The sequence below is a fragment of the Tetrao urogallus genome (assembly GCF_951394365.1).
Source record: "Tetrao urogallus genome assembly, chromosome: 2".
NCBI lineage: Eukaryota > Metazoa > Chordata > Aves > Galliformes > Phasianidae > Tetrao > Tetrao urogallus.
This window is the reverse complement of record NC_136814.1, coordinates 7,833,796-7,900,241: the sequence shown is the minus strand read 5'-3', so window position 1 is coordinate 7,900,241 and position 66,446 is coordinate 7,833,796. Positions and strand designations below refer to the sequence as shown.

General features: G+C 43.9%; 1 protein-coding gene across 1 annotated transcript; it reads right to left on the bottom strand.

Annotated features, from left to right (window-relative positions):
• Positions 1-13,299: 13,299 nt before the first annotated feature.
• Positions 13,300-43,939, bottom strand: PELI1 (pellino E3 ubiquitin protein ligase 1; the record flags this gene model as incomplete). Its single annotated transcript, XM_079550585.1, has 7 exons — positions 13,300-13,866; positions 14,815-15,003; positions 15,113-15,310; positions 17,256-17,357; positions 19,785-19,914; positions 20,362-20,506; positions 43,885-43,939. The coding sequence occupies 7 exons, from the start codon at positions 43,937-43,939 to the stop codon at positions 13,300-13,302; spliced, it is 1,386 nt and encodes a 461-aa protein (XP_079406711.1).
• Positions 43,940-66,446: the final 22,507 nt, after the last annotated feature.

The following is a 66,446-nucleotide window of genomic DNA, read 5'->3' as shown; positions in this document are numbered from 1 at the left end:
ATATCATCAGCATGAGTTCAAATGGGGCTTTGCTTCTGAATTAAATAGCAACATGGAAGTTACTGAAAAATACAACAGGAGATTCTCATGTTTGGGAACAAGGCATCATGGTGTAAAGGCCATGCATGCCTGATATATGGAATTCATGGAAATTAAGGTGCCTTATCAGTGCCCTCCAGCTTTGCTAGGTGTAAATAAGACTTCTGTAGGCAGAAGACTCTTTTTCAGTTCTCCTGCTCTTTGAGATGCTCCTACAGAATCATACATACAATACTCTGACTTGGAAGGAGCCCACAGGGATCACTGAGTCCACACTGCACTTATTCTCATGCTATCTTGCTTATTTGGTACAATTCCTTCTGGCCTCATAGTCTTTCTTTGCCCAAGCAAACTAAAGCTGTTTGTTTGTGAGAACACCCGTGAGCCAAAGCATGCGGTTTTGAAGAAGCAAGCAAGGTGGTACCAAGCAAGCAGGGCTGGAATGGTTCAGAGATACGCATTTTATTTTAGTTTTATCACAGGTTTCAGCACAGAAGTTTGTTTGTTTGTTTTAATAAGAACAAAGATAAGGACCCTGAGTTGTAGATGCCTTTAGACTTCGGTCCTTTCCAAGCTGCAAGGTCCACAGGTAGATGGTACAACCACAATTCCTAACAGAGTCATGCAAAAGTGGCTATCCTAGTGATCACACACAGCACTGCAAGGAGAAACACATGCTGTTATGCATTTTAGGAGCTGGGAAGCTGTGCAAGCCCCATTGGCACCTAGATTAAACTGAGGACAGCTAGGGAAGCAGCACACTGCCTGTCTCCCAGCAGCAGCTTCATGAGAAGTGCTATAGGCTTTGATGCCTCAAGACTCCTCTACTTATCTCCAAACTCAACTGGAAATATCATGGGCTAGAGCAGGTAGGAGCAACAAGGATAACCCTTGCACTGAGGGCATGATTTTGTAGGAACAGGTAATAGCTGTTATTAGGAGAGTGATTTGTTTGGAAAACACCAAGGCATCTTTAAATGTGCATTTTACCTTTGGCTATCATACCTTGCCTGAGCTCTGCGCAGCTTCAACAAGACTTACGATTTGATTTAGGTCAGTTTTATTTCTAGCAACCACTTTCTATTACAGCAGATGGCAGCCTTTCCCCACTTATCAAAAAAAAAAAAAAAAAAAAAAAAAAAAAAAGTAGCAGGATTCCAGACAATAATTGTCTTTTGTTGTTTCCTGGTGCTTGCTTGCTACCAGCAGAAGCCTCCACAGCAATGGGATCAAGAAGCTAGAGATAGAAACGAGACAGAAACAATCTCCTTGCATTTGCAGGGCCTGCATCCTCACCTGATGTCCCAATCAGCCACTGTACCACCCCGATTTGTCTAGGGTGACACTTTCCTTCCAATTGACATCACAGTTCAAGATCAAAGGAAAAAATCCACCAATTCATTTTTTCACCTTGACAACACCACCAAAGGGAAAACATTGTATTTTATGGGTAGTATGTCAAAACCAAAGCGACACTTTTCACTGCTTGATTTAATAAGGTGCTAGTGCCATATTAAAAAGCACCTCTGCTAAAAGACCTACGGCAGCTGGCTCAATCAACTGCTGTATGGGCAAGGCCTCAAATCACTTCATCTGTTGGTGACTGTTCAAAAGAGCCTCAGATATGCTCTGTAGATTTTCCCAGCCCTGAAAAGCAGTGAAAGAACTGATCTGCACTTTTGTCTCCGGCCTGCTTTTGATCCTTGCTCTAAGAGCCTGAGAAGGAATGCTTATTGGGACAGGTGCGTTTTCCAGACAAGACCGCCAGCAGTTTTCCACCACAAGCTCTTTCTGATACACCTGATATCCTGTGGAAGCATTTCTTGTTACTGAGTGGAAACTCCCTCATCCCCACTGTTTCACAAGGAGAAGAAAGAGGTGCAGAGAGGTCTTGTTCTGAGATAGCTCCTAACTCAAACATGAGAGAACATTAGGTTCACTTCTACTTACACTCTGCCTTCAGTTTCTACCATTATTCTACTTCTGTCCTCACAAAATATGTTAATGGTATCCAGATGCTTATTAACACATTTCATGCTAACAACCAGAGACAGGAAATACAGGCCAGATGAGGAAAAGAACTGCTCAAACAATAGTTAAGAGAGATTAGAGGAATTCCGAGTCAGCAGGGCCAAGTAAAATGTATTCTGGAGCCTTCAAGAAACTACTCCAATGGCAGCTTTATATAAATGTAAATGACTTTATAAACACAGAGGGATAGGAGAGGTCCCACAGGATCAGAGAACCTACTATCAAAATCTAGGGGGACATCCAGACACAGCATACTGCAGCAGCCACCTTGGGCTTACAAAAACCAGCTGTGTCTAACCGACCCCATTTGTCTTTTTGATAAGACAACTGGCCTGGCAGCTAGGAAAGTGAAGTCACACGTGTGCCATATCTTCACTTGAATAATGCTGGCTCATGCAGCCACCAAAGGAAATGGTCTAGACATCATCACTACAAGGCAAATGGATGGGTGAGTTGCTTATGCTTAAGGTGTAGCATCACGTCATCCTGTCCTGGCTCTGTATTCCCCTGACGGCCACCACGGTGGGAGCACTGGAGCCCAAAGAGGCAGAAGGCTGTGCTACTGCACGTGTGCTGTGAGAGCTGGGAGATGCAGGGGGAAAGAGTTAATTTCACACAGGAAATCTCTGTCAGTGAGGAAATGACCCCAATTCCTTGTTGTACTCAAGGTCTCTGTGTTCACAATCATTTTTTCCTCAGAAGACCTGCATGCTAACCCCCTCAGCTCAGCTTTCAATGAAAGAAACACTTAAAATACTCTTCCACCAACCTACCCAGGCTGCAGAGACTGTTTCAGGCTGCTTCTAATACCTGTCCCTCAGAGGAGTCTTTTCATCCCTTTGAAAGCTGCCCTCTTCTTTTGTAGCTCTGTAGAGAAATCTGACTAAATAGAAATCTTGAGGCCATTATACTGCAGTTCTCCCATCTTCCGGCCAGCATTCATTATTAATGGCTTATCATTAATTTTTAATAAATTGAGTACCAGAAGTTTAAGGCTGGTTTGGTACCTTTCCTTCCCTCCTTCTTCCAGGTGCATTTGCGGATGAGTTCATCCAGCATCATGTAGGGGAAGCTGTCCATTAATGACAGGCATACATCACGCAGAAAGCTGTAACGTCCTTGTTTTCAGACTCTTCACAAGTGCTTACAGTACAAAAGGCATTGCTTTGGGTTGCTTTTCTTCTAATAACAAAATACAAGAAAAACCCCAAACAGCAAGTAATTTTTGGTCTCAACTTGCTCTTCACTCTACCTTATTAGAGCAGGAGCTGTCCTGACAAGTCCTAGCTTCCTTCTGTAATGGATTGGTTTCACAGGAAACAGAAAGACTGAAGCAGCCTGGCTATGTAAGACTGCTGATCTGCAGATCCTAATGCAGGACCACCCCCTGAAACATGGTGAATTGTGCATGCTCCAGGAGGAGCACAGGCAACAAATACAGTAGAAGCCCACATCGGGAGAAAGCTTCTCCAGTGTTCTTCAGGATAGAAGCTGTTCTGCCCCCATCCTTAGCACTGCCTTAGTTTCACGTGCAGCACAAACGTGGAAGAAAATGGCACTGATATTTGTTACACAGAGTTGTTTTGGCACGCGTAATCCTGTCACCTTGTCATAAAAACCCAGAAGGAGGATGCTGTAACAGATTCAAATTGCTCAGCATTTGGGGCTCAGGCAAGCAAAACCAAAATGCTTCTCAGTGGTCAGAAACATACTGAAACAGAATCGGGATCTTCTTCCCCACAGGAGAAGGCGGGTAAGTTTTTGGAAGGACGTGCAGTATGCAGGACATGGGGAGGGCCCTTCTCATTACACTCAGCACATCAAGGGCCTCAGGGAGGACGTGATGAAGCTGAAGACAGAGATCAGGAAACAGAAATGAGAACCAGGGCAGTTTGGCAAGCATAACCTACTAGTGAAGATCAAAAGGACTCCTTTAGTAGAGAAGAAAAGGCTGAGAAGAGACATGCTAACAGCTTTCAACTGCGTAAAAGGCTGCCAGAAGCAGGGAGAACAGAATGATTGCTTCCGCATCCTCTGGGGAGGGAACAAGCATAATGTGCTAAATCTTTCCTTCTGGGGAGATTTAGGTTCAAGATGAGGAGCAATTTCTCTCTGCAAGGATAGCTGAACTGAGGAACAGACTGCCTGCAGAGGTCACTGAGACTGAATGCTGGTGAGCAGCATGTGAGCAGAGCTGACCCTGCCCCAGGGCTGACTAATACAGAGAGGATTTCCACAGATCCATGATTACACTGTGAACAAAACTTTAAAATCAGCTGATACAAAGAAGCTTGCATCTGAAATTCTAGAAAGTGGTGGTTGATGCAATTTGGGAACCTGTGCTGGTTTTCTTTTTTTTTTTCCTTCCCCTTTCTGCTTGAAGTCTTAGGGAAATTCCAGAGACTGTAAGAGCTAGCACCCAGGAGAGAGGCAGAACCATCACTGCTCATCTGACATCCATACCGAGCAAAATGAAGCCGATAAGAGCTTCATGTCCTGTAAAGGACATCATCTGAGTAACTGAATGTCAGTCAGCTTTTTGTTTTCCTTTTTTTCTTTACCAAAAACACACGTTTATCAAACCTGCTTCCCTTCTTTGAATTTGGCAGCTGTGGTGGAATTTTGTAAGACGTTTGACTCAGTACAGGCGACGTTACGATTAAAAGATTAGCACTCTCCCTTCTCAGCAAAGCCCACATTAAATGGATCAGCTGGCTGCTCCTCGCCAGGGCTCTGCCAGGATCAGGATGGAATCACCTCGGAGGCACTGGGGCCTGACACAGCTTTGTGCTGCCATGCAGGACCTGGGAGCAAACACAGTGATTGCTAACAGTGTCTGTACAGGACGTAAGGTAGCAAGCTGAACTGAGGGCAAAAAAATCATTTAGAAGCCACCACCACACAGCATGTACTGTGCGTGTTGCCATTTATTAGGCTATCAAAAGCTAAAGTGAGTTAAATACCCCCAGCATGGGGACTCCCACAGTTACTCACCTCTTCACACAGGCTTGCCCTGCTCCACCTGCATCCTGGGGAAGCCAATTTCTGACATCCCATATGTATATGTCTGCAATCTGAATCAGATTACAGTCTGAAAGATCGTTGAGGGTCAGCAAAACCAAAGCCTATTGCGTGATACTGTTGAACACACTTTCAGCGTAGAAACATACATACAGCCTGGCTTTATTAACCATGAGCTTAATAAGATGAAAATATAGCAAAATACAAATATATTTATGGGCTGTATGTGCCTGTAAGACTTTTGTCACAAGCCCTGTGGTATGAAAAACACTACTGTCTAAAGAAGGTGCATTTGGCAATATAGTTTTAGGGACAGAGAGGTGGTGGTTTGCTGCCTGATGCTGGCATAGTCTCTTGTCAAGCCTTTTTACAGAGGGCTTTGCCCCAGCGATGGCTTTCCCAGGCAGGCAGATGCCAGGAGCTGTACAGGAGCACTGAGTCAGAGGTGCCTGAAGGCACTGTGCACACCTTCTGCTCCTCCTGCTTGAGAACAGGCGGAGTGAGATTTCCAAGTGATAAAGAGTGACGCTGGCAGAAGTGCTGAGTAACACTGAAAGCACGAGGAGTGATGGTGGAGCTGAGGACTTCGGTCACCCTGCTTCTCTCAGGAAAGCTGCTCTGAATCCACTTTTAACACCAATAAGTCAAAAAGCATTATATACACGTACTTGGTGCTGTTATTCAGCATTTAGGTGATCTGCTTGATTTTGCTCCTCCTTAGAAACAAAACTTCATTAAAAGAATGTGGGGCCTGGGCAGCTTTGCTCTGCAGAACCCACAGCTACACCGTGGTGGGGTCCCCAGACACAGCTCCCTGCAGAAAGGCTGGACAGGTGAGACCCTCAGCTGTCCACCCCTTTAAAACCTGTTTGAAGTGATTGCCCAGGCATGATGGAAGGAGGCATGTCTTCATCTCCATCCTACGAAGGCTTTTGAAAATGTCAGCCACCATGCCAAATGGAAGTGTGGACCAGGAAAAAAAGAAGCCAATTAAAAGCCAGGTTGTGTCTGTGTTGCTCAGGGCTAACAGAACAGATGATGGCATCACTGGAAGCTGCGTTTGCTTTTAATTGTCCTTGTTCCACTGAATAACTAATTCTCTCCTCCTCCCACACAACAGAAAAAAAAAAAAGCCTGTTTTTTGGAAAAGATGAGTTGACTCGATTCCTCCTCTACCACACATGACAGCAAGCTGCAGTTTTTAGCTTTGCATCTAGGCAAGTTTATAATATTGCTGCATGCATTTGTTTTGTTTCAAATCTTCTGGGATCAGCTAAAAATATTATTCTGGAGAGATGAGAGAACGCAAGAACTACATGCTTCGTGTGCATTCAGCTCCTCAGTTGCAGCCAAACAAATGGAGTAGCACAGGTGGATCCCAGTTGTGAGGTAGTCATACAAAGAGCTATTTTTGCAAGTGTCAGAAGACTGCGATGTGGGAGGTGCTGGGACAGACTTGGTGAGATCTGAGCATTACCCAGGGAAAGCAGCAAACCCCTCAGCCCTGAGATGAAGCAGGGGCTACCAACAAGATGTCCCTCAGATGGCTGTGTCCCAGCAGCACAGGGAAGCAACTGCACTTACCTCATTCTTTGCCAGCTCATATTTTCAGCATTAATCCAGGAGAGACTGAAGGGAAACCCTATCTAGACTGAAGAATAGATAGAAAAAGTAAACAAACAAACAAAAAAAACAAAAAAACAAAAACATTTTGCAGAACCCAAGCCTGGGCATCATGGTTTGGTGCATAAAGAAAAATAATCACATATTTCAATAGAAACACTTAAAACAGAAGTCATTATCATAGTAACTGAGAAACCATCTGAAAAAACAGCCACAGAAAAATGTGGAACATTTTTGCTGTTGAAGCAGAAACAAATGAAAGGATAAGGACAATGAGCTGTAAATAAAAGCAGAGAAGATGATCCTGAGAATGATTAGTAAAGAATATAAGGAAGCTTTTCCCAAGTGATTTAACTTGGTTCTCTACTTTCATCTACTGTCTGAATAAGTGAATTATCATTTCCTATCTACCCTCCCCATGCTGCTCATGCTTAATGCAAGCATTCTCACAGGGAATCCCTAGGAGCGAGCTGTGTGCTAGGAGAGCGATTTGCAGAGGAAGTCTTTTAATGAGACTTTTCCATGAGGAAGAGGGAAAACAGAAAGCTTGGTGTGCGTACCAGCTATAACTCCAAAGGATTCTACTCTTCTACTCTACATTTCAGAAGGCAGCAGCTTTCCAGGTGTGATCTCAGTGAAGAACTGTTATATACATAGACATGGCAGAGGAAGGGAATCAGAGCAGATTAATAATTTACTCCCTCCTCAGAGCTGTTTAGTTTCCACAGAAGTGACACTATATCAGCAAAAGCATTCAAAATAAAAACACTGCAATCTTGCAGGTGTTGCCACATACAAAGGAGCTGCCTCTCCCAGCAGCAAAGTGCCTCACTGCTCTATCTGTAAGGTCTTTCACACCCACACAGAGGCTGTGAGATGCCTCACCTCCGCCTTCCCCTCTGTGTGGCTGCACGGGCCCCTCAGCAGCAATGGCAGGAGGCTCTACGGGTGCTTCTGCTCACAGCTCAGCATCTTGCCAGCAGTCAGGCAAATAGGCCAGGCCAGAAATGTGGGTGACTGCAGTGCTGGTATTCATTCATTCACTGTAGGACAGGCAAGGATAGGTGGGCACGCTTGCAGCAAAATTAAGAGTGGCATATAAAAGGTAAAGAAGAAATGGTTATTCGCTGCCTCCTGTGCTACAATAAATTGGATTTTCAGCAAAGTCATCAGGTGACAAGGCTCAAAGCAAATAGAAGGAACTTCATGATGTGCAGCTGAGCCGTGGGACTCATTGCCAAATGTTTTTTTGGGCACTGGAAGCCTCTTTGAACTGAAATGCATTTGTGTTAAAGGAAGAAGAATCCAAGGATGCCACCTTTTATTCTAAAAACCTCTGAGCCAAAGTTTGTACAAGACTCAGGCAGCTCTGCATCTCTTTGCCCTGCTCATATTCCTCCCATACACACACATACACTTGCCCCTGGAAACCAAATTGCGGGCTGGCTGGAGCTTGCTCCACCGAGTGGTTATTTTGGATCCAGATGGCGCTCATTCAGGAGACTCAGAGAACAACTGACAGGTACTGAGGCCTCCTGAGGCAAAGGATCACTGCCTATGTTTCCAAGCACTGAAGCCCTTCTCTGACTGCTCGCTTGTGGATATTTCTGCCCTGTTATTCCTTCCCCTACATGCTGCTACCGTTCCCCTGTTGTGGCCAAGATGCACTGTGCTCACAGGTGCGGCTTGGAGCCAGGGAGTGGGCAGGGAGCTCCTGGCTGCCAGAGCTGGCACTTTGCCTCCGGTTACTCATCTTCCCCACAGCTCAGCTTCAGGTGATGCAGCCTGAGCTGGTGCCTATGCTGATCCCACACAAGCCAGCATGAACAGGGCCAGCTGCAGGCTTTGCAGTCACCTGCTTGCTGAGGCCACAAAAGGACTGCATCTACCGAGGCTGAAAGGGGAAAGGAGAGTGGGCAGCTGCTCCTGAGAGACCAAGGGAGGGCCACAAAGATTCACACACAGGGACTTCTGGTACCAATGCTGCACTAATGCATGGCCCCAGCCACCCCTCATGTGGCAGCTTTGCAGGCACAGTGCTGAGGCACCTCTGTCAGAGGTAGCCTAGACTTGAGGAACAAAACCATGGGTCTCTGCTCCCTGCAGCTGCCATCTCATTGCTTTCAGAAAGCAGAGACTTGCAACCTGCAGCACCCAGCTCAGCTGAAACTCCAGGTTGTTTCATGCGCAACAGCACAGGCAGTATTTCTCTGATTTAAGGCACATTTCCATGCGATACCACATCAGAAGTATGACACGCTGCCACTATTCATGGCCAGTCAATAAGGTCCTGAGCTGTTGCTGCTCCATGGGAGCAGCACCTGGGAAGGGACAGGTGCAGTGCTGCCTGGCTTCAGCAGCAGCAGCTTGGCAAAGGGCCCCAGCACAAGTTACAGGAGCCCAAGCAGCTCCTGTTTTGCCATATCTCTTTCATAGGATGCAGGACAGCATGTATAAGTGATCTCCTACAGCCATAAGAAGAGCCTTAGAAGTTGCATTTCTAGGATGATCACAGCCCTTACGTTGAAGCCAAACACTACACTTAAAAGCAGAGCAGCTTTGTCAGTGTTTTCAGAGAATGAAGCAAGTCTGGCACAAGCTGAGACAAAGAGCAAAAAATCTCCACTAATTCAACAGCAGCCAGGCTTAATCCATTTTGAAATACGGTGTGCAGGCAGGTAATTGTAGCCGTCCCAGTAACTTTACATTGCAGAACTATTCCTAGAATCAGAGCTAGAAGTTGCCTCTGTTCAGACAGGGGTAACAGTGCTACAGCAGGGTTGTTATGCGATTCCACACAGTGCAGAGCAGGAAGACACCAGGGCCATGCCATCACAATCATGTCATTAAACCCTTCTGGAGACAGGCCTCATTTTTGCAGGTGTAACAAAGCCTAGCACAGATGGGATTAGAAAACCTCATCCCCAGCCCACATCTCAGATACACACCATGCGCCCGGTGTGCTGCTTGAAACCAATGGCTGAGTCAGCCCAGGGAATGGTGCTCTGTTGGTGCCAGCTACCCACTGCCTCCCCAGGGAAAGTCCCAGCAACATCCTAGCCTCCAATTCTTCTACTGTGAGTCAATGCACCAAGAGCTGCCCTGCTTCTGCTCTGGAAACAAAAGGGCTTCATTAGCCAGCTGCTGTATCAAACTGCTCCCTTTTACTGGTATTAAATCCTTGCAATTTCCTACAGTTGAAAAGTAAATTAGCTCATTAGATAACCTGCATTACACAGCACACAAAGAACTGCACAGAGCACAGCCGTGATGCACAAACCAACTGCAAAAAGCTACATGCTGATTTCCAGTTGCATTTTTGCAGATGATCACAAAAAGGCTAGAAAAAGGCCTATGTTTACTTTACATCCATGAGCATTCCTCCATCAGTTCCACACACCTGTGGTGATCTCCCCACAGGGAATAGTCACATCTCATTTGCCAGTTGCATAAATGCCTCCTTCCTTTTGAATAAACCTTTGAAAGTGGGCCAGAGATTTCATGTGGGGCTGGTTTTGGCTAAGCAAGCTGTCATCTCACCGCCAGCAGGGCGCTTCCTCCTGCACTTCTCCCAACTCCCACATCTGTACAGAAGCAAAGGCCTTGAAGTTCAGGGAGTTTTAGTCAGCTGTTTGTGTTAAAGGGATGATTTTACTTTGAATCTCGCGTTTGTTTTACAGTTTATAGAGTATGAGACCTTCTGTTTAAATTGTTTATTGAAGAAAAGAAGCCTGGGGGAACTCAAATAGGGAACCACAGTCAAAGCCACTGCTTTCAGTTAGCTTGAACGGCTTATGGAAATTGCTCCTCAGCCTTCTTAACCACTGCTATCCTACTTTTGACAGTGGGATTTCCACGTCTCAGACTTTTGAAGGCCCATTTGAAAAACAAGATTAAATATACCACAGGCAGCATGCAGCAGAGTGCAAGGCAATAAAGATTATCTTAATGCTACCCAGAGAAATAGCCAGTTCCTCAGCAACTACACATTGGTCTGTAACGTTTCTGTTTTAGAGGGGGAGGAGGCTAGAACTGTAACAGAAGCATAAAGAATCATCTCAATAAGGTAGAGGTTCAGCAATGGTTGTGCACTGGGCCCCTCTTCTGCTCTGCAGTCAGATGTTTGCATACCCAGTTGCAACAGCACTGCTGGCTCCATGCTGTACCACCAACGTGGGGTGAGTACGCTGCGTGCAGTTACTTGCACTCCAATTCTCAATCTGTTTTCACAATTTGCCTCTGTATTACTCATCCTGCTTTAATAGCTTTTGTTATTTCCTTTTCTGATTTTTCTGAATCCTGCATTCAACAAGATCATGACCAGAGAAGATGTGTCAATTCAATTTGTGGACAATGAAATCAAGAGCTCCTGAAGTTTTCCGAGAGTCCAGCCACTTGCTTGGCATTTTTGCTTGCATTTCGTTAATTTCAAGTCACTCAGAGTAAGAGATCATTTATCTGCCTTTTGAACAATGATCTTGCCTTTGTTAACGTAGGATTAAATATGAAGCTGAAAGCTGAGATCTGAAGGGAGCCTTTCCAAACCGTGACAAACATTTAAACTCTTCAGTTGTTTTTTTTTTAGTCTTAACCTACATGTGCAGAACACAATAGAAGTCGTCTCTAGACACCCTCCCCATTTCTTGGAAGCAAAGCAACAGATAATCCCAAAATCTCTATTTTTGAAAAGAGTTTACTCACATAGTTTGAATAAATTAATTTGCAAATAAAAATTAAACTACAGTATAACATAGTTTGAATAAGATGATTAGAACAACTACAATACAAGGGGTTTCTTGCTGCATAAGTTTCATTACTTAATGCATATAATCTGGAGAATGTCAAAATCAGTTATATTTCTATGAAAAGGGAGTAACAGCAGTTACATGTACATGACAACTAACTGAACTTATAATACAAGTTTCCTGACACATGCATTTCCTGAGTGAACCAAACAATATATATAATTTCTTTTAAAAAAAAAAAATGAAGAAACAATTGACAGTCGAAAGCAAATATTTCATGACATCTAAGCAACATACACCTCTTTTTAAACCAAAAAGTTTAGAACAGCTTTGAAAGGGAAAATTAAAGCAAGGTATAAAGTATGGAGATTTGCTACCGTCAATTATACAGTACATATGAAAAAAAAACAACAAAAGGTTGGCCTAAAAAAAAAAAAAAAAAAGTCAGTTTGTGTATTTGCCATTAAACATGGTGGGTTAGCAGCAAAGCTGGATGTAGCGCACTGGCCTTTCCTGGCGAATACAGAATGGAAATGAAGGTTAGGGTAAGGAGAGCACAGAGACCACGACCTAGAGCCCACCACAGTGTGAACAGATCTTATGCAGTCATCCCCACAGCAAAGCCTACGAGGCCAGTCCCAGTGCAAGCTCTTCCCTAACAGATTGCCAACTGGGTCAAGTGCACGAAGACGCCAGGATGCAGCACACATCCAGCAGGTACCAGGCTTCTCTTTTGTTCCACGTGTGGCCTAGATGAGTACCTGCACCCAGCTCCTCAGAGCAGCATATAGGCAAGCACACGATACCGGTGGCTCCCACATGCGCAGCTGCAAGGAGCCAGACAAAAGGCAGAATATGTGACTGACAGAACCTTTCTCGAGCAGAGACTGTGGCCCACTCACAAACTGCTCCCCACATCACATGTGGCATGGGCACATGCACTTTTTACCTCCCCAAACAGCAAGAAACAAAATGAGCCTGATCTTTCAGGTTTGTTAAAGTTCAACATTGGAAAAACCCCTCAGAAATGTCACTAATGCTAAATAAAGACATGTTAGCATGAAGGGAGGAAAAATCCTTAATCTAGACTAAGTTGCATATTCAAAGAGTCTGGTAAATATCTTTCTCATAACCAGATCTTAAGTACAGTCCTACCAAAAAGACGTTTTAAGAAGTCCTTCTTAGCTACCTTTCACGTGGTTAAAGCACATCTTGACGCCATCATAAATTGCATTAGCTTTGTTCGAAAAGTATTTTAACTATTCTAAGAACTCAGTACTGCAGATTAAAAAAGATTTTTCTACCATTTCCATCTCACCTCCTTCTCCATCCAGAACTATTCTACACATCCAATTGCTGGATGTAACTCACTATGACCACGCTACTCTACACATTCTATGCATTTTCAATAATAAAGATAAATAGAAAAGAGTTAATATACACGTTATATTTTACAATGTTTGCATCCAAGCTGTAAACTACTGCTCTTTGAACTATTTACCCTCCATATACAAAAAGAATGGAAACAAATTTCAAATACTGTGGGGGCATTTGATTCAAAACCATTAAAGGAAAGGCATTTCAATTCACTCCGCAATACTTCCTTCACCTCCTCAGGAAGCAGTTAACTAAACAAGCAGGACTTCTCTCTTACCCCTGTTTCTTCCATTTGCAGACCTTTCTCAATAGAGTGGGATTTAGCTGTCATAACAGAAAAAAAAACCCAAAATTCTTCATCTTAATGCAAACCAGCAAAGCCCAGAGAATACGAAAAACGGTCGATTTAAAAATCAGAATCGCTTAGCTTATCAGTTTACTGCAGTCCTCGGATATACGTGTGTTAGTCAAGAGGTCCTTGGAAAATGAGTCTGATGTAACCTTGCTCACCAGCCAGCTGATGCGCACAGAAGGGACAGGCTGCATGAAAAGTGTGAGTACCATGAGGAAGAGGGATTTGGGACCAATAAGCAGTTGTCTTTTCTGAGCACACGTGGCCGCATGGGCTGAACGCGTGAGTTGGAGGTCCCGCATCCACATAAAATCCCGCTTCACATCCGAGCCACAGAGGCACGTAAGGGCCCACAGAGCGGCACATGGGACACTCCCGATCCTTGCCGTCTCTCTCCTCCTTGTTTCCCCAGTTGTGATAGCCGTGCACGTGGCCGCAGTTCAGGTACACCCACGGCTGCTTCTCGTCTACAACATCTTTTCTCTTCATGCTGGGAAATGCCAAGGTGTTAAAGCCCACCGGACACTGGGGCCTCGCAGCATTGATCTCCTGCCTCAGCGCCTCCAGGTGCTTGACGGTGGGAGTGCGCGAAAGCCCTTCCGCAGTGCGCCACAGCAACGTTGCTCCACACAGGTCGATCAGAGAGCCATCCTGCAGCTGGTTTGTCTCACTTTCAACCTTGTGATGGACAGAGGAAGAGAAAGGTGCCACCTAGCATTATTTGAAGAGTAACAAGGCACTTTCATTATACAGGTTTACCTGGAAGATCCAGATAAAGTTTCAAGCAACTAATAAGTGCCCTATGCAAGACTCCCACAGAACCCAGTGCCACTTCCTCCTCTTTCTAAGGAAAACTTCTTAAGAGATTAAGGTGTACGTTAAAAAATTATGTGGAGTCCTCCATTCTATTTTAGACTGCTTCATTCACACATGGTGAAGTGGCTTGTGCTATCAAGGGTAATGGAAGGCCAGTTGGACTAGGTATCTTGTAGGTCCTTTCCAACACTGTGATTCTGTACCTTTACACAAGACTTTGCTCTCCCCAAGAAAAATAAGCTGCCAGCATTCCTAATTAAATGCACCAATAAAGTATTCATGCACATTTATTTTTGCTAAGAGACTCAAGTCATACCAAAATTAATCACCTCCTAAAAGTGTAACCACTAGTGCTTTGGAAGCAAAGAGGAAGGTAAAAAATGCAAACAAAGAAATGAATATCCAGGTACAGAGAACATGTGTTAATAAATATTCTTTTCTATTCTTTAAGAAGGGAAACATAGGAAACTTCAAAGAGTGAACACAAAAGGAAGAATCAGGAAAATGCTCTTTCAAACATGAACACGATTATCACATCTTGCAGAAGGGCACACTAGAGTGCCAACTCATCTGGGGAGAGTAGTCTCGATCTGTAGTTTAGTACTATTTCTGAGACAGATTTAGTTTTCCAGGTCAAGCAAGAACCTTTCATGTGTGAACAGAGAAAGATATAAGTCAGTGCAGCTTATTGCACAGGTGACAAATGCACTGAATTAGGCAGATTCTGGCTTCTATTTAGGCCCAAACTGTATCACTTGTGTCTGCGCCCATCTTAAACATGCTACATAAAACACTGGTCTCTGCTCTTACCATTTTCCCCCTCTGCTGAGCTGATCTGGTTTCACGGAGGCTGAACACATTCCCACACACAGATATCTCTCTCCATACTCCTGGCTTGGAGTCTTCTGTAAATCCATTACGTGGATGCATAACAAGAACTCCATTTGTGGTTAGTCCATCCATTTGCCCATCTGAAGTCTTCCACTTCGCAGCCTTCTCCTAAGAGAAACAACATCAATGAGAACTTCTAATTTGGCTGAAGTAGAGACTCAAATTAGATCAAAAACAAGCCTGCACTGATTTGGGAGAACAAAAAGAATTCCCTTACCCCAAGAAAGATGTTCTTTGAGGAGTCAAATCCTGCAGCATATATTCTTGCTGTAAAAGGAGGGTTACGTTCACATATGATTCTGCAGGCAAATCTTGATATAGTGCTTTGCACAGACTGCGTATCTGAATTACTCTGACTTCCAGGAACCGTATCTGTCACAACAAAGTCTATAGGGCTCTCTGTTGATCTACCAATCTGCAAAAAGGGATAAAAAAAAAAAAAAGCTGTTTAAAAGTTTGCCTTTAGACCTACTAATGTTCAAGCCCAAAACAATTTAGAAGTGATTTAAAAAATCATAGCATTCCAATTTGAAGCACTTAGGTCCATCAATTTGAGATTAGTTTTCTGAAACCTAATCTGAATTATTTTCTCTATCTTCATGTGATCAAAGTTATTCCAAAGGTTGAGTACAGCCAACTGAAGGAAGGAGGAAAAAAGAAAAGATGTAATTAAGCTAATACTGAGATAATTTCCCATTGAAAGTCTCCTCAGAGAAGTTAAAACTCAGGTCACCTGGATCAGCTGCAGCAGCAGCTGAACAGCTGGGACAAAGCAGTCAAATGGAAAAGTGGTATTCAGACACTTTGCATGCCCAGAGTATTCTGAGCAATGCCATACTAGGTGGAGGTACAGGTGTAAGAAAACTGTCTGGAGATTACATGAGCTGAAACTGCAGCTCCAGTGAGGTACTAAGCAGCAGCACATCTGTCAGGAAAGACCAGGTACAAGATGGTTGTGGCTGGAGCAGCGTGATGCTACGTTAATATTAACACAACAGGGATACAACATCTGACCGCAGCCTGATTTCTTCTAAGACGATGGTCTTAGAAACAGCAGGCTGCAGAGTAGTTGTGCCCTCTTTTCTAGTTGTACAGAAGAAAAATACATTTGCAGTCTCATACACTTTTACCAATTTTGACACAGTTGCATGTTTTTGACTGCTTTTTCATCCTTTCCTCTTTACAAAACAAAGGAGTTATATCCCAACCCCAAACATCCCCATAGCCAGGTTTTAAGCCCACTTGTACATTATTACCTTTCACTCACTTTCAGAGCTCTCAAGCCTCTTAAAACATAGCTGGTTATATTAAGACTGATTAACTGCTAGGCAGCAGACAAAGAGCCTGAGGTAGTTTTTGGTGAAGGCTAGAGAGCTTTCATGAGACTGAAACTGCTTTGTCAGAATATGTTTTTCTTTTTTTTCTTTCCCTTAGACAGGATAACCCAACAGTACACAAAGATCACCACTGGCAATTTAAGAGCAGAGTACATGCCATAGCATGCCTGAACAGAGAACATTTAAACTACAGCTTATGCTGCAGTTAGTTTGTTACAGCCCTTTTGCTGTTGGAGATACTTGCAGTTGCACACAGCTTCCTCACCACATACCAACACCTCCTACTTTCTTAGATTCTGCAGTGCCATCACAGTTAAATGCTGTGACAGCAGAACTTCTTGCCTTACATTAAGTACAACGAAAATCGATGTGCTATCAGTCCAGGAATTACAAGAAACAAAACAAAATCTGAAACAAAACCCTTTTGAGAAAAACAGGAAATAATAAGATATGAGTGAACACAGCTGCAAACGTGTTTGTGGTTCAATGTCATACACACAGGAAACTCCTACAAAGTTATTCTAAACTAATAGTACACTAGAAGTGGGCCTTTCTCAACATTTCCCACCATTTAAACTTATTTCTAGGGTTGTGTTAGGAGTTTCTCCTGTATTTTTACACTGCATTTCTTCTACCCTCTTACTGGCTGATCCCAAATCCGTTCATGAATGCTGGAAGCAAAGTTCCAAGTGCTTCAGAGAACTGTGCACTTTACTCTTAAGCTGTGTCTCATCCCTCCTCACAAAATTAAGTGACTGAATGGCAGTCAACAGCAAAACCATAATTCTGTGCATTAGTTGCAAAGACAGCTTTGGCCTCTGACCAAGTAAACCTAAAAGAGATGCACAGATACAGAGCCTCGTATATGTGATGGCCTTGGGAATGAACAGAATTAAACATCTCTGAAGAATAAAGCGCCGAAAGTAACAGTTTCACATCTGAGAGGAAAAGCATGTTGAGATAATGTCTCACTGGAAACCAGCACAGGTGAGAATACGTTCTGGTATCACTTAATTCACGTACCTGGAACATGTCTGTGTTGCTGTCATGGGTATATTCAACTACTACTGTCTGGGCCCGAGACAAAGTGTAAGATATGCTGTGTTGGTCCTTATTGCTTATTGCCTGTGAAAAGAAGAGACAAGTTACTGCACTAGTGAACAATAAATCTACTAAATACAGCAGCAACATAGCCAGGCTCTTTTCTGCTCAATGAACACATTAAGTGCGATGCTCATTAGTGACACACCTGTAGTTAGACTTGACAAAAACCAGTCCTCACCATTAAAAAAAAGCTGTAGGATTGATTCAGCAACAGACCAAACTGGTCTCTTTACCACACGCTGCCACAAAATAAATGTAATCAGGACGGATTATTAGTCATGCTTAATATTAAAGCACAGCTGGCTTTGGCACAAAGAACAGAACTGAGTGCAAAGGCTGAAACTGGATTCAGCCGGAACTTCTCAACAGCAAAGTGATAAAAACTTACAGAATTCATTATAAATAAATAAATAAATAAATAAATAAATATCTGAGTTCATATTAAAATCACTGATGATTAATAAGCCACATGGACAAAGAAGTTACATGCAGTGCTATCAATTCTTACCCAGTTTACACATGCTGTAGCAAAGTAACCTAGGCTTCAGTGAGTTTAGATTTTCATTCTAGAGATTTATGCAGTGCTTCATAAGCAAAACTAAAACTATCTGAACAAACAAACTTCTGTGAAGTGCTTCCAGATAGCACTTATTACTTGAAGACCATAAACAATCAGCATAGTATTAAACTAGGAATCAATATTTCTAAGCACTGAATTATTTTCAGAATCAAATATTTAACTGTACTGAATTTGTCCACGGGCCTGATTTCGAACATACTGAATATCTCTAAATAACTAAGAATGTTTATTCATTCTTGAATTCCACTGGTATTAGTGGAAGTGATCTGTTTCTTACTGAACATAATTGCAATACACTTGAAACACCACAATAAAGTAGTATTTCATGGTAATACCTTACCTATAATAGCCTGAGTTTTGACATGAAGTACAACTCAACTTCAGGACTTAGGCCATTTCTTCACTGCTTCTTAAAGGGAACTCTGAACTTGGTTACCAGCCACAAAAAATGTGCCCTGCCAAACCACCTCATCTCAGGGAACTCCTACCCACTGGACTGAGTAGGAAGTACAAACAGAGCTTTGATCAAGGATCATTCCAAAACCAGCTTCATACAAAGCAAGCTTAGCCCTAAAGCACGAATGAGTGCAAACACAGGAAATTTGAAACAAATGTCTGTAGCAAATTTGGAGGGAAAACAAAATAAAAGGTTTTACATGACAGGACTGGGCCTTGAGTGTTCGTGTTTCAAAAACAAGCATTTTTCATTCTGGGTATGTCAAAGACTGCGAATGGCTTCTTGCTAAACCTGACAGGTACCAAAAGTCCTTGAATAAACATGAATCATTCTTTTCACAGTCAGAACTTCATGCTTTTTTTATTTCATCTCAGCATGGATTTCACTTGGAATTCTTTAGACAGCACCAGCAGAAACGAGACTTAATCACACAAATCCTAGAATCTTTTTAAGTGGAAAGGACCCTTAGAGGCCATCTAGTCCAACACCCCTGCAATGAACAGGGACTCTTACAGCTCAGATGCTCAGAGACCTGCCCAGCCTGACCTCAAAGGTCTCCAGGGACAGGACACCACCAGCTCCCTGGGCAACCCGTGTCAGTGCCTCACTATCCTTACTGTAAAAAACTTCCTTACATCTAATCTGTACCTCCCCTCTTTTAGTTTGAAGTCATTTCCCCTTGTCCTATCACAACAGACCCCGCTAAAGAGTCTGTTGCCTGTTGACCAATACAAGTGTTGTTGGATATCTCAGCTTTCTTCTTGTCCACTGTTAATAGCCTGTCTCTGCAGCCCATCAGAGAGGGTATACCCTCCTGAACTTTCCTTTTCCAGTTTACATACCTATAGAAGCCTTTCTTACCCTTTGTTGCACCCCTTGCCAAGTCCAGTTCCAGTTGCACTTTGGCGTTCCTGACACCAACCCTATACATACAACCTAGCAGTATCCCTATACTCCTCCTTGGTTACCTGTCCTGCCTCCACTGCTTGTGCGTTTTTTTTCTTGCTCTCCAGTTTGATCACATCACAGTTCAGTCATGCCGCCTATTGCCTTCCTTTTCTGCCTTCCTACACCCAGTGATAGAGAGCTCTTATGCATACAGGAAAGCTTCCTTCTTCCTTTAAGATCTGACTGGTCTGTTCCACTCTCTTACCCTTGAGAACTGATTCCCAGGGAGTTTTGTTAACTAAATCCTTGAAGAAATAGAATTTGGCTTTCCTAAAATTAAGCTTCCTGATTTTACTCTTTGCCTGCCTGATATCCCTCGAGAGTAAATTTCACCCCTGCATGGTCACTACAGTCCAGGCATCCCCCTGTCCTGATGTCACCAATCAGCTCACTTGCATTGGTGAGCAACTGGTCCAGCACTGCATCCCCCTGGTGGTGCTATTACTTGGCTAATCAAGCTTACCTTTGCTGCTTGAGGGGTACAGGCAATATGCACAGTGCTAGGTTTCACCCCGTTTGCTTTGGGCCTTTTAAATAAAGCAAATCTACTTTTTCTTCTTCCTCTATCTCCATTTGGGAGTGATCCATTGTACCTATAAAAGAAAGGACAGAAAAATAATGAAGTCCATATTCCCGTACAACGTCAAGAGGTGCAGACCTACATAAAATTTCATTCTAAACACAAAGTCTTCTTAACTAGTACAATATTAAAAAGGTACAGATCTCCAATTAGTTACACGTATTTAAATCTGATAATAGGTAACTGAAGTACTGAAACATGCCTACAGAACTACAGCACATGCACCCAAAGACTGCAGAGCAAGGAATACTCTCTAGGATTCATCTCAGAGCTACTATCAACAAGTAGAAAGGATTCATTTCAATGCTGCTAGATAAAATATGAAAGGAGTTCAAGACACAGTATGAAAGTGAGAGGTAGCATGATAACATCACCTCTCTCAGCAACCTGCAGATAACTGCTTTAAGCATGCTCTGAAATTCTACCTTCATTCTCACTTCCAGCAAACATAAACACTTACCCCAAAACGATCAATTCACCATACTTCACCGGTGCTTTTGATGGATGATTTTCTTGATCAGGAGAAAACATGAGCTTAGCTAGTGACTTCTTCTCAAACTTTAGGTCACTGATCAAGAGTTGTGGCACACTTTTTTCATTATTTCCTGTAAAAATAAAGAAAATGAAGTGTAAGAGACTCAAATCCATCAATTACACCAACCTGCACACTTATTTTTGGTCCTCCTGATACAGTAGGTACATTATTTTGCACCTGCTGCCTTCCCATGTTTTGGCTTTGCTTGAAATAACTTTAAAAAAATCACACATAGACTCATCAATTCAGGCTGTGCTGCCTGCAACAATTACATGAGCAGATGAGTGTTTTTAGAAAATTCCCATTCAGCCTTGATAAAACACTGTTTCCATTTATGCTTTATTCTAGTAAAATTTTAGTATAAATTGTATATGGCTTCACTGAGCATGTTTTGTTCAGCTATCAAGAAGCAGGATCTGATAAGGATCAAATTGAAAGGAAAAACAAGACTGGTGCATTAACCAAAGAGCTTCAAGTTCTCATGGAAAGTATCTGATTCAGAGCTTTCCAAAAAAGTTCTGGGTAGGCAGATTGGAGAAAGTTGTCATACAACTACATATCGAGTCTACCATATGAATTTGGGGTGTGCAATGTGACCTGTGCCTGACCAGAGAGAGAAGTGATGCAAACAGCTGTTTGAAACAAATCTCCAGTAAAAATTATGAGCAATTCTTTATGAGAGTGGTTTCCTGGAGTGCACATTTTGGTCCTATTTTGTTTTCAGGATCACTGCATACTACCATTCTTTACACCTTCTCACTAGTAACATTTCCAGACACTGACCCAACTCCTACAAAGAGGAGGATGCTCCAGAGGAAGCGTACCCATCACAGCACTTGTTTCATATCAAATAAAGCCGACAGCAGCCCGTTTGAAGCTTTCACTTAAAAGAAACAAGACTATTCCCTTGGTTCTTCCAGACCAAGCTTTCTTACGGACTCATAAAACCATTAAGCTTTTTAGTTCTGCACTTTTGGTTATGAACTGATTGTTAATATTCTGCCTTCCATTCAAGCAAACATTTTTGGCCCACACAACATTTCTCATATCCTGTCATCCACTTTAATCGTGACAATGATGTATTTCTGCTTTCTTCTGCCTGGAAGTAGATGTTATGCAGAAAAGACACCACTGTGTCATTCCACCCTCCACCGTATGCCCTAATAGAGAAGAAAACGTGACCATCCTGCTCACATTTGTTCAGCACCTGGAACAAAGACACCTTCACTGACCCATCTCTACCCTCAGTTCTCTTTGCTCCACCGTGGAGGAACCTGGCCTTCAGTGGCCCTTCTCGAGCTAGCACCTCCTCATTCAGCACAGACAGACCGACCCCCTACTTGCAACCAGCCACAATGTTATCTCAGAAATCAGTATGTTCCTTAATGCCCCCTTGAATGCTATCCCATGTACTCAGGAGGGCTACACACATCTTACTGTTCTCCCAACTTCTGGCTGTGTTCTGCAGTCATTGCAGCAGAAGACTAAACCAAAACCTTTCATCTACCTTTATTCTTTTTTCCTCCATTTTTTTTTCTCCTTGCTCTCAACCTGAGTACTCTGGACTATGCAGTACTTGAAACTGTAAGTTAAATAAAGCCTTCATTTAGCACACATGTAACGTTATCACAATCCTGACCCACTGCTAGATGTACGAGTGCATCCTACTAAACCTGATCTGTAGAGCACTACCACACAGCATGTCTCCTGCCTGCTCTCCCGTATTTTCATTTTGTAATAAGCAGCATGTATTTTCATCAAATATTTCTACTTAAGTCAGTAGAAATCTATATCCTTATGTTCATATACAGATAATTTTTTGTGAAGTATTTGTACCATCAAATTCAGTATTTCAGCATTTGTTTTGCTTTAAAGTTTCCTTGCGTTAGAGTTACTCATGTTGTCTTCAAAACCCGGTTTCTAATGATTTCGTCTCCTCCCTAAACAATTAACCTGTTTTCCTCTTGAATCTCCACAGCAGTCTTTTGCACTCACTTCAATCTTCTCCACATAGGAGTAATTTCAACTTGGTCATCACATATTCACATGCAGCACTTCACATCTCTTTGCTAAAGCACAGTGTCTGTCCTTTGAATTAACATTTAACAACTGAGAAGAACCACTATGAAATCTGTAATGCCATCTACTAGCAAGCAGCACAGTAAATGCCACAAAAAAAGACAGAAAAGGACTTGAGTAGTACCCATCCTACTCTACATTCAAAAAAAAGAGCTCATCAATTCACACAGAGAAAGGGAGGAGGCAAGTAGTAAAAATAATGTTAGTCTCTAACACTAGTGCAAAAAACTTCCCCAGCTGAGTGAACAACTTCATGGAAAGCTAAAGAAACAAAAGGCATCTCCAAGTCAGGCAGCTTCTGAGTCTTGGTAAAAGTAATTGCACATGAACAATTAAGGGAGACTCTACTTGAAAGCACCACCCAAATTGGTGGCCAGTGACCTCTTCTTAAGAGCTGACAGAGCAGAAATCAAAAAGGGAGAGAAGCTCACGTGCCTGCTTTAGCTGTGCAACAAGTCTTAATACAAGAAAGCGTCAAGCATCTGACACTCAGCTCCCACTAATGCTCCTTCCTTTGTTGTTGTTTCACATTTAAATAAACCCAAGCAGGTTTATTCCAGGAGCAGCACAGACAGCAGAAACCCACTTCTTATTTGACTCAATGAAGGTCCCAGAAATGTAATTCCAGAGCTCCAAATGATACAACAGCTTGCTTCCACATTTTTCAAAAACATGGCTTGAATGCTAGAACTTGATTTTTTTTCTCAAGTATGTCAGAACCTCCACAGGCTGCACCCTTCTAACTACTAACACAGTAACTTCAGTTCAGGCACATACCAAATTCAGAACCCCTTAGCAATTCCATGCAATGCAAAAGCTACTTCTCACACTGTATGATCTGCCCAATGCACTGTACTCAAAACAAAGACATTTTTTCCTCCTGGAAATGATAAATGCTGATCACGTTCTTCCTATGAGGTTCACAAGACTACTCCAGTTGCAACTCATTTGTTATGAGTCGACTGGGCCACAGGATAACCACCCCACTCCTGAAACAGAGAAGGCCTGTGGATCTTTTAAAGCTGGATACAGCATACAGGAACTTACAGAACAGAATGCTCTTGAGCTGTCCGGAAGAAATCACTAAGTTTTACAGTAATGGGTCTTTTGTTCTTACAGAATGACTTGCCGGGCTTTTATTTCTAGAATACTACATTAGACTTCATGGAAGTGCTATGAAAAGCTAATTAAATACACCAAAAAGTCAACCTGGTGCTGTAGTATCCAAGAACAACTGAGCAACTGGCTGCTTGAACTGAAGACAAGCAAGTTAGTTTTTTGCCATGACCTTTAATTTGGAAGTGGTGTATCTGCCCATCAGTGGATTTGTCATCGTTGGGATAGTCCCAGAACAAGAGACTACTTTAAAACTCCTTCAACATCCTTGAACACAGTCCTCCACTATAAAACTAAAGAGAATTTGTGAGTAAAGTAACTTTCACTCACACACACACACACACACAAAATAATCAGAAAAGGCACTACTTGAATTGCTAAGAGGTGCTGCTCAGCAAGCACATCTTCGCTGTTAGCACAAAAATATGATGAGTACCAGTTAGCATCTTTCAGTCTTAAAGCAGGAAAATAGAAGAGGAAGAACTCATAAACAACACCTTGTTGTTCTTAAAACTGGTTTCTCTGCAGCCAGGAGAAAGACTGTGGAAGGTAACTTGCACAATACTGCCATGCATGGCATGAGGCATTGGAACAGCTTGCCCAGAGAAGCTGTGGATGCCCCCTCCCTGCAGTTGCTAAAGGCCATGTTAGATGGCTGGCAACCCTGCCCACAGCAGGGAGTTAGAACTAGATGATCTTTACGGGCCGTTCCAACCCAAGCCATTCTATGATTGTCATCCTACGGGTAGTTGTTTTGAGGGAGTGGAAAGAGTTGACATCTAAACTGAAAACATACTTTGAATTTGGTTTAGGAACGGAAACCCAGTTTCCTACCAACCTTTTTGTTCTTAAATACTCACTTGAGTCACACAGGGCAAAGGCTGCTATTGCAGAAAGCAAGCCACATACTTCTGACAACATTTGTATAGAAGGAAAAGCCTTATCATTGTCCTCTGTCCTGTAACATTCAAAAACCAGTCTCTGAATCTGGAGACAGACCTAGCAAGCCATGTGCTGCTGCAGCATGTAATAATGAACAGGCTCAGACTCACTAAGCACTGCAAATCTAACATGCCTTCAGCCACTTAGAGACATACATACATCAGTTCAAGTCTAACTGAACATCAGGATCTGTGCTAGGAATGTCAGGGTTGTGGTCAACAGCTCTTTGTCCAGGTGTCGGGGCACAAGTCCTTCAGCAGTCCATCTTGGGACTGGCACTCTTTAACTTCCTTATCACTGACAGACGATGGGATTGAATGCATCCTCAGCAAGTTTGCTGATGACACCAAGCTGAGCAGTGCAGTTGACACAACAGAAGGAAGGGATGCCACAGACTTGAGAAGTGTGCCCATGTGAACCTAATAATGTTCAACAAGGCCAAGTGCAAGGGGTTGTACTTGCGTTGGGGCAGTGCATACAGACTGGGAAAAGAACTCACTGAGAAGAGTCCTACAGAGAAGGACTTGAAGGTCCTGGTCAATGAAAAGTTGGATATGAACAGCAGTGTGAACCTGAACTTGAGAACCAGAAGGCCAACAGCATCCTGGGCTGCATCAACGGAGGGTGGCAGCAAGGTGAGGGAGGGGACTGTCCCCCTCTGCTCCATCCTTGTGAGGACCCACCTGCAGTACTGCATCCAAGCCTGAGGCCCCGAGTACAGGAAAGACGTAGAGTTGGGGGAGCAGGACCAGAGGAGGGCCACAGAGTTGCTCAGAGGGCTGGAGAACCACTCCTAAGAAGACAGGCTGAGGGAGCTGAACTTATTCAGCCCGGAGGAGGCTCTGGAGAGACCTCACTGCATTCTCCAAGTACTTGAAAGGACCTTATAAGCAGGAGGGAAACTGATTTGTTACATGGTCGGACAGCAATAGGAAAAGTGGGGAACGGCTTTAAAGTAAGAGGAGAAACGTAGGTTAGATGTTCGGAAGAAATTCCCTACACAGAATGTGGTGAGGCATATCATGCTGTGATGCCCCCCGACCCCTGGAGGTGTTTGAGGCCACGTTGGATGGGACCATGGGCAGCTTGACCTGCCTCAGCTGGTGGGCTGGAGCTTGGTGATCTTTAAGATCCCTTCCAACCTAAGCCACTCTATGATCTGACATTTGTCTTCACTTACTACCTCAAGGTTTAAGCCTTTGGGCACATGAAAAGAGAATGAAAACAGAGGCAAGTTACAAGAACCTACGCTCTCTGAACAAACCATTTCCAGTGGGGAATCCAGAGATGTAATGAATTTTGGTTGAACTACCAGCTTTAACTTACCAGCTATGTTCAATCATTCCTCTGTCTTTCCTGATCATGAGACTACATTCATAATTAGTCTGTACTGGCTTCTATAGAAAGCCTTCCAATCCTGTTTGCACTGGGTCACAGCACCTTGTGAACAAGCTTGCTATTTAGTAGACCAAGAACAGTTTTTAAAACTGCAGCAAGCATACTAGTATATTAATGGTTAAAACGTAGTAGGGGGAAGGGAGAACATAAATTCAATGAGTCCAAGCAGAGATTCATTAAACACTCTGCTGTGAGCTAAAAATACTAGAATAAAAGTCTCTTTGTAATAAATTACCATCATTTTCTAAACACAGAGCCAGCATTATAGGCTGTTAGCAACTGTAGCTAGTGCCAGACTAGCCCTTTTCTAAAATACTGCATTAAAAAAAAAAAAAAACATTGCATAAAAAGTCCTCTGTCAATGAGGAAATTAAAAATATGCTGATTCAGATGCAAAAGATGAATATTTTTCCATTTTTATATTATCATTATGTTCTGTATCTACATATTCTAGGGTTTGGGGTTTTTTTTCCCTTACAGAAATAAAGCACAAGACAGCTTAGCTACTCATTTTTTATACAGTTTGCTATTTGTAGTTCTCCATTTACAACCCTTGCAACTGTCATATGCAGCTCTTCACTCAGCAGTTCTGCTTTAAGTCAGGGAGGATACGGATAAAACATAACGCAACTCTTCTCACAGGTATGCAGTGATGGAAATAGGAGGCAACAAATAAGCTGCAAACACAGGAAATTATGATGAGCAATTAGGGGTAAAACAAAAAGTCCTGAGCAGCTGCAAGATCTCCATTGCTGGAGGAATTGGAAATACTGAAAGCTCAGCAGCACACAGCCCTGAATAACCTGATCTAGGGCTGCCCCACATAGACAGCAGAGAGACTGGAGCACACAACCTCCCAACCTAATTCTAGTTCTAGAACCTCATCTTAGGAAACCCAGCGCCATCTCAAGAGCCAACTAAAGCACAAGTGCTCCTTAACCCTTCAAAGATAAACCCTGACTTGTACGTTTAAAGGACTGGAACATCAAAGTTAAGGTAACCATGACACAAGAGGTCTGGTGTATAATGCTTGTCCCTCAAGATGAAGACGTTTGCAAGCACAAAAGAACAGAGAGGCAAGAAGCAACTGGAGAGATATAAAAGAAGCAATCTCCAGCAGACCAGCTTCTTGCTTGATTAGAAGCTCTATGAAGTCGAGGCTGCTGGATTTGGAAACACGGCTGTTAGTGCAGTAGTTTACAGCACTACACACAAAATAACAGGAGTAGCAGCACATTTTGGATCATCACATAGAATCACTCTGTGTGAGTGGCTTGTGCCTCAGTCTTGAAACATCAGTACCTTCACAAGTCGTCACGTTTCAAAGTGACTGCCTGTTTTCCGAAACAGATGTTCTTGTCTTTGGAATTAGTGTCACTTGCCTGATACTGATAATGCCCCTACTCTTCTGTGTGAGCAGCAAGGAATCAGTTCCTTGCACCACTATGGCTCTGAGGGCAGGCAAAGAGTAGGAAATCACTTTCTTGTATGAGATGGTTAAATCATCGCTGTGAAGTTACTCTCCTTCAACTGACTTCTTTTTAAAAGCTTCTATTTATTTATTTTTTACCCAGGCAGTCACTCCAGTAAAAAGAGCACATAAGTCACAGGAGAGTGTTTCATGTTTATAAGCCATAGTTTCCACTCTTCGCCCAGTTCCCAGTTGAAAACAAGCTCATGTTTCCTTCACACACATACCTGGAACTTTAGGTTCAGCAAGTTTAATTAAATTTCACTTTCTAGATCAGTCAGATTCTTTCTACAGCACTGCAGATGCATGGGAAAGGTACAGCAAAACAGCTGTTAAGTATTCAAGTCGCACTGTCACTTCAGATCAGTAGTGCTATTTTTCCTTTCTACAGTAGGGTCATTAATTTTCCCCTCCTTTCTAGGAAAAGAAATGCTTAAGCACCTAAAAAAAGGTGCAGAAAAAGCCTCAGGAGCATGGAAATTTAGCCCAGACCTGCTTTTGAATGGCTTCCTTTCCTTACTCTATATTGTCTGCTTTTTCTAACCTCTGAATAAGCTTAGTCATCCACTATATACACAAGAGCACTTTATGATACAAAAGCACTGAAAAGACAACAAGGCCAAATCCTGAAACCAGGAAGCAGCCTCTCCCACTTAGGATACCAAGCACAAAACAGTGCAAACAACTGTCTGCTGCTCTGTCTTGAAAACATCAGTGAAGTCTCAATGCAGGGATTTTTCATTCTCCTAAACAGAATGAAAGCATCTTTTTATCACCAGCATCTGCTGTTGGTAGGCTGGTCATCCTGGAAACATGTCATACAGGAGTCTTAGCACGCGGGAAAAAAACCATATTGCCTGTAGATAACTCCAAAAGGGCATTAATTTGACACACAAAAGCATATCTACCACTGTGCACCAAGACTACAGCCAACCTTTTCCAGTGAGAGAAACAGCAATTTAGTTAGGTTGCTATACAGCGTGCTGCCTCAAGTGCTGCTTCCATCACAGAGGCAAACCAAAGCAGCTCTTAGCAATTTTATGAAGCTCAGAAACAATACTGAGAGTACAAGCACTTGTTCAGGCAAACATTTTAGAACAAGGCTTCTATTATAGGTGCCTATATGAAAACTTGTACTTCATGATGGTGCTCAAAAATCATGTTCTTCTTCAGAAGATGGAAAATCTAAGTACAGAGGCCTGATTTCAATCAGACCTCTGCTACCTTCAGTTGCGTTATTCTGAATTGCCACTGATGGGATCAGAGCGGGGTCAGGCATATTAAAACTGAAGGAGTTATGTAACAGCTAATGATCCAACTTAGCAGTCTGACAAAAATCAATTCTGAAAATATTCCCCCCCCCAAAAAAAATCCAGCATTTTTTTCAGCTACGAAAAGTAACAGCTGATCCTCCCTTGAGGAAACCATGATATCCTCCTACAGATTATAGCTGATGTAATTCAGACTGCGTGTGGGAAGCTGAAAACATTTGTCTTTTAGCACAGGGTGGCTATTTTAAAGCTGTCACTGCAATATTATCCATAACCTTAATTAGCAAGAAAAGGCTCTTTACCAGTGAAATTGGTGCCTTTCCACGCACCCTTATCACCCATGTGCACCAAGTCAGCTGTCAGAAACCAGTGACAAAGCATATAAGCTCAGTGTTAACTTACTGGTTACTATTAAGAAAGCTTTCCTTTCTTAATACTCTGAGCACTAGAGTAACTAACTGCAGGATGCACTGGCTGTGTTGGCTGAGCCACCAGACAAAAGTTATTTGTACAAGCTACTTACAAAGATCAGCTTGCAGATTGGTTGCACTTGCACTGTGATAGTTACTACATACTCTGTATAATTTCAAAAAGGGAGGTTTTTTATTTGAAAATCTGAGTATGAAATCATTTATACAAGCCATAAAACAGTATAACAGGCATGCTGATAAAACAATGTTATGTGCTCATTAACCACGGCACTGTCTATTTATATCTTCAGAGTGCTTGGTCAAAGTAGAAGCAGGAAATGAAAAACTTTGTACAGTGCCAGTATGAAGTGGGAGAAGTAAAGTCTAATGGTTTGACACGGAGCTCTGCACTCAGGATCCCTTAGAATCCCCGCTCCTCACTGCCCTCAGACAAATTACACACTATTACCTCAAAAATAAGTAGTCTCAACATTCGCAGCAATTCAACTTCCCCGTACAGATTAAGAGTTTGTACCAAAATATAGGTGTTCCATTTTTAAAAGGGCCATTACACAAACAGATGGAGCTTGTTACGCTTTGATGGTTGAGCACAGGACACCTACTGTACAGTGCACCTGAAGTAGCTGAGAACCCTGCACTTGCACAAAACCACAATGACATCTTGCTCCACAGACCTGAACATTACTGTTTTGCTTTCTGAGCTTCTGACTTCCTGACGAGGCAGTTTGTGCACCAAAACAGCAGCTACACAGATGCTTGTATTACGCTAAAGCTTTTCCACACAGCCTATCATTTCACCTTGCAAACATCAGAGTTACAATTGCACTGAAGCCTCTTTCGGTTTAGGCAACAGTGACATTTAACAGCTCTGTGAGAAATCCCCCTTGGTACAATTTTGTAATAGGCATCTTGCTCTGTACCTGCAAATGAGAAGCAACTGACTCCTTCTGAACAAGCAGCGCTTTGAGCATCTCTTCCTATCTGAGGTGGGGAAGCAGCCCATAAACGTTGCCTGCTCTCAGATTTCCCCTCAGCCACATCACCAAACTGACTTTCAGGTGCCTTTTGGAGAACCATGCAACTGAGGAGGCTATTACAAAAGACTGAAACACAACGTTAGAACATACAAGAGATGGCACAGAGGGAACTTACCAGTATTCTTCTGTTCTTTCAAGATTTCTACTCCGTGGAGAAGAAAAAAAAATCTTGTATCTTCTTTAAAAGACAGACAAAATCCACCAACTTAAATCCCAGCAACTGTCAGACTGAGTGCCTCTGCTGTGTGCTTTTACTTCGGCAGTGGGTAAGCATTCTGACTAAACAGGGGCTGGCCCTGCCTTACGTCAGCTAGGTAAACACCACCGCGCTGCGCACCATTGGCTGAAGTCACAGCCTGCATCCTGCTTGTCATGCCATAAATTCATCACTCTCCAGCCCCAAAAAGGAAAAAAGGAACTAGAGGGTGTGTTGAAAGCTATCCTGCAGCCCAGTTCCCCAGCAGTTCTTCAGTTTAGGCTGAGAATCACTGTTCTATTTCCTTCTCAGCTCCTCTTACATAACTGTACCCGTGCATGCTATACCTTTCTTTTTCATTTAAATCATCACTTATTAGCCCAGCTAGCTTTTCTCACCTCCTACACAAAGCAATTTCTTAATACACTAAGAATTAAAACAGAAGTAAGTCTTCAGGTATTGCGAGCCTGGTTTTAGCTACTCGTAGTCCTGAATGCACAACATACCTGCACACAGCTGCTTTTGGATATTGGACTCATCTGGCCAATGCTGCTGCAACAGCTCGTTCCTACAGGACGCACATCCAGAAAGGTAAATCTGCATGCACCAGATCAGGTTCTGAAATCACTGCATCAAGCCACTGGGTTGGATCATTTAAATGCCCGAAGCGTAAAATGGTGACTGAGTTACAACAGCTTCCAAGTCACCACCTCACAGAACTGATCAAGCCAACCTTCTTCCTCTGCTGTAAGATCCAGCGCAGCAGTTAAACATTTACATCGTTTTACAATGTAGTCGCGATGAACTAAGCAGTTACACAGTTACCCTGGCTCAAATGAGGCGCACTCAGGCTGATGACTGGCATAACCAAACCTGTCTGTGCTACAGAATCGCCGCACTGGGCAGGACAGGAAGGGACCTCAAGGATCACAAATCTACAACCCCCCTGCCACATACAGGGCCACCAACCTCCCCATTTAATATCAGACCAGGCTGCCCAGGGCCCCATTCAACACCTCCAGGGACGGGGCATCCACAGCCTCTCTGGGCAGCTGCTCCAACACCTTACCAATCTCTCTGTAAAGAACTTCCCCCTGACATCCAACCTAAATCTTCCCTCCCTCAACTTCAAACCATTTCCCCTTGTCCTGCAGTTATCTACCCTTTCAAAGAGTTGATTCCCCTCCTGTCTGTAGGCTCCCTTTAGGTACTGAAAGGCTGCAATGAGGTCACCCTGCAGCCTTCTCTTCCCCAGGCTAAACAAGCCCAGCTCCCTCAGCCTGTCTTCGTAGGGGAGGTGCTCCAGTCCCCTGATCATCTCTGTGGCTCTTTTCTGCACCCTCTCCAGCAGCTCCCTGTCCTTCTTGTATGGGGGGCTCCAGACCTGGATACAGCACTGAGGATGAGGCCTCACAAGAGCAGAGTAGGGAGGGACAATCGCCTCCCTGTCCCTGCTGGCCACCCCCTTCTGATGGAGCCCAGGATTCCATTTGCTTTCTTTCCAAGCTGCAAGAGCACACTGCTGGTTCATGTTAAGTTTTTCATCCATCAGGCCCCCCAGGCTGCTGATATTTTTGTTTAAAAGAGTTGGTGGATTTTGTCTGTTTTTCAAACAAGTTTGTTGATGATATTTCTGCTGCTTTTTCCAATAGCACAGCTCACCACTGCAATTTTGCAAGCACAGCTTCATGGATTGGTTTACTTGATCTGCTTCACAGCAAAGCTGTCTGCATTTTCAAAAGTTCCTTTACCCGCTTTATTGTTTTTCAGCTGGATCTGTTTCCCAATTCAGCTCACAGCACGGCTGTGCAAACAGCTGTAGCAGCAGAACTGAAGGCATGATGGGGAGGTGCATTAGATGGGAGCACCCAGAGCTAAGCACTGCCAAACTACCTTTCGGTTCATAATGCTGTAATGCAGCACAAGTTGCAACTCCATATATGTAAGCTTCACTGCTGAGAATGAGGTCAATGCTTAGGATTTTTTCCTCTCTCCTCCACCTGTACTCCGCAGCTAACCTTCCTCAAAGTAATACTGTAAGGCTGTGCTGGTACATGATCTTGTCACTTGAAAAACTAAACTTCAGAACTCCCTGCCACAGAGATATTCTGGATAATAAAGCTGTTTGGAGGCTCAACGATGCTCCCTCCCACCCCATCATGGATTACTAAGCACAGCAGAAGTGACTGAGTCATAATCACCAAGCACAGAGAAGCACTTTGAAGAAGCACCAATGTGCAAATTCTATCATTCCCACTTTGCTCTCGGCTTCTGGCCACCAAAGAGCACATGCTGCTCAATACTGCTCTCAGATGGCATGGCCATTATCACAGCTATCAGATTACCAAACTGATAAAGTGATTAAAAAAAAAAAAATCCACACAGACTCCAACTACTTTAACTCAAATTATTTCTTAAATCCATTTGTGAGTTAACTCTATAAACAAGCTGCACCAATGCCAGCGACAAGATCAGAACCCTCCAAGTGAATCTCATCAGTAAAGGCAGCGACTCATTGAACCACATCCTGAGGTTCAAACTTGGTCCCTCTCTCCCATTCCGCTGCCAAAATCAGTGCTCTCACTCTTGTGGTGCACAAGCCTAGCCTTTCCAGTGATAAAAAATGAAGTAAAGCCTTCAAATGGCACCTTGCGTTATGGTGGAAGAGCTGTCTAATCCCAATCATCTTCAAGCATTTTACACTTTGCCCTGGCCCGCATAAGGCTAAGAGCTTTAATATTAATGATGGCTGTTCAAAAAACAAACAAGCAATCCCTAAAACATCATAACTGCATTGGCAGCGCTACACATACAGGCATGGCAACAAAAGATACAAAAGGTGCTCTGTAGCAGCGCATTCATTTAACTGCAGTGATCAGTTACATTGACAAACATTTCTAGATTGGATTACTTTTCTCACAAAGGTCACAAGGCTCGAGTAGCACTGCTTCAAAAGAGTTCAGTCTGAAAAGCTGAACTTAATGTTAATTGGCTTCCAAGAGCTTTATTTTCTTTCTTCATTTAACAGAGCCCAGGTTTATAAACCTGTGGATTACCTCATGCTGCAGCCATAAAAGCTGGAGAATGAGCAACTGCAGGTTTGGATGTATCTTCTACTTGGTCAACCCAGCCTCCCACAGGTAACAACCCCCATTAACATCCCTACATCCCACCTACCCCCCGTTATCTATGACCTATTCCTGAGGATAGTCTTCTAGCAGCCATACGCTTCACAATTCCCTTTTCACAGCTCATCATGCTCTAACTTAAAGCAGGGGGCGATCTGGGTTTATTTCACTCCAGCACACTTAAGTGGCTGGACAAAAACCTCACCCTGAGTTCTAAAATACCATTTCCTTGCCTGTGTTTATTCATTAGCCATGCTCTTCTCTCCTCTGTTCTTGACTCCTATTAAGAGAAGGTCTAATGACTTCTACTTCAAATAAGAACTGTGCTCTGCTTCGAAGACTGGAAGCAAATGCCTTGTGTGCTCTCACCAGGCACGCTCTGACTTCCCCCAAAAAAGAGATGCTGCCAACCATTCTAGATCAAAACAATGAAATCTGCAGCCCAAGATATCATTGCTAATTTCATGAAGTGATGCTTAAATGCAGGGGAGGTTCTTTTCTTGAAGCCGTTAAAGAAAAAGGGCTGTAATCGTCATGTTCTTCTATCTGACTCACAAGCAGATGCTGTACAGTTTGATATGATTACGTGATTCCACATGACATTCAAAATGAGCTTTTAAGAGGAATGTATTTCTACCTGTACGTTAAAAAAGACAGACTTGCAGTCATGGATAAAGGGCAATGCTATGTCCACTAACATGTGGACAGCTGAGAAAGCAGAGTAGAAAATGTCTCATCTCAGAGTTCACCTGATCCTAATGCTTCAAAAAAGACATTTTAAACACATGACTGTCGATAATTTTATTTAAGTAAATAGACAGGGAGTGAAACTAAAGCCCAACAGAGGATAAATGCTCAAAATCATTGCACATAAGATAATGAGGAAAAGGGGACTACAGAAAACAGTAAGAGCAAAAACTTGGAAGAACAAGGTCTGTAGCAGCCCCAAGGGGAAATACATTCAACACTGAATGCCAAACATGCACTATCCACCACCTTACCTCTGTTTCCCATGGAGTCAGAGACTGAGCTATGATCAGAGCTGATGATACTCCAAAAAAGACAATTCCCATGCACTGGAAAGTATTGGCTCCATTACGGGTATACAGGGTAAAAAGAAAGGATGGAAGATTACCGGCTTACCAGTCCCATTAATCTTTCATTGTGTTACACCATCTGCGCAAGGAATTCCCATGTTATATAGTTAATAAAGTCATACTACAGTGTTTTAAGGAGATTAAGGGGTGAAAGCAGCCCGAAGCCAAGAACATGCTAATTAAGAGTATACAATAGAAATGTTAATCGAGTAATCTGCAGGAAGAGGAGGAGGGAAGGAAATGACCTAATTCCCTGCACTACTGAGTGGTGCCTAATGGCAAGAAGAAAATTCTTTCAAGGGCCAAGCAAACAAAGGTCCATTGTTAGAGTGTTCAGAGAACGCTTTGCTCTATCTCATGCTGTTTTAATGTGAAGGGTAGATGGTGCAGCTTTATGAACCATACTGACCACTTCTGGAAGGGGTCAGGAGAGGATAATTAGATTTGCAGGACAGCAAGTAAAAGAGCCCCAAATAGAATCTTGAGTTAAACTCTCCTTCCAAAAAGATCTGCCGTATCTACAACGGTGGTCATCCAACAGCCGTGGTGTGTCTTAGGCAACTGTGGAGCAATCCATTGCTGAAGCTGCAAGAACCTAGTCACAGAAGCTATAAATCACACTGCAAGAAGCATTTCCCATGGCTTGAGTCATATTGGCTGAGCATAACACGCACCTCTTATGAAGTCCTATTCCACTCTTAGAAATGTGTGTGCCTCCTCCTGAGGTGAACCAGGAACGCCCTTCGTTGATTTAAGTACAGCACGTTACCATCAATGCATATTCCATCTTGCAGACCAAAAGCATAACTGGCCCTCTCTGTCAAGACTGGTTTCTGTTTTAGCAGGCACACGTGGCCCTTTGGCACTCTATCTGTTCAGTACTTCCAAATTCCCCCTGGGGAGAGACCCCACCATAAAGAGTGCTTCTAGATTACTCACCATTGGACTGACAACGTATTTCAGTTACTCTTACTGTAAGCTGAAGGAACCTCCAGCAGCACTGAAGAAACACCTGCAGGTTGCAGGACTACTGACAGAACAGCCAGTCAAGAATTAATCCTAGTTCTAATTCTAAGCTGATTCTAGATGGAATGATATGATGTAAAATATAAAAACAAAAGCTAACTCCAAAAGTCTCCAATGATATTAAAAATATTTTCTGTCTGAGGTTCAAAACAAGAGAATCCTAAGAGATTTTAAATTCAGGTCTCCCTCAAATAAGCCATCTGGTATTACAGGTTTGTCAACTTTCCCCTTCTTCACTATGCACCAAAAATCAGAACAATGCCTATATGTTCCCAAAAGGTTGAGTTTATCTCTTTCTTATGAGGAACTTCACAGAATCACAAGATAATCCAGGACCTCAAGATGCCATTTAGTCCAACCTCCTGCTCAGAGCAGAAGCTCATTTCCCCGATGTCAAGTTATTACAGCAAGAGACTGTGAGCTTTAAGCATGAAATGGCCCCTCAAGACATGCCTTCCCTTGGGAAATAGGAAAAACATATTGAATGGCAGAGAACTGCAGATGAAAGATGACTTCCAAACCAATCTGGAGCTTCATCTTTGTTGACAGCCTTCCTATGCCAGTTTGTTTCACCATTTGCCTGAAGCAAAATGTTTAGCAAGAACTACTGTAGAGAGCTCACTGTAGACACACCAAAGACTGTGTGGGCTAATTATGCATTTGAAAGGATAATACCCACAACATCCTGTGTTTTACAGTCACTTCAAGAAAAGTGTGTTCCATGTAACTGTGCAAGCACTGGCATCACAGAACTTTATTCGCAGCAATCACTGCTCAAGTAAGACATTTTGGATTTGACCTGCTCTTGAGACTGCCCTTCATCTGGCCTCTCAAGAACGGTCTGAAATATCTGAAGTGCTGGATTCCCAAAATCCAAGGCAGAAGAGTTAATACTGAAGAGAACATTACTTTCCCAAAAGGTCATGTAAGCAGTTTGCTAAGTCAGAAGCATACAGATGCAGTTGCACTGGGCTTCTATCCAAGAAAGTAACCTCGAGGGGTCTTTGTTTTTTTGTTTGGTTTTTTAATTCTCCAGGAACCATTCTGGATGTTGAAAACCTTGCAAATTAAACGCCATATCTGCAAATTCAATTAACATCGGGTATGGACAAGTACTTCCTCAAAGAACTTTGTAGTAGTTCTGAGTTCTTTGAAGAGCAGAACTTCGATTCACTGAGCTTCAGGTATTAGTTTCTCTAGATTAAGAAACAGAGTTCCAATTCAAATTCATTTCCACGATGTATTTTTCCTGCTTGCAAAACTTAAAGGTACCTGCTAGCAGGACTAGTTGAACCTGCAATACCTGAAAGTTTTCATTCCCACCAAGTGAGATTGTTTGATCAGAGACTTCTTCAGAGAAAGTTCAGAGAGCATGTTGCTAGAAGCGTTCACACATCTTTGCTTCACTTTTAGCATGAAAAAAACATTTCATGTAGACCAAAAAAAGATAAAAATATTCAGTTATAGAAATTCAGCTATGAGATGTTGACTCTCCAAACCCACTTTCCAGTGAATCTTAGGATGGACAGAGTTTAAAAACTATTCAGTACAGTTTCTATTCAACTCCCACATTACACAAATGACTATCTTAAAACAAGGCATATAATTTTTCACTTTGAGAAGCTGTGAAGTATGAAAGTCAAGTTCTTCCAACAGTTTCCCTCTGCTTTATTCTTAATTTCTCATCACCCTGTTATTACACTCCTGACACTCACCGTTTCAACTGTAAGTTCATTTGTTGTTCCAGTAAAACAAACAACAAACAGACATGTTGGATAATCTCCATTCTTGCACAAGAACATTCCAAGTTTGTAGCTCACGCATGAATATTTGGTAACTTACAGCTAATTAATGTACCATCTTACTCTATTCCTCCTTCTCTTCAAGCTTCCAACAGCCTTCATGTAAGGTACAAAACACATCTCTTCCTAAACATATCACCTCCAGCATTTACATATAAAAGCGTGTGACCTACATACCTCTGGATGGATGTCAGAGGTCTGCCTACCCCCTGCAAGCCCAGCATCAATGTTCCACAGTGGCCTGACAGCACATACTGCAGCCCCACACACAAGTTAAATGGCTGGTTGGGCTGCAGTTTCCCATATTTCTGACATTTAAGTATGTCTTTCTAGGAATATTTTAAATCAGGTCATATGAGATCAGGTGCAGAAGAAAGGATACATTAAGCAAGGATCTGAGAGAAAAGAATTGGTTTCTTCACGCATAGAAGTTCCTAATAAAGCTATATTTCAGTATTTCTAAATACATTAAAAGCTGTATCTCGACAAACAAGGTTAGAAAGCTTCTATGCTAACACTTGTAGCTTTACATAAATACAAAACTAATTTTATGAACTTCTTTTCATGTTACTATCCTTCTACAGCCAGCAGTGCAAACAGACCACATTTCCAGTTTCTCCACCTCCTCATGTTTCTTTGGATCACTTACCAGTTCCCACTTTGTAATGGCTCAGGGGAAAAAAAAAAAAAAACTCATGCTATTTGATAATACATTTTTTTCCTCCTTATCTATATTTAAGGAGGAGCAATACTTCCTACACTTCTAATCCAATTTGGCTAAGAGGTTTGCTGCTTATAAAAATAGGCAGTTGCACTCGAGAGGATGCAACAGCCATTCGTTCACCTCTACAGGGGCACCAACAGCAATACACAGGTCATTCTCCAGTACTGGTAAGAAGTCAGTGCTAGGAATTCCCTCCCTAAATTTTACCCTTAAGTTGATATAGGAATCCAGAGTACTGTCCACATGTACAAAGCAAGAGCTGGTAGGTGCTCTTGATTCTTTTCCACCACTCTCTGTGCAGCAACAATTCAAGCACAACTTTGTGGAGGGACAGAGCACAGAGAGGAACAAAACCTTCAAGCTTTTTCCTGAAATTTCAACAAGAAAGAAAGAAAATACTATTACAGCAATGCTGGTATGGTGGGAATAACTGTGGCCTCAAAAACACAACCACTAAAGTATTATGGATAGTCTTCTCAGATAGAACTTCTGGTATTACTGTGCATACTCACAAAAAAAAAAAAAAGCCAAACAATGACTAAACCAAAGAGATTAAGAGTAGAAATCATACTTCTACAAACACTTAAGTGACTTTGACCTGACAGTATAGCTCTTAGTTGTGTTTAACACTTGAATGTGAAGGTACCTTGAAACTGTCAACTATAACTCAGGTTTACAACTGGCTATCTACAAAGAAAAATGTGACCTTCAAATAAAAGAGACTATCCAGCTGAATAAGGCAAGTGCTTTCTTTTGAGTTAGCACACTCACCAGTAAGTCCTCAAAAGGCAAAATATTTTCAAGTGTTTGGGTCACACAGGACCTGTTTTTCAGAAGCACCCAGAACGCTTTCCAGCAGCAGTCAGTGTGCACTCATAGCTACACAGCATCTAACCACTCAGCAGGCAGCCTCGTGGCCTGCCCTTGCATTTACCAGGATGGCCAGTCACATCACTCACTCTAATGAAATTACATTAGCGAGACAGCAATTTGACTCTTCTTAATTCTACCAGTGAGGAAGGCGCTCCTGAAGACAAACAAGTTCTTCTTTGATCACCTGAAGACAGTGGAATTCTGTCTGAAAGCAAGCATACAACAAATGGCCTAGAAACTGGAAATATTTGTAGAACTGAGATCTGGGGGCACAAGCTCAGTATATTTCTCATCATCCAATGCGGGTTTACCTATCTCCCACAAAATGTTTTCAAGCAACACAACTCAAGAAAGTCTTCTGGAAAAACAAAACAAAAAAAACCAACCAAACCCACCACCACCACAAGAAATGCATGTTAAAGCTGCATCCTAGCTAAGACTCTGGATACTTCAGATTTGCCTGAAGAAGCCTCACACCAGTTGCAGTTGAGCAGTTACAGATTAGGCTACAGGTCTGAATAAGATCATCCATGAAAGAAAACTCACATCTCTTTACCTTTTCGTGCATTACTCAGACACACAGAGACAAATGCAAAATACCTTACATTGGCAAATTCACTTCTAGCAATGGCTTTGGTTTTACAAGATGCATGCGTGCTTTGAGAGGAGGACTGTAAGCAGTGCAGGATTACTCACTCTCTCTCTCTCACAGAAAAGCCTTTGCATTCAGGCAAAACTGCAGAGCACATGCACCAAAAAGAGCCACAATGAGCTGCAGTTTTGGCAGAAATCTGACCAGGTCATTTATAACTGGTAACAGTTGACACAGCAGTACTTTACAGAGTTTGGAAACAATTTCATATGGCTTACAGCAACCAGTCATTTATGAACCAAAATGATTTGTTAATATACTACAGACTTCTTCCTTCCTGAACCTTGAGAATCAGCTTGAGAGAAGACTCAACTTTGACCCTGCGTGCACCTCAGAAATTCTTATCAGCATCTGATACGTTATTGCTTGGGCATCTGTCCTCAAGTATACCAAAGAAACGTTAAGTCCTGCTTTTGAAGCATTAGCTTTTTTAGTATGGAAGAGCTATTTCACTTGTCTTTTAATAGCCAGCTGTTTAAGTACAGACTGATTAATTGCCAGAAATCTGGCTCTTCAGAAATAACTCTTTGCAAGTTCTTCAGGACAGACCAGCCCCCTCAGGACTGACATTGTTCATGAATTTCTCTTCAAATCTCTAACAGCTGTTCACATGGAGCACATCAGTGCTTCAGTCACGTGCACTCGTAAAGGTTTGCAGAAGTCCTGCTCACAGTTTGCAAGCTTTATTAGTTACTCTGCTACTTAGGGGATGCCGTGTCAGCCATGCACAGAGAAGCAGAATGCTGTAAGGCAGAGGTACAAACAGCCACAGCAGCCACATCACACGCATTAGGAAGTCACTACTCAGACTTAGCAGGCTTTGGCAACCTTAAAGCCAGTTGTAAAAGTAACATATCTTCTCTAAACAAAGCAAAGATGACTTTCTCTGGCTTCACAGTCACTGTTGTAGTCGAAAGTCTGAAGTCATTCTGCACCTTCAGCATTTTACTGAAGGAAGCGTGTGAATTACGTGTCCCAGGCACAAAGTCTAAACTACACACATAAATACAGTGCTGTCACAAGTTAACCCTCCTATAGCCTTGTTTAACTGTGCAGTTCTTGCCTGTACACAGCACTGCTGGGACAAAAAGATGCCAGATCAGCAGGGCACCAACATGGAAATAATACCCATCCTAAGGAGCACTACAAAACCAACGTATCAGCTCCAATCATTAGTTTATTTATTTGCAGCCCTGTTCAAGTCATTTTTTCTGTTTGTAAGGGAGAAATTTCATTTTAATTGTAAAAAAAAAAAAAAAAAAAAAAAAAAAAAAAAAAAAAAGCCAATAGAAAGGGGTAAATAGAGGAAAATTCTATATTCAAATAAGTCTTTGCCCTAAAACCAATCTGCAACTCTACACTTTCATCTTGAAATTATGCTTTAATAGCAGTGAGAAAGAGCTTAGAGAAATCATGTATATAGCTGTACCATTGTTATCACATTTAAAATCAAACTAAGTGCCTATCTCATATTACAAATGAGAAACAAATACTTACATAGAAGTCTACCTGTAGAGTAGAAAAACTGGATAAAAAAGGCTGCAAACTGCATCCCCAAAGCTATATGACTTCGCCCATATATGCTGAAGACTGACAGATTTATATTTACTTGCAAGAATAAAAGTTAAAAATATAAAGATTAATAAAATGCAGTAGAGAACTCATGTCCTCTACTACAGGTAGGAATCATTCCAGCCAGAAATGCACAGAACAACCTGAAACTATTCCAACATACAGAAGGTGCTATCCCTTGGCAAAGCTTCAGCCCTGTGAATAACTACTTGCAAACTCAACACACTTCAGATGGCTTTCACTGTGGCACACATGAAGACTTGCCCATTAAATTTTTATAAATGTTTGCAGTCCTGAAGTTTAGCCAAAGCAGAATATTGCAGCAAGATCCCCTAAAGGATAAGTGTTTTCTTGCTTTCTTTTTTTGAAGCATGCCAAAACCATTGGTTAAAAGGATAACCTAAACAAAGCCATCATTAAAAAAGTAAAGCTACATCACGCCATGGCTGGAGCAGCTACACAACTGCTGAGAGAAGAAAGACCATTTCCTGGCACAGTAATGTAGCAACAGACTGAGTTCTTTCTCTCTTTTTGTTATTACATTAAGCCTTCACAATGTTTCACGAAAATAAAACAGAGGTTTGCAGCTCATCTGCAAACAATCAATTGAACTGAGCAGCAGGACTTTGTTTCTCAGTATATTATGCCAAAAAAAGAAAAAAAAAAAAAAGAAAAAAAATAGTAAAAGCATACTTAGCAAGGAAAAGGAATTAGACTCCTACTTCTGCTCTTGTTCACCTGCCTGGTCACCTCACCAAACCTGATATCCAAGTCATATTTATTACCTGCAACTAAGTATTGCAAGTAAGTATTCAGCTCCATTGGAGCCAACCGAATTAACCGGCTTAAGCAAGATGACTATCAGCCTGCCCAAGCAAGACTGCACCAGAGCAGATCTGGGCTGAACACGTAATTTAATTCACCGCTCTGATTTTGGATAACCCCCAGACGTTCAGGACGGCTACGGAGCAGAGACAGCTCTCAGTGCCAGCTACAGTACTTCAGTCGTGCACTGTTTGACTGAAGAGATGAAGCACTCAGAAGCCAGGAACCTTTGAGATTCTCCAGCACTCAGCTTCACTAACAACTGTATTCCACAGCTCTCATGGAAGCAGAGTCTTGCTAAGTTTGTTGCAAGTACACTGGCTTATAGGCACTGTGCATGTTCTCTGACCCATTCTGTCTTGTTAGAGACTATTCCTTTACTAATAGATGAGGCTTTTGAACTGATAAAACAAAGTTCCACTAGCTACAGCGCTTTTAAAGCTCTAGATCACACTGTATTATCTGACAAGCTCCACTTTCAAATACAGCAGCACTGTCAAGTATTGTGAAATAAAAGTTTCCTTGGAAGAGAAACTTGACAGAAAACAGAGGCATGGTGGAATCTACAGCTGATCTGAAACTGGAAGCGCTACGCAGCATTAATCAAGTCCAACCCATTTGAAAAAGTCATGACATTGAGTTTTCTACACTTAAAGTGTTCCAGCTTGTTCACCACCTATACTGACTGCTCACAACCAGCTTCAGGAATTAGGCAGTTTAAATAAAAATAGCAGCCACTGACGTCATGATACCTTTGATCGTGAAAAACATCATTATGATTACCATCTCATGCCTACCGGCTCTGATCCCCCAACACATAAGGTAAAACTGTAAACATTTTCAAAGTCATATGCCAAGTCGTCTTGTTATTAATCACACCCATTGGATTTGAGCTTGCATTCTCACTTTCACTAGACTTAGTTTTGCTATCAAAGCTGGTCTAAGCAAGCAAAAGATGATGTTCTCGTAACACTCCTCTATAACTTTTGTGCAAACAAGGTGGCAGCAGTCATCCAAAAGACAAGAGAGTGGAAAAAAAAAAAAAAAAAAAAGAGTGAGCCACATACATACAGTGACAGAGCTACTAAAAGCAAAATAAACATTTTAGGTCTACCACATCAAAAGAGCATACTGTCAGACTAATGACAAAGCTCAACATTCAGCTCCCTGAACCTCTGAGAAAGGAATTTCATCAACAGGAGTCTTCCATGAGGTTGGTGAGAAATGTCTCCTCCTTGCTAGAAGGTTGTGGTCAGCAGATCCAGAGCAAAGAAGCATGCAGGGCTGCACAACTCAGAGCCCAGGAGTGGGGCTGCATGCAAACAGGCCAGGGAGACAAGAGGGACAAGCAAGCCAGCAGGCACTGTGATATTATACCAACTCAGAGCCCCTGGAAACAGTCTTCAGTAGAAATTCAATGTTAGGGAATGAGGGAATATGGCTTGGTAGAGCTTAACAGTCAGATCTCGTCAGCAGTTTTATAGAAGCTGGGGCAGTCAGTGTAAGGAGACAGTCATGAATAACTTAAGGTACTTCTTCTCCACCCACTTTAAAAAGGCAGTGTTTAAGAAACAAATATAGTTATGGTCAGTAACAGCAAGACAGCACTAATAGTTTGTATTGTTCTACACTTGCACTTCTAGCAAGTAACCTTAAAATCTGAAGAGCTAAATAAAAGGGACATCTTCAGGGAATGTAGATGATAGTTAGATGGAGTTACCTTTCTCTTCAAGATTTTCATGTATGGAAGTTCAGATGCAAGAAGAAACGTTTGCTCTCTTATGGCAACTGTACAGATGTAAACTCACCGTGTCCAAGAACCGCAAGATCGTAACCGCACTTCCACTTGGATTTACGATACATAACCAAAAGCCAGGCTCGCAGAAGGAAAATGACCTGTTGATGATGGTGGCTGTCAACAATGGGTGCAGATCAGTTAGCTGCTAGTGTAGACAGGACAAGATTTTTCAACACTGCGAGAGAAAGTGAGAGCGAGACCATATGGTTAAGCCCCATCCACATCAGCACCAAACAGCATCACCATTTGAGAACAGTCGGCTGGAGGAGGCAGAGCCAGGAAATCTACCTGTTGCTCCAGCCACTGTAAAGAAGAATGGGTATGCAGAGACTTATTGGTTGGCTCAATGTCTGAACAAATAGACATTTTGAGGAAAGGAATTCTTCCGTTCATAGCATTTCTTTGAACATGGCATATGTAACACCCAATCAATATTCCTAGCGCACAGCAGCTCAAACATTCAGTTGTCCAAAATTTTTCAGTGAATTCAGATACCAGTCTGTTCAAGCATGCTCAAGACTTACAAAAAAAAAAAAAAAAAAAAAAAAAGCACAAAATTCTGGATGATACTGAGTAATTCTAAGTTATATATTGACAGGAGATTGGTAGTAATGCCAGTGGACAATGTATGCTGTTTGTATGCTGTTCAAGACTATTCAAAATGAAAAGATTAAAGTGCTGGCTTCAACTTCAAACTGCTTTGAGCAGGGGGAGCAGAAGGGGCTGGACTAGATGATCTTCAAAGATCCCTTCCCAAACTACTTCTATTCATCGGGAACCTGGTCACTAGTACAGAGATAGATACAAGCTGTGTGCAAGGACAGGAGCACTGCATCACAGAACTATTATTTACCACCTATCCTCCTCACCTATTCTGTAGGAATGCCCGCACCAGGTTACAGCTGACCTACAGCAGGATTTCAACCTGTGGTTAATCAATTTCAAGACAGCATAAAGTACACTGCCTTGCATTTAGGCAACATTTTTGCACAGCCACGTTATGGTGTTCACAGATTGAAGCCCAGACCTATTATTCCTCAATTGGATTCACTACATTTCACATACGTGCCTGTAAACAGACAGGAATAGAGATCTCGATGTAGCTGACCGTACTTTCGTTTCCAAAAAAGAACAAAATTAGTGCCTGGGTTTTTTTTAAATGAATGCACTACTTAATAATGAGACGACAGGAAGCAGTTTGTTCTTCAGCAGCGTTTAAAAGCTATGTTTAATCTTGAAAAAGCAAGGAAACATAGCCACTCCTATTCTTCACCTTGAAGTTGATTCTTGTTTTCTTTACACGCACCCTTTTATTTACATTGTTTTGCTCCTTTGTGTAACAAAAGCTAGCAAAAAGATGACTTGGTACAACAAAAAACTGACCAACACACAAAATACTCTCTTTATACAAAGAACATTTGAAAATTAGTTTGAAAATAAGCACAGTAACTGCAATAAACTAAAAACTTTCAATTTGGTCTTGGATACAAAAGCAGGTTTGCAACAGTTTTTTGAGTCTGTCCTTAGTCATTTTTTGTGCTTTGACTGTTTAGTCATGTCTTGTACTTTCTTTCTATAGGACAATTTTTCTGTTTGTCTTTGCTACACTCCTATCTGGGAGCAGGCACTGAACTACAAGCTGTGCGTGAACACCAAACAACTGAAACTAGGCAAAGTAGTTAGGCCTAACAAAAACCACTGGGTGCCAGGAGGACTAACGAGTAATTCCCACATATGTCAAGTATTAATGAGGAACACAGAACTGCTTGGGATTTCAAATCCCTCTGCAACAAGAGACCCCTCCCTCTCTTCCCAGTTTCAGGCATCTTTGAAGAACTAAGCAAACTCTGCTCTAGCAGCACTAACAGAGGGTGCAGTTGCAAACCAGAACAGATCGGCATTTAATAATAAGAGGCACAGGAAAGCTATAAGAGGGGGAGGGGGAAACACCAGGCTCTGTTGAGTGCCACGCTCTTCCACATCAGCATAATAGAAGGGAATCCTGCTTTGCTCTGAGGGCGATGAGCCACCTGGCCAGAAGCCATGCTTATGCGCAGCTACTTGGCCCTGAGGGTTGAAAATAAAAGATGAACAGCCAAAATATGAAGCCAACAGACACAGCTGTCAGGCAGGGATCAGCAGACCTGATGACTGTGGTACTATGAACAAACCAAGCCATGCTGGTTGGCTGTTTTGCACCGTGCCCCATTCCTTCTCCCAGTTATTTCCTTCCTCTCCTTGTCTACTACCACAGCTTCTACTTGCTCTGTTTCTCTCCCTTACCTCATTTCTTTTGTCTCTTCAGGGTCTGACATCTTACAGGCTTGGATCTGTACAGCATAGGAGCACTGCGAAATAGAAACCCGCAATTTTTGGTACTGCGTGGACTAAGGTTAGCTGACAATAAGTCCTTTCTCGCCTCAGATTTTTACCAAATTCAAGTTCCTTGAAGAACAGCTGAAGGACTTTGCTTATAACGTTACTCTTACAGTGTGCCCATCACTGTGAAAGTCAGGAGCTCAAAAACATTTCAGTGTGCTGATTTAGCTCCCATAAACGGAGAGTTTGGCCTCTGCAGAGATGCCTGATCCACAGCACTCACTCACATCAGTAGTCCCTAGACAGGCAAATAAACACTGTCAAGATCCTCCCACAAATTCCCAGAGGGAAAAGAAATTAAACTGATAGGCTGGATGGAACAGATCTAAGAAATATCAATAATGGTAGCTGGAAAATCTAAAATTGAAGTCACTCTGGTTTTGATGCTTTCAGTACACACAGTACATTAAATTTGGCATAAGCCCAGTGGAACATGAAGTACTTGTGGACAGTGTCTGCCAAGAGCTAGAAATATAGCAGTCTTTAAAGGACAAACAGAAAGCTTCAGACCATTTCTACTTTACGCATCTGAAAAAGAATTAAATCAAGGTGATCTTTCTGAGGGAACATTTGTATTGAATCTAACTGGCACGCTTTGTGAAATTGAGCATGTGCCAACTGGCAGAGTAACTGCATTTACCATTTTATAATTTGTTCCACTTGTGACAAAGGTTACAAACAGATGTTGTGACTCCTCATACTAGAAATCATTGTGCTTTCCTCCTAAGCACCGTGGCTCAGGCAAGTTCTGTACCTGCTCCTTGGTCACACGCCTCAACACCCGACAGTCAAAGCAGAAAAAGGAAATGAGAGCTGTGAACTTTGGGAACTCACAGTGTGCTATCAGTTTATTCACCCAGCTTCACGTGTGTTGGCACTTCATTAGTTTGCATACCTCAGAGCTGAGCAAGATTTGATTAGGAACCAAATGCTAATTTTCATTTCTGTAGCAGCCTCCAAACATCAGCAAATCAAGCATCAACACCTGTGAGTTCCTTAACTTTTATCAAAATGAAGGCAAGGATACGAGCTTAACACCCATCTGGGGCTTCATAGACACCATCCTCACAAACAGATCCCTCCCCCCAACGTTGCAGTACCTAATGCAAGAAAAGAACACTGAGCTCCCAATTGGATAGCACAGCAGAGCACAACTCCTCATGATGTTTGCTCTTGTTACGTTAGGGACAGCTTACATGTCCCCCCCCACACACACACCTCCCTGGGATCTGGAAGGGAATGTATCCCTCCCATGCTTTCAGAGGGTCCCCATCCCTATCTCTGGCTGGGGAGCAGGAGACAAACACACCACCCTATGTCTGACATCTGATCAGAACAAGGCAGGGAGAAAAACCTTGGCCATCTCTACACATAAGCCAAGTACAACCTGGATCGTTAGAGTTGCTATTTATTAACAGCTGATGTTCTGAAGTTCAGAACAAAAGGGCCAGGTAAACCTGATTGTTACTGCTGTTCATACTACCAGTAAGAGAGCAGCAGGCCTACGCCAGCTGTTATTGTGGACTCTAAGACACTGAAAAACACCAGATGTTCACTACACAGCCCTAATTGACACAATAAGCAAGCTCTTCACTTCTTCCTTTGACTGGCCCCTCAGAGCTTTAAGGTAAAAGTTTACCTTCCCCTTATCTTTTGGATCACGCTCATATCTCTGCTCCTGTTTAGACAGTGTCAACTTCCATACGCTCCTTTTTGTGGACCTTTACATTACCGAGTACAGGAAAAATGCTCCTAATGCTTTTCCTGTACAGGTAGGAGTTTCATTGCCTGCTACACATAGTTCATCAACAAATGGCATAGTAAATAGTTATGAAAATGAGGAAAAAAAAAAAAATCAAGAAGCACACACACACAGCTTGGCAGAGGAATTGAAAAGCAGCTGCTATCCCTAAGCCCCCACATTCCAGCACCGCATCATGGCCTTCCTCAGCCAAGAGCAACAAGCACAAGGACCTACTCTACATTCACATCTGCTACTCACACAGCCCCTGGGCAAAGCTAACAAAACTAGCCTGTGACCAGAAAGATGTGCACACATGCACAAAAAAAATAAAGCTACCTATGTGATTATCTGCTTGCAAGATCAGTCGAGCTCTTCAGCTTCTGCAGGTGATCACCTCAACAAAATATTGTGTTGTTTCTTGTTCCAAAAGGAAGGAAGAAATCCCAGCTGCTGCCCTTAGCACTGCATGCTCCAGCCCTCTGCAATAACCTTGAGCAGTGCTCAGAAACCTTCACCAGGAGTCAGCAGCTCCTGTGGCACCAATTCAGTGTCTTTACAGTCGAAAGCTCTACTGTACAGCTATTTCTCATACAGCACCAAATGAATGCTCTAAGAATTGATGTGGGCTATCATCAGCATAGTAATTACCTTATTAACAGAAGATCAAAGAACAAAGATTGTAGAGTGATGGATCCACCTACCACAGGGATCAAGAGGGGGTGACTTTGCTGGGAAAGTCATCTATGCACAAAGGAGAGATCAGCTGTCTACAGTCAGTAACGTGCACTGCAGTACAACTTGTATTGGCTTGGTCTGCCATTCCAGGGATGAGGTGCACAGTTACATGGTCATTTAACTCGAGGAGATGCGGGCACAGCAGACAGGACCAGAAGAGCAGTCCTTATCTAACGCAGCAGCACTATCAGCACAAATTTGCCTAAGCATCGTCACACAATTAAGAAAAACGACCAAATGGAACACCTAAGGGCCTACTTTGGGGCCTCCTGATTCTCAGCACCGCCTATCTGGAGAAGTGAAGAAAAAGGTTCAGATCTTTTCCCTCTTAAGAAAGTCTTTCCTGATTGCCCATATGACTTCCAGGGAATTTGAACTGGATCTCTCCCATCTCTGTAAAGAAGGCACATTAAACAAATATCACCCAACACGCTGGTAGCCGTTCAGAGTCAAGCTGTAAAACATGCCATCTCTATCTTCTTCCCTCCAACTACTCGGCTTTCGATCACCACTACTAGTGCAGTGTGGAAGCTGTTCATGGACAGCCAATGCACTCCCACCATGGGTGAGCAGTGAGATCTCAGAATACAGTATTCCCAAATACAAATTGGATTTACCGTACAAGTTTGATTATGGAAATGGCTCAACGGACAATCAGTGGCTCCAGTTTCCCATAGGTGAGGAACTCCTGTTTCTCAGAAGATTTGGACATCATTAGTGACATCTTTTTCAATCTCTAAACTCAAAACAGAGCACTAGCCCAGCAGAAAGGAGCCAGCCCAAAGGGCAAGTACATAACCTACCTGACTAACTAAGGCCCCTGTACTCTTACTTAAGAAATGAAGTTTACAGTCATCTTCTGCTAGCCTTGAAATAGAGCAGTGAACAAAATGCAGCGAGGTGCAGTATTTATTAAACACCTAATGTTGGGTTTATTTGCTTACATGTTAAACATGCCTCTGAGTACTTAAGTGGCTTGGGGAAAAAGCAAACAAAGAAAGAAATACGTTACCGGGAAATGGTAGAACTGGCATTTTTTAGAATTAGCAGCTTATCCCAAGAGGTGCATTACAAAAGGAAAATGAGCAACAAGTTCTTTAAAAGGAAGTTAATTACTTGATAGTAAGACTCCACGTGTGATGCATTTTGGATTTTTTTCCCCTAACCATATAGCAAATAAATAGTTTAGGCTATATGATATGACAGAAGAACCATTACTCACCTCCCAGCCAAATCTTGTTAAGCCACGATTAAGACAATATTTATTCTTACAAAAGCACTGAATTACAACTGCTTCATAAAGCAGAAGGAATATCAGAATGGCATCAAAAGAAAAAAAAAAAATCAGAAAAAAAATCAATACACATTAACATTTAAGAGAAAAGGAGCCTTGAGACTTCTTAAATAGGAGCTCTTCAGAGACAGCGTTTATTATTATACATGATACATTTTCTTAGGACAAATAAAACATAGTTGAAGTACTCCAGTCTGTATGTTTTTAACACCAAGTCCTATCTATTCAGTACTGCTCAGTGACTGACAACAGAAGGAACTGATGGTAGATGTAACCCAGAGATGCCAGTTGGACCCCTTGACCTAAAGAGCAACTAAAACATTAATGCTGTTAACCAGGTTACGGGGCTACCCTCCTAGAGGAGGAACTGGCAGAAGGCAGCAGAAACTCTCAGCAGTTGCTACTTCCCAATCACTGCCTGCTCCATTCAGACAAACAATTGGGCAGCAGCAGCGACAAACAGACCGCGCAGGGTGAGATACTTGAATCAGATCCAGGTTTGCTCTTACTCTGCCTCCAGAAACCTCTCACAAGCTTGAACTCCACCAATTTTAATGCAAATCTTCCAGAATGTTACAGAATATTCCTTACAGAAGTTTTGTTCTCTTATCACCCACCTTGCCTGTGAAAAAAATTGCTACCCCAGTTCAAGAAAGAGCACTTTAAACTGCTTGTAATGAAGTCCAAATGGTCATATAACACGTATTTGAAATAGACGTAGCCTAGTACATGCAAGCAAGTAAATCAAGAGGCAACAGACGCAATAATCCATTGATAGCAGTCTACTTAAAAACAGCTTTGGCTAGACAGTTTTTCCTTTTTTCCTCCAGGAGTCCTACTTCTGCATCACTCAGCAAATCTTACTCAACAAACTTGCACCAATTCCATACCTTGCAAACACCTACAAAACATTTTTGATGTATCCAATTTACTTGCAACCTCAACACACAAGAAGGCATTCTCTAGTAGCTACTCCAATTATCCTGCTTAAGAAAAATAATCCACAGATCTCTTCTGGTCCGAGTCTAACTTCATCTTTTTATTATCGTGCTTGCTTTTCATTTCTGTATTACTCTACAGATTAGCCCACAACAGAGCCTCAGCCACTACAGCAAATCCTAAAGAAACAAACACAGAAACACAGCATTTAGCAACAAAAGCTTTTCTGCCAAAACAGTCATGGTTATCTGCCCAAGTATTTTACTTGCAGGCAAGCTTTTGTCAGCTTGTTAGCTTACAGACTTTGATTAACTTTTGTCAATTAGAAGGCACATTTTCCCCCACTGACACATACCCAAGCCCACTGTTATCTAATACAGCCAGATCAGCACCTCTCAGCCCCAAATCTCTCTACTACTAAAAGCCTCCCCAAAAGAATGCTTTTGGCCCTTCTGAAAACACATTTATGCAATTTAACTGCTGCAAACAGTGTCGGCATAGGAAAACATCTGGCTGACATCGCCATACAGCTGACATCAAGGAAGATCAAGAACATTTTGAGCTGCATGACAAAGTCTTCTGTAACATATTCTGCTGGCGAGGAAGGAAAAGTACTGCAATCTGAGCATGAATTGAGTAAATCCTTTCTCCAACGGGAATGCAGCAATGGGGCCAGGGGCTTCTCCTCTGCCAAGTGCCATACACCTCAGAACAGTAACAGAGAACACTCCCAAAATGGCAGCCCGAAATGCACTGCAGGGGTTGATCCACTCTGCTCTTGAGTACAAGAGCTTTGAGCCTAAAATTTAGGCATTTATGTAAGTACATACCATGCATGGCAGGCAAGTAACTACGACTGACTGCAGCACCATGGATTAAGAAACAAGGTCAACAGATTAACTTTTATTACCTATTCATGAACCAAATCACGTTCCTACATGGCGAGGACCTGAGGATGCCATTAATCTTTAACCAAATGCTTCCAACCAGTCCGAATCAAACAAATCTGCTGACTAGCTCACACTTGAGCTCACATCCTTTAGAAGCCCCTCACAGCCTTTACTGAAACTAGATGACCACCTACCTTCAGCATGGTGAAGGGAGGCCAACAAAAATCAACAGAATCATCCTGCAGAGACATTCTGAAGGTGGCTTCAACAGCTCGCCAGGGCACACACTGCTCAACTTTTTGTATTCCCTCATGACTACCAGGTTACTGCAGAAAGGTCATTTCAATATCTAAGCGCATTTGCTGCTCCAAGTAGCGTGACAAGGGTCAGCAGAAGAAGGCCATGACAGAAGGCTGACACAGGCAGCCACTAAGCCATGCACTTACCTGGGCCAAGCACTGAAGCACCACCTCCACATACGAGTAATACCTGCCTTCGAAACAGTGTAAATACAGGACACTTGGATCAGAACACACTCATAGTGCAAGATGGTAATTTTCCTGCAGATCACGTTGTCGGCAGCAACGAGGCAGCTTGCTTTTTTGTAACTTAAGGATAACTTGCAGCATGCCAAAGATTTTGATTTTTTTCTTAAACTCACAGGTTTTTGAGTACTTGTTATATTCAAACAACAACCCAAACAAGAAATATTACAGATACTTGCAACAATTTTAACTTCCACTGGCAAACAGCATGGCCACAAAGAACACTGCACAACACTACCATATTGCTCCAGACTGCCCCCAGCAGAACCTCAGCAGCACAGTGAAGGAGCCCGAATGGAAATCCACCCAACAAACTCTCTCAGGCCTCGAGGAAAACAAAGGACCACTACAGCTTTGCTCAGCTGGCAATTTGTGGGCACCCAGCACTGCACAGAACCAGATCGAAACTGCTGTTTCGTCTTCCTCACCACCAGGCCTTCCATCCAGGCAGCCTAACTGCACCTGATTAGGGACACAATGTTCATTTCAGTAGCACCTGGAGACCTGTAGGAGGGTAAGGTTCACTGGCAACTCCTGTAACCAGTAGATAGAAAGGAAACAGAAACTAGATCAGATGGAGACATGCTTATTTTTTTTCCACTGAAACTATCTCAGCAGTATTCAGCAGAGCTTGACCTACTTCCTACACCATCTCTTTGCTGTCACTTCCTTTGACAGTCTGTCAGCACACATGTGAATCTGAAGATTAAGGAATGAATGTCTGGAAGGAAAAGAGCTGAGGACTTCTTCCTTTTAATGCCACCTACAGTCAAAACTTCTATGGCCTAATCAGCAAGACATGCAGTGACCAGCCTAGCAACAAGTACTTTCAATTATTAGCATCCTTCAAGAGCTCCAAACCAACTGCCCAACTTAGCTTACAAGCATGCCCTTAAAGACGACTTCGTTTTTCATGAAATACCCTTTTTCTTCTTCCTTTAGCTCACAGCACAGATCAGGATCTACAAACATTTCAGGTTCTCAGTTCTCCTGTATTCCATAGATCCTGTCTAAGAAGATATTATATACAAAAATACACTTCTAATTAGTTCGTTACAAATTAATAACAATTTAATAATCACCAGCTACAAGCAGATGATGCTCTACTTGGCACCTACAACCACGCAGTCACTAGCCATAAATCCCAAAGTGAAATAATGCTGTTTTCTCTACTTAGTTTATTAATATAAACCAATACCAAAACACAAAATGGTTATAACACAAATTTTACACTAACAAAAATATTTATACTCTTTTTTTTTTTTTGATTGAAATACTAGCAGTTGAAATTTCAATTTCAGACAAAAAAAACCCAAAAAACAACAGTATGACGGCTTGCCACACCAAGAAACACATTTCATTGTTTAGTAAGAACAGAAACATTAAGTACAAGACTGCACTCAGCATAACAGAGGTGCTCCTACAAGTCCGGTTCATTAGAAACAGAAGATACTTAAGCTTAAGGCAAGCTGCATGTGCCTAAACATAACAAAGATGTGCTCGGAAAGCTTCCTGCCCGGCCATTCACAACAAATGGAGCTTAAGAAGCAGTTAGGATACTTCGTGCCCTGTAAGGGAAAAGGGCACAAAAAGGGCCTAACTTTTCCAGCTAGCTGGCTCAGTTTCCTACCACCCAGGCTTTTCCTGCAGGCAGGAGGTTGGGGAGAGCAGGAGGGGATGTCCGGTGCAGACTTGTGAACTTTGCCACCATACCACTCGCTTTGAAAGCGCTGGCCTAAGACACAAAGCCGCTCAGACCGCCCGGCTCATGCAAATGGAAACCCAGCCGGGAAAGCCCTCGTCTCCACTAACCCAGCTTCGCTTCTCAGCACAAAAAGCGACGAAAGATGCATCATCAACAGGTCACCCGGCTTCTCCTTTGTGCAATATGAAATGCTGCCCAACAGAAACCGGAAACAGCCCTCTGCCCCCAGCAGATTCCAAATGGAACAAATAAAGCCATCCCTGCCTGGATGTGGAACCGAGGCTGCCCGATGCCTCCACTCACCGAGAAGCACGTTCTGAAGGCTTGGCAGTCCCGGCGAAAACAAACGAGCGGCCTTTAAAAGGCACGGCTCAACTACGAAGCAGCGTTTCGCAGAGCTCAGACAACAGCAGCTTTTGAGGAGAGGGAACGAAAACGCAACGAACAAGCAAGCCACGGGTACAAAACACCACAGCCGCCTTTCCAACGCCCTCCGCTGCTCCCGGAGGCGGCACGCGAGCTCTTAGCTCCGTCCGAAACCGCATTCGGTGAAAGTTGCGCCGCTCACAAAGAGCCGACGGGGGAGGAGGGCAGGAGCGAGGGCTCTCAGAGCGAGCTTTCAGCCCGGCAGCTCAACGAGAGCCCGCAGCGGGGTGGGTGCAGCGCCGGGCCGGGGGGCAGCCCGCACAGCTCCTTTGTGCCGCGCGCCTCGCCGAGCAGCCAGCTCCCTTTGCTCCCCTCGGGGAAAGGGAGATTACCCCAAACCCCCGAGTGCATAAAGCATCCGGAGTCTAAAGATAGCGTGATGTCGTAAAATTATTTTTAAGATCTCCCCCTCCATTCCCTACCCCCCCTCCCACTCTCCACCCCACATCGAGGATGGCTGGCTGCCGCTCCGTCACAAAGACACGGCGATCCGTTCGGAGACGGCGAGCGGGGAGGAAACAAAACCGCACGGGAAGCCAAGCGACCGGCACAAAGGCACGAGGGGGGGGGGGAAGGGGGGGAAGGGGGGAAGGGAAAAAAAAAAAAAGGGATTGAAGAGGGAAAGAAAAAACAACAACACAAACAAAACAAAACGGCCAAGGAGGTTGCAGCCGGCCGCCCGGAGCACAAAGCGGGGCTGGGGGCAGGCCCCGAGCGGCTCCCTACGGCCGTACGGCCGCGCGGAGGCGGGCTGCGTCGCAGCGGGCGCGGGACTTACCGCAGGAAGGCGGCAGCAGGCGGGAGAGGAGCCCGCGGCTCCCTGAGGCGGCGGGGGGGACCGCAGCGACGCGCCGAGCAGCGACGGACTGACGGACGGACTGCCTTCTGCAGGCGGAGAGCAACGCACAGCCGGGCGACACCGCCTTCACCACGCACCTCCCAGCCGCCGCTCCGCTCACCCAGACCTCTGGGTCGGCTGCCGCCGCGCGCCCGCGCACCCAACCGTCTGTGGGCGGGGCTAAAGGGGGGCGGGGTCAGGGGGCGGGGTGACGGCCCTGGAGCCCGGGGCATGCTGGGAGTTGTAGTGCCATCGTCTGGCGGTGTAAAGGGGGGTTGTGTGTAGGTGTAATATACGAATATATATAAGCTTAGGTTTACAGAATCATCAAGGTTGGAAAAGGCCTCTGAGATCATCCCATCAACCCATCACCACGTCCCCCAGTTCCACATCTCCACTGTTCTTGAACACCTCCAGCAATGGTGACTCCACCACCTCCCTGGGCAGCTGCGCCACTGCATCACTGCTCCTTTGGAGAAGAATTGTTTCCAAATACCGAACCTGAACCTCCCCTGGTGCAGCTTGATGCCACTACATTGCTGTTACACGGGAGAAAAGGCCAACACCTATCTCCCTACACCCTCTTTTCAGGGAGAGCCATAAGGTCTCCCCTGAGCCTCCCCTTCTCCAAACTGAACAATCACAGTTCCCTCAGCCACTTCCCACAACACTTGTGCTCAGACCCTAAACACAAACCCTATGTCTGAGAGTGCCGCCCCAATGCTCCCTGAGCTCTGGCACTGGGGCTGTGCCCAATGGAGGCAGCCCATCACCCTCTGCAGAAAAGCCTTTCCCCAACCCCCCAAACCTTCCCCTGACCCAGCCCCACACCATCACCTCAAGCCCTGTCACCGTCCCCAGAGTGCAGAGCTCAGCGCTGCCCCTCCACTCCCTGTGAAGAGCTCTAGGCTTCCATTAGACCCACAGCAGTGTCAGCTCATCCACAACAAACCGGGAAAGGAGGAGGTCCTGGATGCCCTCTGTGAGCTTTGCAGCCCCTTGTCCTCCTGTGAGAGAAACTGGCGGGGCGGTGATGAGAACAGGATGAAAGAGAATCCCACGGAGAAGGCCAGCTGACAGCTCTGAGGGCTGCTTGGCTGATCCTGAGCGGAGGTGCGAGGTGACTCAGGCCTGAATGACAGTCACTGGGCACCGTGAGCACAACACACGGTGAGCACCGTGCTGCCGTGATCTGTCCTCCAGTAGTGAGTCAGCCCACAGGCAGGTGGAAATGCTCTCAACCGTGAGTCAAAGCTGAGCTCTTCGCTGGAAGGGTTGAGCAAATCGATACACTGATGGGTCAGGTGTGTGAGCTGTGAGGTGCCCAGTGATGAGCAGCATGGGACCGCTTCAGAGGGAACCTTCACAGCCCCTTTGATGCACACGGAAACCAAGGCAGGTTAAAACTAAGCCTCTGTGCCACAAAGCCCATCTGCAAGCAGCAGACCACGGCACTGCAAAGACTAGTCCCCACTTCTTACTGCTGCTGGACCTCAGATGCATCAGTTTGTGCCATGTGCAACCACAGGTTAGCTGAAGAAACAAAGCAGCTTTTGAGATCTGTGATCCCATGAAAACACACAAAACCACAGATGTCTGTATGTTTTTGTTTACATTCAATTTAAGCAGCCAGAGCACTTTTTTTCCCCTGCCTTTCCCCCTGCCCTCCCCTCCCCGCCCCTCCTGCCGTATGTTATAGAAAACAACGTCATGCTTTCTGCTTGGGAGCTCTGTGCCAGAAGACCCATGACAGCTTTCATTTAAGACACATGAACTGTGTGGTAACATGGTAATACTCCTTTCTTGGCTCTCCCTCAACATAGTGTCTCAGGCTGACATCCACAGTAAGAAGATAAATGGAAGGAGGCCACCATGGGCTCTGTCTAAATGTTTGTTTAGTGGTTGCTGCAGGGGGATTTTCACCTGGGCCCTCCCCAGCCACTTGTGTTGACCTCTTCCCTGAGGTCTGTTTCTGGATGCTACCAATGGTTTTTGTTTTGCTTTTGCTTTTTGGAATCCAGTTCATGGCCGTGTCTTGTTCCCAAATAATTGCAGCCAACATCAAATCCTGCTGCTTCCACCTGAAAGATGAAAGCACCTCCTACTGTTGCATGTTATTGTGTGTTTTTCATCCCTGAATTTGATTTGTTGCATCCTTGTGCTCCCACCCTGCAAAACTCCTCCTGCAGCCGCTTGATTTTTGCATGTTCCTCTGAAGTAAGTACCCATGACACTGGTGAGGAGAGGAAAAAGCCTTTCTTTGAATATTACCCAATGGAGAACATTCTGTCCTAGGCTGATGCCTGCAGACTTGAGTTACAGCAGCTTATTGCAGCGTATAATGAATCAGAGAGCTGTGAAAGCACAGACTTGCTACCAGGAGCCAGCAACCCACCTTCCTAGCAAATGCTTTGCCCTGACCGTGCACCATCTGGGGATCTGGTGGTTCCGTTGATTCCTGCATGGCCCCAAGGGAGACACAATGTTCCTCCATGGAAGGACAAATGTCTAATGGCCTGGTGATAGATGGTCATAGGGCATGTTGGCTGCTTCCATGACAATAAAATGACAGCTGCTAGGAACTCAGCATCATTTTGTTCCAGGCCAGTTATTGCCCGGGAATGGTTAGGAGAATGTCTGAGCTGGGGACCTCTTGAAGGAAGCAGCTTTGATAGGTCACAGAAAACTTTGACAGCACTGGTACATCACCAGCTGGCCTCAGGACCAGAAAACCACTCAGGACATGCTTAATTAGTTCACGTCTCCATTGTCTTTGAGGCTTGATGATGGACCACAAAGCCCACTGATGGAACCCAACTCATCTCTCTTCCTCTGTGCAATGACCAAATTGACGCCCACTACAGCAAAGCTCTCAGCCATGGAAAATGAGACATTCCCAGCAGGGAAACTAGGAGAAAACACGTTGTTTTTTTTAAAAAAGCTTGTTGCCTAGTTGCAAGAAAAGAGGAGGAGAATTTAAACTGCCTCTTGGTTGAGCGCCCTGTGAGTCACTCGGATGCTGAGGTGTGGTATCCAGGCCTGCCAAGCGTGGCAGACCCACCCTTGCTCCCTACTTCTGCCGTGGGAGACAAACAGCTCTGTGTGGCAGGCTGTTGGCCCTGCTTTGGGTACTGTTGGTTGCCCAGGGAAGATGAGCTGCCCACCGAAAACGCCACCTGGGATGCTTTGGAATGGGGCACATAGATTCGTCTGATGGGGCACTTCAAAAAGCTGCAGAAATGGCACAAGTGAAGTGTTGGGGAAGCCAAAACGGGGATTTTTCTGGCTCTGTGCTCACAGCAAAGCCAGGCTGTGACCTCGGCAAGGGCAGGAAACATAGGTGCGGTGTCCACGCCTGGATCTGGCTGCAGGAATTTTCCCTGCGTAGCAACAGTTGTTATGTAGCAATAACACTCAGCAATTTTTGAGGCACTTCAGAAATATTAATTAATCCGCATATCAGCCTCCTCAGGTAGGCAGCTAGATATTTTCACCCTTGCTTTATGGCTTGGGAAGAGGAGAAGATGAACTGAAGTGATGTCATGGCAGGAGGCTTGAATGAGGAGAAGAGGTGCAATACAGAGGCAGTAAGGACAAATCAACAGAAGCTCCACTGGAACTTCTGCTGGGGAACTCTTTTGCCCTCTAGAAAATACATGGGCCTGGTAGGCTTTTCTTTGCAGGGACAGAATTTGGAGGTACAAGCTCCAGGGCTTATGATCCAGCAAGGAAAATCCTCACTGTTTGCCTCATCGTAAGGAAAACACAAAGAAATATAGCAAGCACAGCAGGAGAGCTTCAAAGGGCAACCAGGAGTAAGCCAGCAGCAGTGCACCCAGATGTGTAGGATGTGCCTGGATTTACGCCCAGTGAGGCAAACCTCCTATCAGAGGGACTTGCTGCTGCTCCTGCTGGCATTTTGCAGCTCGGCTTAATTACACTAATCACTGTGATGATGACTTCTGACATTCACCTTCATTAGCCATCGATGGCTGCGCTCAGCTGCCTCGGCACAGAGCTATCGATGCCTGCTTTAAATAACCCATGAGTAAAATCAGCAGGGAGACAGAATGTCTGGGCTCTCCCCTGGCACAGCCTGCATGGGACTGGCTGGGAATGCACGGCCAAAGCCAAAAATGCCATTTAGCCCTGACAGGAGGTGGGCATGACTTTTTGTGGACATCTCAGAGATGAGAAAGCTTTTCTATTGGGTGGGCATCCTCAAATGCAACGTTTCTTTCTGATGGCATCGGTTTGCAAATTAATGCCTGTGATAAATCCCCTCGTGCAGAATGAATTAGCAGAGACCTGTCATTCATTAACATTATGGCATGTGATACTTGTTTAAAATGAAGGAGAACGCCTGCTTATAGCAAGGAATAAGTAAAAATCAGCAGCCTTTTATGTTGTGAAAGTGGAATAACCTTAGGATGAGTAGAGCTGGCCAAGATCTCCTGCTTTGGTGCTATGACCGGGCAGGCACTGCCAATGCTGGCTGTGGTTGGGTAACTCTCACTGCATCTTTTGGATGCTGCGAGCTGATGGCTGCTGCTGTAAATGAAGTAGCAACTTAAGGAAGAAGTAAAATGTTTCCTTTATGAATGATATGATTTATGTATTCCTGCATTTTATTTGACTTTGTATTTAGGGTTTTCCTAAATACTGAGCTGTTCTGTGAGAGTGCATGGAAATAGCCTAGCGTAACCGTGCTCTGTGTGAAAGTTATAGCCAACTGCAGGTTCTGAGTGCTTATCTCTGCATTGAAACCCATTGCTTTGCATCAAGTTAAATTTCTTGGTGTTGGTTTTGACATGCTGTACCTACTGCATGCATTGGCCAGCTTCTCTGCTGTGCATCTTTGTGCTGGATGTGCAGTATACTCTCAGCGATGCAATGCATTTTTGCACTCCTGCAGAGGAAAATGCTGTCACTTCAAAGCCACTGTGTGTGGTCAAGAGGTGGGAAGATTCTGAAGGATGCTTCTTCCCAGGAAAGGCATTCCCTGCCTCTTTCCTACTTTGAAACCATAGGAACACAGATCTCTGCTTTGGAGATTACCTTGGGTTGCATTGGGACACTGCTGATGACAGCACAGGAGAGTAAAAGCCACCCAGAAATGGAACTGGGACCCATCATGGTGAAGCAAGGAAAGACTTCTGCCCTGCCTTGATGAGCAGCCAGCTCCTGACCTGGTTAAATGCTGATTCAAAGGCAAGAGAAAACTTCCACAACCCCCCACCATGCCCTGTATCCCATTGCCATTGCCTTTCCTACACTGCTGCAGATGCAGGCATCCCAATCTGTACCCATCCCTGCTGCAGGAAGGCAGGTGCACCACACATACCCCATGAACCCAAGATTTAGGTAAAAATCAATAAAACCCAATGGTCATACAGGTCTTGTGGCTGCAGAAGAGCTGGTAGCAAGCAATGAGCACTCACAGCATCACTCCATCCTGGGCTCTGGTCCAGCATACTCTCCAGCTCCCTGTCAGAAATGAGGGAAAAAGAGGATGGAGGCTCACATACCCCTGGTTTCTGTACATCTGCCCGAATATGTATACAGATTTTGATACAACGAATACACTATTTTTAGTTTCCTTTGGGGTATGTTTGGGAGCAAGCCCTTAACTGTTGCTGTGCTGCTATAGAAACCGTATCCATGTACATGGACATGTTTACAATGGTTTTAAACGCCATAAACTTTCAAGGGCAAAGTCGAGCAGCTTATTTCCATTAAAGTCACTGCCCTGCTGTGGCTTTATCTTACTATTACATTTAGTAATTTAGGACCCTTCTCAGCGTTAGCTGGCCCTGTAAATTTTTCATTGCGAGAACAGCTCACCGGCAGCAACCTAACTGAATAAAACAATAATAAAGACAAAGCCAGCTTCTAGTTTAAGTTTCAGGAAGAGGGAAAGCTATTCTTTTTTGTTTATTCTAAGACTTCCTAACTTCAGCCCTCCCCATCCCTGATTAGCACCACATCTCCAGAAGTGCGTGGTGGGGTTGGATGGACTTTTTCTTGGAGCTCCAGCCCCGTGCTGGGACTGTGCTGCTCCCTCTGCAGCAGCACAAAGCTCTGCTCACTCTTCCTTAGGCTTAAGCTGGTTTTCCCCACATTAGCCCAGATCTATAGGAAGCAAGTCTGCTCCAAAGCAAAGGGAACAAATGGGGCTTTACACTCAGCAGAGCTTGCTCCTAGCCTGTTTTAGTGCCTCAAACATAGGCACCTCCTTTCCTTCTTTCTTGTGCAAATCTGCTTGTGCTTACCTGGTTATTACTTGTAATTTTGTCCCAGCCAGCACCGTTTATTAATGTTTACTAGGTCATGCAACATGGAATAAAGCTGACAACAAACAAGCAGCAGTTGCAGTTAAACCCAAACAGGTGAGTGGAGGCAGGTGTTTGTGGCTGTGCCAGCAGGTGGCTCTGGTTGTCATCCCTGCTCATGGGATGGAGGTGGTTCTGGTCCGGGTGCACTGGTTCAAACAACCAGCAGCCAAAATGCAGATCTTACTGCCAGTGAGCAGCTTCTGCATCACCCGTTTGGACCCAGAGCAATTCAAGTGCTCCAGCATGAGGTCATAGGGTGCTCCTGCTTACACTGGTTCTGTGCTCATGCATGAATTGGCTGGGTGCCTAGGTATGAGCTGAAGAAGTCTCTCGAGTAAATTAATCAGGCCCTTGTGCTGACTTTAATCATGGCTCACTTGGGGATGAGTTGGGTGCTCATGCAGGCACTATCTGGGTGCTCCAGCGTGAGATAACTGGGTGCTCATGCATGCTTGAGCGTGGCACTCATGCATCTGCTGATGGCTCATTGGGCTTTCATGTGTGAGCTAATTAGCAAGTGCAGTAATCCCTGCAGCTTCTGCCTGATCCGCTCCTTTCTGTGCCGAAGCTACTTGAACACAACCCGCTTATAAAATCTGCTTTCACCGTCATTGCAATCCAAATGCACACCCGACACAAGCTCTGCACTCCCTCCCCATGCCCCAGGCAGAGGAGTTTGCACTGAAGGAAGGCTTACATGTGTTCACTGTAATCCCCTTCCTCACCCCACGAACACAGGCATTATCAGCATTGCAGCCTGTGCTTTTAGCTGCTGCCAGCTCCACCCCATGCACTGTGGACCAGATTATCAGGGTCTACATGATCACAGTCCAAATATATGGACTTTTCATGACTTCATCCCTCATCCCCACAGACCAGGCTGTGAGGTTAATGTGATAACAACTGAATGCAATGTTTATTATGAACTCTGTACCTTCTTCCTGCAAAAAACATAGCCAGGAAGGCCACAGCTATCTGAATGTCTCTCCATTGCAAACACCCTGCAGTGTGCACTGTAGGTCACGCTGCTGGTGTCTCCCAAGGCCCTGTGCTTCCTGTATCCCCCACAGGCAGGTGGGGGAGGAACAAGAGCCATCAGGCCTCGGGTGAGGCTTTCCATGGGCACATGGCTTTAATAAAAATGATACATTTTTAGTCAGATATGGAGACTTTGCAATCCCAGGGCCAGCTCGCTAGCACCTTGTTTGGCAGATGGCAGTGCAGACGCTTGCAGAGTCAGGTCACAGCTCCTCACTGGGAATGCAGAAGTGCTGAAGCCATAAGTGGAATCTGGAAGGGGACAGGAGCAGAATGTGCTCACTTAGGACAGCACTGCAAAGGCATCTCTTCCTTCTGTAGCTTGTGGCTCAAGATTGGTCCATAGCCAACATGCCATCCGAGGGACCTGACACCTGAGCTGCCATCAGCGTGGCCTAAGGACACTGGCTTTCAGTGGCCTCTACTGAGAGAAGCTGTGGGTCCGCCCTGGAGCCTTGGGGCCAACACATGCTGAGCTCAAGTCACTGCTGGGCTTCAAATCCACCTAGTCAAAGGTCAGAAGCTGTCCTGCTGCCCCAGAGACATCTCTGATCCACTCCCATTTGTTCAGGAGGCCAAGGGACCTAGAAACTCGGCTTGTTAGCAAAACCAGGTGTTCTTCCAAAAAGCTGAGTGGGATGGGTTAAGGAAGGCTGACATTGGTGCCACACAAAATGGTGGCTTTTGGGTGGGAACTCCTCAAGAACTGCATCTACTGACAGCATGATGAGGAGAGTACCAAGCCACCACCCTGCACATACAGACATGAGGCCTGCATCTGAAAGCCAGCATTATTTCAAAGCCAGAATCACAGAGCAGAGCAGGCACACGAAATTGTCACCATGGAGAAGTCGCCTTCAGCACAGAGCATCCCAAAATAACTTGTTCTGTGGCTCTGAAAATGGTTTACGGAAGCTGTAAACATGTCTCATGCATAAGCTGTCGTGGCGGAGCTGCTCTGTATGACGGCTGAGGGATGAATTCTTCACTATGTGAAGTGAAATTTCTCAATATGCGGATTTCTTGATGCAGTGCCTGCTCTCATTCCTCAGCAATATCTACAAGGCCTGCAGGAGGAACATTCAGGTGTGCTCCTAAGTGATGCCACTGGGACTGTGTCCCCAGACTCAAACATTTCAACCTGATGGGATCTCTGGGCAGCTTGCAAGAGCCACCCCATGGCCCCATGGCAGAGAGCCATCAACCAGCTTCAGACAGTCTCTGAGGATGACCTGGTGTAGGATACAACTCATCCTGTGCCCTGGCCACGCGCTGAAGCAATTGGCCTGATATCAGCTGCTATGGCTGGAAGTGGGCAGGAGAGGTGCTCCAAACACTTGCATAAAAAGATTTCCACTCCCATACTCCTCAACTCTACCCACTATTTCACTGCAGAGGGGCCAAGCTTGATTTTCAGCCTCTGCCTTAGACAGGGAATGAAGATGCCTTTTGCAGTCACTCTTGAATCTTGATAGACCTGAAAAGATTCCCCCAGTTTTTGAGGGGTCAGCTGAGGTCTTTGATTTGGCTTGAAACTAAAGTTGCCTCACTCTCCCTCCAAGTCATTGAACCCTTGAAAAGCACTTTCCCCCTTATTGTTCATGATTGGAGTCATTTGTAAAAGGAAAGCTCATTTTAAAAGCAAAGATACTTTGAAGCAAAACAAAACACAACAAACAAATAAGTTTTCTTATGGAAACCTCAACATCAGTCATGTAGCATAAAAAAAAGGCAAAACATCACAGTTGAATGGATCACTGGGGATACCTTACTCTTTGTATGGGAACCATTTGCAAGCTGCAACCTTGTTCAGTATGCAATTGTTTTCTCCTATATACTTTGTCCATGTGCTGATCTGAGGTGATCGTGCACACAGTGAGAAAAACATGTTGCTACAATCACCGTGTCCCTCTGGTATCAGATCAACACCCAAAGGGAGCAGAGTAGAGATCCCTTATATGCCACAAGCATTGCTAAGTTCTTGGCCATCTGCCACCTAAGATCAGACCACAACTGGTTGTATGCTACATTATTTATTAGAGCAAGCTACTGATATTAAGGGCAAGGTCAAGAATAAGGGGAAGCAGAAGGAAAAGAAGGTAAAAATATGACATTTCTAATGAAAAGGGAGCAGACAGACCTTGCAGAGAACATATGCTTGTAGGAAAGTCATCAGCCATATGGTTTTTAAGTTCTTTCTTCCTGATGAAGGATGGGGTCCCCTCAGCACACTGCATTATGCAGTGATTTATTTAGGGTGTCAGAGCAAACCTAACCCATGTTTCCTCACCACCAACCTTCAGCACCCCAAGGACCAAAGTTGCTATATTACAGAACAGCCACAGTAGCCAATACATTAAGAAGTAGTAATAACACATCATTATTGCTATGGCTGTCTAACCTACATGAGCAGGGGAGTTTTCTTCTTGCGTGCAGCACCTGCCATCCTATTCCACCCAGTTGTGTATTCCTTGTTTTGGTAACTTTTGGGGGCTGTTTATTTTTAGTGTAATAGCTCATTTACTCATGTGTTCCTCATACATTTATTAATGACTAAGAAATCAGTTGTGCCATCCGCCGTAATTAAATACATCAAGTCAAATCTCGCCTGCTATTACAGACGAGGCAGGCAAACTTTTTTTTTTCCCCTGCATTGAAGAAATTAACTATATTAAGATGTACACCCAACAGGATGCAAGCGGAGCACTCCTAGAACTGAAAGCTGTGCTGCACAAAGCCTCGGGAGATCAAAGGTTTTCTGCATTCCTTGAAGCCGTGCTTGAAGCAAACAGCATTTTTTTTTTTTTCTTCTCAAAATCCTGCATTTTATTTTGAGATCAGTGGGAGCTGATGCCATGTGTGTTTGTTCTCAGTTGTTAGTGGTTTGCCAGAAACCATAAAGTGTTGTGAGCTCATCCTGACATCCTGAGGTCTCAGTGGAATGCAGGACCCAGTCTCAGTTAAGGCAGCACCCATTAAAATCGTTACATGTGAAACCCTACCAGCTCCAGTCTCCTAATGTCTTCATGGACACAGGAAAAAGGAAAGGTTGTTCCTTGGCCCAATCTGCCCAGGGTCCTCCCAAGGGCAGCTGTCCACAAAACAAGCTGGAGGATTTGGAATTGTGGTTTGGCATTCTTCATTTTATGTGAAGAAGGTGTGAGAGAGGGGAGCAATAAATGAGTTTTCCTCCTGTGCAAGCAAGTGTGGTGAGTCACATCACACTTGCGCTTTCATCAGGACGCCTAAAAGAGTGGAGAAGTGGTAGGTGTGGGTCCCAGCCCTGTCTAGACTCCATAACACCTCCACAGAAGGAGAACAGGCAAAGGAATAGGCTCCTCTCCATACAGGGGAGGAATGGTGACCCAGTAATTAAAACCTAAGCAGAGACATCGTCAAGCCACAGTGCCCCAGCACTGCATGCTGACCTGCCCGGGTGGGGAGCAGCACTCTCATTTGATCTGCATGGCCAAAAATGTTCTGTGTGCTCTCCTAAAAGCAGAAGTCACCTAATAACCTCTCAGGGTCAAGAGAGGGCCAAGATCCCATGAATTTCCATTTTGCAACATTGCTTAAAATCAAGGAAATTGCTGAGAACAGCTCGGTGTGGCCCAGTGAGAGCAGCAGCTATTCCCACTCATTACAGCAAAGCCCGGGGCACAGGGATGCCCAGGGCATCCACCTCTCACCTGCACCCAACCTTT